Below are 72,089 nucleotides of genomic sequence, written 5' to 3'. Positions count from 1 at the left end.
AATTTAATTTCCCAATCTACCTTTGACTATTCGCTCCTCATACCTACGTAACTGGCTTTATTTAAGTTTATGACTCTAGTTTCTGACTTAATTACGTTACTTTCAAACTCAATGTGAAATTCTATCATATTATGATCGGTCTTCCCCAGAGGTTCTTTTACTGTGAGATTCCGGATTATAAATTGTTTGCATAGCATATATTACCGGGCAGCACTCAGATTGACAATAAAACCCGACTCTATTGTCACTCTCTGCAACATCGGCAAGGGGTTGTACCTAAAGGACCTTTATAAAAAAAATTCTCACGCCTCTGTGATGTGCCTTGGGATATTTTTCTACATTAAAGGCTCTGTATAAATAATAAGTTGTCGTAACGAAACAGAAACCTAAGGGCTGATTTTAACTTCCGGTGGTAGCAGATTGGCCGCCCGTTATACACCCCGTCCCATTTTACTTCCTGTTGACTTCGATGGAAGCATGTGTTCAATTCAGGATTTTTAATATTATATAGATTAATATTTTAAGCTACTGAAAACCCCATGTGAATACACAGAAATCCATGTGTAACAAATTAAAGATTGAGGGAATAAAATTAAGAAAAAAAATGTTTATTTTTTTATCAAGGTTTGTTTACAAATGTAAGACTGCTGTGGAGAGCAGGAGATGGGCTGGGACTCAGTCATGAGATGGTGAGCTGGGACTGCCGAATAGTTATGAATGGATATATACTTGAAAAGGAAAAATTTGCAGGGCTGTGGGGAAAGAGCAGGGGAGTGGGACTAATTGGATAGCTCTTTCAAAGATCTGGGACAGGCACGATGGGCTGAACGGCCTCCTTCTGTGCTGTAAGATTCTATGAGTTACCCACAAATAAGGGGTGGTTGTGACATATTCTGCAAGGAATTTTTTTTTTGGATAAACATCCACAGCCCGTTTGAATCCCCTGCACACTAACACAGTAAGCTTGTACAAACACTGCATGAGTTGCCATTCAGGCTGGAACCATGGGTGACCGATTACTGCTGATAGAACCTTTTGTGGTTTCTTGGCATTTCCTTCTCCTCCTCTAACTAGTTACATGTCTCACAAACATCATTCATTGTTTTAGATCCCACACCTAAGGATGACTCAAGTATTTCTGTTTACATTCTCATCATCACTGTAACATGTTTTCATTATGGAAGTGACAATGTAACTGCAGTTTCATATCGGGTTTCCCTTTCGCTATGATTACAATAATGACTATAAACACATGGCTAATGACAGACCCCATCAAAAGCAACCTAGCACCGGTAAAATGCAAGATGTCCCAAAGCACCTCACAGAGGGATAATAAGGGGAACCGACCCTGACCCGTGGGACAGATGTTAGAAGAGGCTTGCTCAAAAAGCTGTATTTTGAGGCGGTTTTTAAAAAGGTGGAGGGGTTTCAGAAGACAGTTCCAGAGACTAAAGCCAGGTGAGAACAGGGCTAGTTCCAGTCGGACAGCTGATTTATACCCCGTTCGATTTTGCGCTCCATTGACTTCAAGGCCAAGGTAACTGAAAGCTCTGTCACCAATGGTAGGGCAAAGGGTGGAAGAGAAGGGCACAGGAGACCAGAGGCAGTGGAATTTGGGAGCGGCGGGGTTGCAGATGGTTGCACAGGTGGGGAGGAGCAGGGTTGAGGACAGGGATTGCATTGGAGAATTGGGGAGCCAGTGCAGGTCAGTGAGGGTGGTGGTGATGGGATTTAACCATAGGACAGAATGCAACTTTACTAGCATTAAAATAATGGTTACAGGACAGCCGTTTTTGTATCTTCACAACACTTCCCTTGGAGTTTGTAGTGGAAGGATTGTAGGCTGATTAACGGTCTGATAAGCTGTGACATGAACACTCCTTCCATGGCCATAACCATCTTTACACCAGCCTATAGGGTGGTTAGCCCAAATGGTGAGAGGGTCTGATGGGCTCCCACAACACATACGATGAGGGGGGGGGGGGGGGGGGGGCCACCTACACCTACCGGACGAGAATATCCCGCTGCATGTGAACCCAGAATTCAGAGCCAGAGCTCCAGTCTCCACTCGCCAGGACTGTCTGTAGTGGGGTTCAAACACTGTACTTTCTGACCTCAGAGGCGGGAATGCCACCGATGTCAAAGGCTCGCTCTGTGTTAGAGGACAGAAATGACCTGAAACAAAAGTAGCAAATGGCCATGTGGTTTTGTTTCAATGTCAGCAGCTACAGTGAGACCCCTGAAATGCATTTAATACACTTTACTGATCTTTATAGAATGACAGCTAGAAAACTTACCAAATGGAACAATTGAAGGTGACCATTTACTTAAATATATAGTTCTCTTACTCCCTTGTGTACCTTGTAACCATTTTGTAACAACGCTGTAGAGGTTCCCTTTTTTTTCCTTCCAGTCACTGACTTTCTCTCTTCTCCCTACACAAGGGCTGTTTAACCTAACGCCTTAGGGTCACGTGCTGCCCATGAGCCCTGGAATCTGGCCTTCAAAGCCTAGACAACTCAATCCTACTTGCGCTTATATTTCTTCTTTTCTGGTTGGCCCTGTTTGAATCCTGTGGTCCTGGAGGCGTGGAAAGGGCTGTTCTTGGGACTGTTGGTGGATAAATCCTAAATCAGAACACTGTGATCTGATAATGTCAGCAACTGGGGATATCTTGGAATTAATGGGAACAGGGATTAAACCTTAATTGTGGCCTCGAGGCTGCGTGGTACACACTGAGTGTCCCCTAAAGTATGTACAGCCCTGCACTGTCATGTAGCACCTGCCAGGTGCTGTGTTAGTTTGGTTTAGGGGCAATTTCATCTCCCCCTCACCCCTCACCACCTCACACCATAGTGAAGGATACGGCCAACTCTGATTGGACATATTTTCATCACATGCTCTCCCACCTTTAATCACCCCGCCCCCACACTCCCACCATTGGTCACCAAGATGTCCTTCCTTCTGGCACACCACCTGCCCACACCAATTGAAAAACAAACAGACTCTTTGTTATCCAATTGGATGATTTTTGATTGTAAGTCAAACAGCTTTTCTTTCCCCATCTATAATATTTTTATAACAAATGTAAAAGAAAACAAAAGAACTTGCATTTATATAGCACCTTTTAGGACCTCAGGATGTTCCAAAGTGCTTTACAGCCAATGAATTACTTTTGAAGTGTGGTCACTGTTGTAACATAGGAAATGTTACAACTGTAATAGCAAAATCCCACAAACAGCAATGTAATAATGACCAGATAATCTGCTTTAGTGATATTGTTGAGGGACAAATTTTGGACAGGACACTGGGGGGATCTCCCCTGCTCTTCTTCAAATGGTGCCATGTGCTCGTTCACATCCACCTGAGGGGGTAGACATTGGTTTAAAGTTTCATCCAAAAGACAGCATCTCTGACAGTGCAACATATCCTCAATTCTGCATTGAAGTGTCAGCCTAAATTATGGAGTGGGACTTGAACCCACAACTTTCTGACTCAGAGGCATGAGTGGAACCACTGAGCCAAGGTTGATACAATGTTCTCAAAGAAAATGGAAAAAGCACACAATATTTTTTAGTGCCCCTAAGATTTTTCTCCCCTGGTTGTTTATAGCAATGTCCCGGAGATTAATCTTTAATTCCTGGAAACTCCAGGACAATCCGGGAGAGTTGGCAACCCTAACTCGATACCTCCCTTCAGCAGTGTGGGACTGATCCTATGTCCTCTAGTTCCTTGGCTGTTCGGCCCATGTAATGTCACAACAGCCAATGTTCTGATGATGTGCTTGAATTGTGATACCCCAAGGTAGTCGTGTAATCCGGATAGAGGCAGAATAGTTTGCATGTATTTAATAATACACATTAGTCGATCAAGGCATGAGACTGAGGCAGTACGAGTAGATCACAATAGTTTCAAGCGTGTTTGACTGACAGCTGAGGAAAATAACTGACATGATTTTCTAAATGGACAGCACTGATTACAGTAACATCACTGAATCTATACCCTGCCCTTCGGCTATTGCCAGAGATTCTAGTGACAAGTCGATGCGACACCATAATACTTTTGCATCATTGTCCTAACCTGCTAAATTCCGTTACACTGGTGGATATGTACAGGCATCAGCAGTCCACTGTACCCTTCTTGTTGTGCCGTCTTGACAACACGTCGCCAATGTGCCTGAAATCCCTCCAGAATATTGTAACCTTTTGTGATCTTGAAGGCCTTGATCGGGTCACTCGTCAACCTTCTCAAGTTTCTCTTCATAACTGGAACCTCTCAGTCCTTGGTAACCCAATCTCTATAACCTCCTCCACCTCTACAGCCCTCCGAGATCTCAGTGCTCCTCCAATTCTGGCCTGTTGCGCATCCCCGATTTCCATCATCCCACCATTGGCGGCCGTGCCTTCAGCTGCCTTAGCCCTAAGTTCTGGAATTTCCTTCCTAAACCTTTCTGCCTCTCTACCTCTCATCCTTTAAGATGCTCCTTAAAACCTACCTCGTTGACCAAGCTTTTGGACACCCATCCTAATATCTCCTTATGTGCTCGGTGTCAAATTTTGTTTGAATACGCTCCCATAACGCACCTTGGGACATTTTACTATGTTAAAGGCGCTATATTAATGCAAGTGTTGTAGTTGTTATAAAGACCCAGTCAATCTACACCGCACCTTTCCCAGTTAAAGCTCTGTCACAGAGTGAGGAGAGTGGATGGGACAAGGGAGCCGGATGCACAGACATTCGCCTTGCGGGGGGCCCATGCAAAGAGGTTGGGTTTGGGTCCCATACATTTTACGAGACAATGATACCAAATTTGACCAAAATTTGTTACAATTGCTAAAAGCAAAAATAATTGTTATGAATGAAACCGACTCCCCCTCTGTTGCCGCGGTGACTGTAACTTTTTCCCTTTGTAATCTATCCATTGATTTAAACTATTACAAAACTGGAAGCACGACGTTGCTTTTAGCGGAGGGCTGGTGAGCAGTGTGCGCGGGAAGCTGTACAGACCCCACTCCCCCTAACTGTCACATTTCTGGAATCTGTGATCCTGGCACACTCCAACATATCGAAGGACATCGGGAAGTCGCGGCCAATGGAGCTCGGACGCCACGGCTACATCTGAGGAGCCAGCCAATGCCGCTCTCTGGCTGGCTCAGGGCCCTGATTGTGCTCAGTGCTGTGTTGCATGTCAGCGTGTCCTATGGAATGTATGTGTCCTTTCACTGGATCCGCTCCCAGTCCCTTTACTGACTCAGGGTCCCCGTGCAATTGCACAGGCCGCAAGGCCCAAATGCCGCCCCTGTACACAGTGGGCCAGAGGTAAAGAACATTAGGCCAGAGGTGGGATGGGGCACAGCCATAGAGGGTTTGTAAAAAGGGCAAGGATTTTGAATTCAGTGCCCTGAGGGACAGGGAGCCATTGGAAGTCAGTGAAGACAGGAACGAGTGGATTTTACAGTGTGACAGAATGAAAGAAAAAAAAGAAAGGAAGACTTGTATTTACGTAACACCTTTCATGACCTCAGGACGTCCCAAAGTGCTTCACAGCCAATGAAGTACTTTTGAAGTGTAATCACTGTTGTAATGTAGGAAACACGGCAGCCAATTTGTGCACAGCAAGGTCCCACAAACAACAATGAAATAAGTGACTAGTTCATTTGTTGTAGGTGTTGGTTGAGAGATAAATATTGGCTAGGATACCAGGAGAATTCCCCTGCTTTTGCTCAAATAGTGCCATGGGATCTTATACATCCGCCTGAGAGGACAGGCGGTCCTCGGTTTAACAAAAGACTATACCTCCGACAGTGCAGCACTCTCTCAGTACTGCACTGAAGAGTCAGTTTAGAATTTGTGCTCAAGTCTCTGAAGTGGGGCTCGAACCCACAACTTTTTGACTCAGAGACAAAAGTGCTACCCACTGAGCCGAGGCTAACACCTTGGTAATGGAGTTTTGGACAAGTTAGAATTTGATTTGGGTGGATCTCAGAGAGCTGGCGAGAAGGGCATGAGAAATTGAGCCTGGAGATAATGAAAACCTAGTTAAGGGTTTCAGTGGTCGTGGGGTGAGGCAGGGGTGGAGGTGGGTAATGTCACAGTGTAAGTACATGCTCTTAGTGACCAATAGGATACGGGATTTGAAACTCAGCTTAGAGTTGAACATGATACCAAAGTTGCATATCATCTGGTTCAAAGTGAGTGAGAAACATAAGTGGAGCACAAGGGTATGGAGTTTTTGATAAGTACCCAATAAGATAGCTTTGGTTTTCCAAATGTTCAATTGGAGATTGATGGAATTGTGAAGGCTGGTGGAGAGGTAGATCTGGGTATCATCATATATTGTCTCCAAGAGGCAACATGCAACAAAGAACAGGAGGCAGCCAAAGGTGGAACCTTGGGGTTCTTCAGTGGTGACTGTGCTGATTGTCGTATCATATCTTCACATTCTTCCCTGCCACAAGGTGACACATGCCTTTACAGTGTATTTGTCAAGGTCAATACCATTACAGGACTCAGACATTACAGGTCTCGGGGCGATAGTGTGGTGGTGATGTTACTGGACTAATAATCCAGAGGCCTGGATTAATAATCCAGAGAATGTGAATTTAATTTGAGAATTTGAATTCAGCTTAAAAAAATCTGGAAGTATTAAACAAGTATCAGTAAAAGTGACCATGAAGCTGTCGGATTGTCGTAAAAACCTAACTGGTTCACTAATGTCCTTAAGGGAAGGAAACCTTTATGTGACTCCAGTCCCACACCAATGTGGTTGACTGCCTCCTGAAGTAGCTCTGTTGCATCAAACCACTACCAATGGTTCAAGAAGAAGGCCCACCACCACCTTCACAGGGAAACTAGAGATAGGCAATAAATGCTGGCCTTGCCAGCGACGACTGTGTCCTGAGAATGAGTTTTATCAAAGCGGATGGTCTATCATTTGTGGCTCATCACCACAGTTGCACATTACTGAGTTGCTGTCATTGTAAACCTGTTCCCGGATCATTACTTTTGAACGACCAGTACCAATTTGTAAGCGATTGAAGCATTGAGAGATTGGCCACGGTTCAGAGGCTCCAGCTGTTGCTCCTTGGGTTCAATATCTAGATGACATGGCTTATTCAGTAGATGTGTTCTCAAGGCGTTAATTCTCCACTGTTTCACACTGGAGTAGAGAGGGTTGACAGAGTGCAGGAATCTACGTCTCAACTTCAGTCTACTCTGAGCAGGATGGTGCAAGAACAATGGACGATGAGGATCATTAGATTGTCTGGGTCCAGCTCTGGATATGGCTGCTCTTCATTTGTCTGGAGACAGTAGGTAAAGATTTCATGGGTGGAAGGTTCCCACACTGTCCAAGCATATTCAGCAACAGAAAAACAGAGTGCCAGAGCTGTAGTCCTGATAATGTTTGAATTAGTGCCCCACTTTGAGTTAATCAGATTTCATAGGATGTTATTCCTAACTCCAACTTTAGCTTTGATCTTGATGACGTGCTCCTTATAACTCAGAGTGTGATCCAGTGTCACACCAAGGTAGGCAGGGTTGAAACATTGATCAAGTCTTTTCCCATATCACTCAATATGTAATTCTTGTTTGGCTCCTCTATTCTTAAGGTGGAATGCACAGAACTGTGTTTTATTCGGATTGGCTTCAGTGGACTGGAGTGCTTGCTTTTATTGTATACTATGCAGCATGATGTAGTGCCAATTGATCGAGCTGCAATGAGAACTGGGGAAGGTTTTCCATAGCCTAATGCATGCTCATATAATTCTGGGCCACTCCTCAGACATTTGTTGCTTAATTGCTGCTCTTGAATCTGTCATTATGAGTTCAAGACCAGATTGATGAACTGCCGATTCGTGACAAACCCAGGCACCGCCTGGTGCCTCCCCCTTGATGGCCTAGCTGAGATGGAGGTGAGCTATTAAAAACGTTCTTTACCTAACACTGAACCAATTTATAGTTTTATCTAGCTTTCCATGAACTTGACCAGATGGCATGTTTAGTTTGGTACCTTCAGTGACTTCAATCTTTTGAAAGCAAGTAGTCCTATAACTTGAATGTAATTTATTGCTTTTCTCATTTAAGAAATACTGTAGTAAATTCTTTAGGCTAGATTGAGCTGGATGAAGTGCGTCATCTAACTAGTTTCCCTGTACTCGTGTAGGAGTGTAGGAACAGGAGGAAGCCATTCAACCCCTCGAGCCTGTTCCACCATTCAATTAGGTCATGGCTGATCTGTACCTAAAAACTTTTGTTCCATATCCCTTGATACCCTTACTGAACAAAAATCTATTGATCTCAGTCTTGAAAATTTCAATTGACCCAGCATCCATTGCCTTTTGGGGGAGATGGTTCCAGATTTCCACAACCCTTTGTGTGAGAAAGTGCTTCCTAATTTTACTCCTGAATAGCCTAGCTCTAATTTTAAGATTGTGCCCCCTTGTTCTGGATTCTCCCACCAGAGACTATCGATAGTTATCGATTCCCTTAATCCTTTTAAACACATCCATTAGATCCGGTCAACCGTCTAAACTCAAGGGAATACAAACTGTAACACTTTCCTCATCACACTTTGCTAATAGGAACATAGGAATTGCTAGAAGATAAAAGACCAATGTCCATCTAATTTGCTTCCTACCATCCTGGTAGTTGCATGATACAATGATGATGGAGTTGTTGACTAATCATAACAATCAATCTCTGTCAATTGGTCTACAACAGACCCAGACATGAGGCGAGGAAAACTCCAGTGGTGGAGAGCTTTGGGAACCATAGGTCCAAAGTCATCATTTTCCTCCCAAGCATGCAACATTTATCATAGGAACATAGGAACAGGAGTAGGCCATTCAGCCCCTCGTGCCTGCTCCGCCATTTGATAAGATCATGGCTGATCTGTGATCTAACTCCATATACCTGCCTTTGGCCCATATCCCTTAATACCTTTGGTTGCCAAAAAGCTATCTATCTCAGATTTAAATTTAGCAATTGAGCTAGTATCAATTGCCATTTGCGGAAGAGAGTTCCAAACTTCTACAACCCATGTCATGTCTCAAATTACTGATATACTGTATCCCAAAATGCTATTCTCTGAAAGAAATCCATCTAATTGGCATTTGAATGAATCACACCCTCTTGATATAATACGACATATCCTCTGACTCACCTGAAGCAGGTCTACAGGCGATCGGCTGATCTCTGCAAAGAAGGTTGTTTTAGAAATTCCCGAGGGTGGAATCTCCTGTGTATTTGCGCCCAGAGACACGTGTAAACGGGGTGTAAAGCAAATACCTAAAAGACGGAGGAAACTCGGGCACAAGTGATTACACTATGACTAAATTTACTCATTGAGGCCTATAGTGATTCCTGCCTCCAAACGCATCAGGGCTCATTGTAATGACTCCACCCCCAGGCTGAAAAGCCATATGTGTGATTTTCCTGCAATTACTCTGGTTCAAAATGGGTGTAAAATTACACAAAGAATTTTAGGCTCAGCAGGAAACAGTCATTTTTTTGGCATTTTTTGAGCGATTTTTAAATTTATTTCTCCTCACTAAGACCGACTCTGTATTTTCTGATCTTTGAATGCATTTTTTAATGGCTTCACTATAAGTCACGTTAAAAATTGAAACGCTTCCACGATTGCAAGTTCTTGAACATGCTGGCCTTGAAATTTGTTCAGGGAACTATCCCTGTACCTGAACGGGTAGGCCCGAGGCCCACCCCAGACAGCTCGCCGGCAAAGAGGCTTGGAATTTCGGCTGATGTGTCACTGGCAGTGGACGTCAAGTAAGTGCTTATAGAGAAAGGGAAGGCGATCGGGAGGGGGGCAACTGGGGGTTGGCAACGGTCGGCAGTACTGCAGTGGAGCTGGCAGAAGCATTCCTGCACCTTCCGGCTCCACATTCAGGTAAGTATTTTATTAAAACTTACTTTTTTGGTGACCGCCTCGTACGGTTAGGCCGCATATTGACCTGGTTTGCCTGAATGCAGCCGACCCGGTGCTGGCTGCGTTCAGGGCAGTCGCATTTTGTATAGGGGTCCTCAAACAGGCGTTAGGCCCCTTGCATATGCAAAGAGCTAACATCTGTTTCAGGCACGGGCCCTGGATGCCTTTTTTTTGCCTATACCAATATGGCGGATGGCGCACTTCCAACTTGTAATGAGCACACGCTTCCTGTCCGCCATATTGGAGGATTAGACAGCCATGTAGTGCCATCGAACTTCTGGGCCGTTGTGGCTTGAAACTTCAATTTTCACACTTAAAAAGGGAATATATGTTGTGAGTTTGGCGATTTTCCTCAGGGCCCCGATTGCCCAGATTTTCACCTATCTTTATGTTCCGACATGTATTAATGAGATTGGCAGGAAATTTGTGTTATAAATAGACATCGGCAAAATGGGCACACGAATGGGCGTAACTGTAGATGTAATTGCCCGATTTCACCCTCACAGGAATTTCCACTCCCTGTTGACAACCTTGGCTTATCTTGGTGCTGAGTGGAGGATGTGAACAGAAATCCTCCCAGAATGCTCAGAAATTGCATGCCCAGGTCAAGAATGAGTTAATGGCCAGTTCACAATGCCACTGCCTACAATTGGAGCGGTACCACTCTGACACCTGTGTCCCCCACCATCTTGGCTGAGACGGGTAGCACCCTTGCCTTTGAGTCAGGAGGTTGTGGGTTCAAGCCCCATTCCACAAATTTGAGCACATAGGGGTCAATTTTAACCCTAAGCAGGTTTCAGGTGGGCAGGGGGGCTGAAAGGTGCGAGAAGTGGGCATAGAAGGGCTACCGACGGGAAATGATTGAGCAACCCTTGGCCGCCTGCCGGCATGCAGGCAAGTGGCAGGGAGGGAGTTTCGAGTGGAGTTCATGGGAAGGAAGGGTGGGGGAATGCGGGCAGGGGATGCCATGGCTTTCCTTGTGGAGCCAGGAGGAAAAGAAAGAAAAAAAGGCTTGCATTTATATAGCACCTTTTCAATCTCGGGATGTTCCAAAGCGCTTTACAGCCAATGAAGTATTTTTGAAGTCACTGTTGTAATGTAAGAAACGTAATGTAGGCAGCCAATTTTCACACAGCAAGATCCCACAAGCAGCAATGTGATAATGAGGTAATCTGTTTTAGATGTTGGTTGAGGGATAAATATTGGTCAGGATACCCGGGAGAACTCCCCTTGCTTGTCTTTGAAATAGTGCCATAGGGTCTTTTATGTCCAATTGAGAGCCTCAGTTTAACGTCTCATCCGAACGACGGCACCTCCAACAGTGCAGCACTCCCTCAGTACAGCACTGAAGTGGCAGCATAGATTTTGTGCTCAAGTCTCTGGAGTGGGACTTGAACCCACAATTTTCTGACTCAGAGGCTACCACTGAGCGACGGAAGAGACACTCTTGCATCTCCTGGGTCTCACAAAGGAAAATTTTACACTTGTCTTGGAGGGTCTCTTCGTCCTTCCCACCAGCTGCCAACTTGCTGCAGTGGCGACTTCCCACTCAGGCCCCAGCTAAAAGGCAATCGGAGTCCTATTGACTTAAGGCTCCACATCGGGAATCCAGGCCCGAAATATGATTCCTCTTCTATATAACCTTCTCAGAATATAATTGAATATTCTATTGATCTAAATCTAGCATTTGCTTGGGGGAGTTTGCCATTGATATGCTTGTTAAATTATATTGTATTCACAATTACTCTAAGGTGGAATAATTTGGACATTGTGAAAATTCTTTAAGTAAAATGTCCTAAAGCAGAGAAGTTTCATTAAGAGAAAGAAGAGAACTTGGACTTAAAATAATGCCTTGTCTTATTTGTATGACATTCTGAAGTTGTTGCTATTGACGTAATAGGACCCGGGTTTCCATAAATTCAAGAGGCCCTGGCCTGCTTTAGGCAGCCATCTCATCTGCCTGCAGAACCCTGCACCTTAAAATCAGAAATGGTGATTAAAGGTCAAGTTCTGAGCGGGTAAGTAACCTACTCGTTTTTAACTGCCCCTCCCCTGCTCAGTTTTCAATGTACTAAGATTGTTCAAACTCATTTCATTTAGGAAGATTATTCCTTAATGAGATAGTTTGAGCTCACACTGCTTGCCAGCTGCACGTTCTGGAAAATCGAGGGCAGTCCGAGCTCGGAAAATTGCTCCCAGTAATCTATGCTGCCTGAGCTGAACTTGAACCTCAGTGTCAGCGGGGAAGGGGCAGTGTTAGTCAGTTCTAGTCATTTCTACCTGGTTTAAGCTGGATGTGGGCTGGATATGTATCAAACACACAAATGGATTTGATAAGCTCTGAGAGGGGCTATTTACAGAGTATCCTGTTGTGCTGGAAAACCTTCGCAATGACAGAACCCACATTCTCATGGTAAATGTTTAATGTCACTGTAACAGTGACAGATCTTTTGTTCTCAGCTGCCTGTCTATTGACCACTCTACTAACTGGAGGTGCCTGAGCTCAATGCACTAAATCATTACAATCAATCTCTACAGAAAGGAAATGTAAAGTTTACGCTATGAAGTGAGGCCTTCAGAACACATGTCATTAGTTAGGCCTCACCCGTGTAAACTGAATTCCTCTACAGTCTGGAATTCTTACCAATGTAAACACTTCACTTCTGATTGTGTCACAGTAGGAAAGCAGAGAGCCAACCAGCTTCTGAACTGAACAGACGAGTATGACCTTGAAAACTATTTATTGGTTTGTCTAACTATAGTGAGCAGACCGATTCCGCAGTGTCGGGGGCCTGAGTTATGAGGAAAGGCTGAAAAAGATTTGTGCTTTTCAGCCTGGAAAGGAGGTGTCTGACAGTTGATCTTAGAGGTATGTAAGATTGTTAAAGGTGTAGAAAAAGTTAACCGGGAATATTACTTTAAACTGCTAGGATAGAACAAGGGCAGAAAGGTTCAAACCAGTAAAAGGTAATGTTAGAGCAGATATCAACACAGAGTGATCATCATGTGTAATGGAGGCAAACACCCTGGTATCATTTAAGAAACAGTTGGATGCTGCAATAAGGGGGAGTGGTAGGGTTCTTTGGATGGATGAATTAAGATGGGCCAAATAGCCTTCCTCGTCCAGAATGATCTTGTGACCTCCCTCATCTCCCGTGTCGAGGAATCTATGGGTGTAATTTTAACTTTTGGCAGGGTGTAGAATGGGTAGCTAAGCCGGTATGGCCCGTTTCAAACCATTGTCAAAAGTTAAAATTACCTGCAATATTTAGATTGTTATAAGGCTCCAATTAGTTCAAGGCTTCTTGATTGATAGGAGTCCTTTAAGAAACATATTGGGGTGAAATACAACTTCCAAGGCAGATAGGACCTTGGCTTAACCTCCCCTCAAAGGTAACAATGCAGCCCCCCCTCAGTACTGCCCTGAAATGTCAGCCTGGATCAGAGGTCTCCAAACTTTTTTTTTGCTGAGCTCCCCCTTCGGAGATTCATGGTCCATGCGCACCCCCCTCTTTTTAAGAAACAGTGGGGGTGAAATTAGTCTTTGCCAGTAGCGCGAAACGGGTGAAAGCGAATCAGCAGCCTGGTTTACACCACCCTCGGTTTTCTTTTCCAATGAAGTCAATGGTCGGGTGTGGTGTAAACGGGCGACTGATTTGCTATCACCCGTTTCGCGCTATGGGCCAAGACCAAATTCATCCCCTGTATTTTTGTACAGAACAAGAAAATTTTCTTTATATTACTTAAGACAGACAGCAACTTAAATAGCACAGTATCATAGAATGTATAGCACAGAAACAGGCCATTCGGCCCAACTGGTTGGCGCCGGTGTTTATGCTCCACACGAGCCTCCTCCCGCCCCTCTTCATCTAACCTTATCAGCATATCCTTCCATTGCTTTCTCCCTCATGTGTTTATCCAGCTTCCCCTTAAATACATCTATGCTAGTCGTCTCAACCACTCCATGTGGTAGCAAGTTCCACGTTCTAAGCACTCTCTGAATAAAGGAGTTTCTCCTGAATTCCTTATTGGATTTATTAGTGACTATCTTATATTTGTGGCCCTTACATTTGGTCTCCCCCACAAGTGGAAACATCTTCTCTACATCAGTACTATGCAGCTTAATGAACTTGAATATAAAAGAACACTTGATAACTCACCTTTATCTTAGTGAGTAGAATAAGCCTGTTTGCTGCTAGTGCACAATTTGTGGAATCTCGGTTTGATTTTGGAGAGATCCAAGTGCAAATCAGTCTCTGCATTCAAACTGCTTCTATACTCGATGTAAATAAATGAACAAAATTCCACCTCATACAGATTGAGGCAAAGTGGACAAGTATTTCAACTGCTCATTTTGGACAACTCTGGGAACTCTTTCTGAATTAAGAGCCAGAACTAATCAAGAGGCATGACTTTAAAATTATTTCTCAGAACAGGGCCACCAGCACCGTCGTACAAATTCTCTTTTAGATTCACAGCAATCTTCACCTTTGCTACGAAAATGGATTTGAAACACAGGCGAAATCTTGCAATTCATTTGTCTCTCTTGCAGGAAAATATTCGCTGAGTTTTGTTCAAAGCTCCAGACATTTGCTCCAGAATTGTATCTTTAACTTCTAGGACCGACATTGCACAGTCCATAATAACAGAAGACAATGTCGGGGACACAGTTACATTGTCTTGCAGCACATAGCAACAAATCGGTAGCAAAAAGATTTGTTGGCAAATCTCTGTACTTTGTTGTGCATGATGAAAATGTTACATTTCTTACCTTGCAAAGGAAGGTTGAGTTCATTGAGCCAGTTAAATATGTCAGCCAAATAACCCGGTAAAACCTGGAAGCTTTGGTGGAGGAAATGATGATGAAGCAGTGATTCAGAGTTGATCAAAGTCATGCATCACTCCTCCCTAAGTTTGAAGATTTTTGTCAAAACTTTACCACGAGACAGACAATGAACTTCTTCGATTACCCTCATCCGGCCATTTCAGCTGAAAGAGCTTTCATTTGAAAAAGTCTTGTGGCTTATCTTTGAGGTAGGATGTTTGGTTTCCAAGTGACGTTTTAGTTTCTTAGTTTCATGGTACCCTGAGGAAGAGCTTCAGCACAAACAACACATTGTGGTCAAGGATTTCCGTTAGAACCAGTAACTGAGTCGCAAGTTTAAGTCAGGAGGATCGTATTTCTTATTTTTCTTTTGCCAGCTCTGCTTGTTCCTTTTAACATCCTCAACTTTACACTTCAAAATACGTTCCATACTTTCAGAATTATCGTCACACTCATGTCAGTTATACAGCAGATGGGAACTAAGGGGCGTTGGGTTGTTTGTTTATACAGCGCCTTTAACGTAGTAAAACTTCCTAAATTGTGTCACAGAAGCAATGAATATCGTGAAAAGACACTGCTGGCCTAGTGGGTGCCTGCAGCAGCCACCGTTGCAGTCTCACTCCAACTTTCCTGCTTTACATTGATAGACTGGCAATCAAAAGTCTGAATTCCTTTACATTTCAAAGAAGCAGAGCAAATTTAAGTTTAAACTCAAAGAAAACATAGAAACCGGGTGCAGCCTCACACAGGACGATCTCAGCAATTCCCGCTGATTTCTAGAAGCGGAAATTGGACCAATAAGAGCTGCTTCTGGTGCACAGTGATCAGTTACTTCTGGGCAACAGCAACACATCAGTGAAATCCTTTGGTGCACAATTTCCCCTCTAAGTTGAGTGCTAGTGGTGGAAGCTTATTGGAAGAGATGGGAGTTGTTAACTGATATTTTTCTAATGTTGTCAGAAATTAACTGTGGGAAGCTGGTAAATGAGCTCCTGAATCACTTCACAGCCAATTAAATACTTTTGAAGTGCAGTGACTGTTGTTATGTAGGCAGATGCAGCAGCTAATTTGCACACAGCCAGGTCTGAGATGCGACACAGGATTTGCAGTGCCTATGAGGCACAACAGATAAGATGAATATTATTCTGAACAATGAGGGCAGTAGGTTCTGAGGACTTGGCATAATTAATAATTAGGCACTGTGTGTCATGCATCAATAAAGTTTGTGTTCTTCTGAGCACAGGGAAAATTTAGTGTGGATTCAAAGAAAATAAGAGTGTGGAACTCTGAAATGAGAACAGAAAAATGCTGGAAACACTCAGCAGATCAGTCAGCATCTGGAGAGGGTGAGTGGAGAGGGCAGAGGTATTCACTTTTCACTGCATTTGATTCCAAACCTGTTCTTTTTGCCATTTCACTGCCTTAATTGTGTTAGCTGTGGCTTAGTGGTAGCACTCTCGCCTCTGAGTCAGAAGGGTTCAAGTCCAACTTCAGACACTTAAGTACATAATCTAGGCTGACTCTTCAGTGCAGTACTGCAGGAGTGCTGCACTGTTGGAGGTGCTGTCTTTTGGATGAGACATTAAACCAAGACGGCAAGATCTGCCCTCTCAGATGGATGTAAAAGATCCTGTGGCACTATTTGAAGAAAAGCAGGGGAGTTCTCTCTGGTGCTCTGGACAATATTTATCCTTCAACCAACATCACTAAAAACAGCAGGTTATTTATCTAATTTGCTGATTGAGGGATTGTACTTTGCACAAATTGGCTGCCACTTTTGGGACTTCCTGAGGTCGTGAAAGGCTCGGTATAAATGCAAGGCTTTCTTTCAAGTATAAGGAGTCGTACAACACCAGGCTATAGTCCAACAGCTTTATTTGAAATACATTTGTCTACCCCAGTCCATCACCGGCATCTCCACATCATTCTTTCAAGTACTCCGAGTTGGAATGTAACGAGCTGCTATTGCGCTCCTTTGACTGTATCCTTTTTCATTGCAACACCAGCATGGGCCGGTTGGGCCGAATGGCCCATTTCTGAGCTGTACGTTCCATGTAACTGTAGCCTCATGGACTGGCCCGCTCCCGCCGCGCCCCCTGGCGGTTGCACGCGGGGTAGCGGCTTCCTGACAGCGGTCCAGGCTCCCATTGGGCGGATATATTGTTGAGGCTCGCGCGCTAATTGGCTAAGAGCGACTGTGACGTGTCGGGGGGGAGGGAGTCGGGGTTGTGCTGTCAATCAGGAGAGAGGAGAGAGGAGGAAGGAGGAGGCGAGGAGAGTGGGGCTGGCAAAGCAGGCAGTAGCTGGCTTTGCACCCAGCTGTCCATAAGAACGGTGGAGCTGCTTGCTTTCCCGCAGCCCCATGAATTACAGCAGGTAAGTGAGAGAGGAGGAGGTTCCAGGCAGCAGCAGCAGCCGCAAGCATAGCAAAGGCTCAGGATGTTCTAGTCTGTAAATGCGTTCAGTGTTGCTGTTAGTTATTTGTTTAACTAATGGTGGCAAAAGCTCGCAGATTCTTTGGGGAAGTTAGAAGTGGATGCATGTTGCATTATGCAAATACACAAAGCAGCGATTACTTTCCAAACTTATAATGAATAATAATAAATGATGTGATGGTTGGGTCATCGCAGCCTCCCATCTGAAACTTATGTAGCCCAATATCCGACGCTCCCGAATCTACCCCTGTCCAGGAACCTGCGTTACGGGACCCCCCCGACCGACCCGCAACACTGCCCCAGAACACTCGGTCCAGCAAATGCTGGGCACCCGCTCGGACTTCGTGTACAGAAACGAGAACCTGTTCAATACATAGTGTGGGAAGAGATTACACCGGGTCGGAGAGTAGTGTTTGGATGTTTGAGGTTCGCTGTAGATTGTTGGGGTACAGCTGGGGAAAGGGGAACTGTCAAAGTGGAAGAAGGGGTGGGTGAGTTACTTAACCTATAAAACGATTCCCGTTGACACCAAGACTTTGTGCAGCTCAGCAGAGAAATTGCAGCTACGCTTTGAAATGAATCGTGTTCCCTCTTGAAACATTGGAATATTTGTGCACTATTATAAATATATAATCAGTTGCATATAACATTTTAAAATAAGGGATTGCAGCTTCTTAGTCGCACTAAAAGCCAGTGATGAAACGGCTAGGTTTTTGCATTGGGATGTATTTATTTATTAATCAGGAGCGGGGATCGGTTGCTCTGGCTTCCTGTACCTTTCAGTGCTCATTTCATCAGTCGGTGTGACGTCCATCAGCTTGGTGGCTGCAGATTCCATTCTGCCTCTGCACCCCCCGACTGTGTAAAGGGATCTTGTTGCTTGTGATTGAAACATGCAGACTGAGAGGGTGCAGGAATTCTACACACCAATTTTCTGGTGATTTTTGTTGGTGGTGGGGTGGGTGGGGGGTCTATCAAAGGGCACCTAACCTTTCCTTTGCAAAAGCCTTTTCGTGTGGTTATACCCATTGTCAATTAGAGGACAGAGTTTGATTCTAAAGTCTGACAGTTTTTAAAAATCCTGGAGACTAACGAGTGTTACTGAATCCAATCAGCTGCGACAGTCTCTTTAGAATCAGTATAGGCTTAAAAATATTTCATTTTCTGTTAGGAAATGACTTGCAATTCTGAAGTTCTTGAAAGATGAATACTTGATCTTGAAATTCCTTTGTAATTTCATGTGAACGTGTTCTGCTTTTGATAGTACCGTGTAATTTTGAGGCCTTTGAATTGCTTCCCACTTAATTTAGATCGTTTTCTCAACCACTTAAAAGGATTTTTTTTAAATTATTGGTGGAATTACAAAAGAAATAACTTGCATTTTTATAGCGTCTTTCACACCCTCAGGACGTCCCACAGCGCTTCACAGACAAATGAATACTTTTGCAGTGTAGCAACTGTTGCAATGTAGGGAACTGCAGTAGGCAATTTGTGCACAGTAAGAGTCCAAAAACAACAATGAGATAAGTGACCAGATAATCTGTTTTAGTGGTGTTGGTTGAGGGATAAATAATGGCCAGGACACTGGAGAGAACTCTCCTGCTCTTCTTCGAAATAGTGCCATGGGATCTTTTGCGTCCACCTGAGAGGACAGAGGTCGCCCTCTTGATTTAACATCTCATCCGAAAGACAGCACCTCCGACAGTGCAGCTCGCCCTCAGTACTGCACTGAAGTGTCAGCCTAGATTTTGTGCTGAAGTCTCTAGAATGGGACTTGTATCCACCAACTTCTGACTCAGGTGAGAGTGATACCACTGAGTGACGGCTGACACATGAAGAGGTTTTTGTCTAGCGCACATCAACCATGCCTGAAAAGTGCCACATCTGATTGATAAATATCATTTTCATAAAATCCCAAACTAATCAACAAACAAGCAGGGATATAAACTAAAAATTGAGATGGAATGGCTCAAGATGTGCTTTGAAAGACATTGAAACCACCATCTTTTCTTTTTGGTAAGCTGAGCACATTTTCCTGGAAATAAGGATTCTAACACTAAAGATAAAAAATAATTACAAAATTGACAATCATTAAACTTTCATATGCAGTTGCCTTTTGAGTCTTTGAAATAACTCTAACATTAAGTTCTGTCAGAGGCCTGCTCCCTCTGAAATGCCTGGATCTTGAGTTCATGAGGTTTCCCAGAGATATCGCCATTTTAGCTAAATGCAGAAGTGCCTCCCTCCCCTGTGACGACCACCACCGAGAAGGACGAGCAGGAATGTCGTGAGCACCTCCAAGTTCCCCTCTTAACATAGAAAATAGGAGCAAGAGTAGGCCATTTGGCCCTTCGGGCCTGCTCCGCCATTCAAAATGATCATGGCTGATCGTCTAACTCGGTACCCTTTTCCTGCTTTTCCCCCATTTAATACCTAAACCAAAATTGACAACGTCTTGACTTGGACATGTATTGCTGTTCCACGATTGTTGCTAGGTCAGTATACTGGAGGGAGCATCACCACCACCACAAGGACTGCAGCGATTCAAGGAGAAGGCTCAACGCCACTATCTTAGGGTCGTTAAGGGCGGGCAATAAATTCAACTGTCAGATTGCAACTACCAGAATGCTGCTTCAGGCTGCTCCTTTCTGACTCTAATTAACATATCCACCATGGGGAAGGGGGTACAAGAGGCACCAGGAGTTTATGATTTACAGCAAGACAGACATTTACATAGCATACCAGGGCTTGCTGTTTTTAGACCTCGACCTCACCCTCCCCTCTGTCCAATGATGGAAAAGGCCTGGCAACTCAATACCAAAATCCAGAAAACTGTTTCTAAGACTGTGAATTTGCTTTTTGATTTGTATGAAAACATCAAAAGAAAGTACAGCACAAACTTTAGATAAAGTTCAAAAGTAACGTTGACAGGAAAATCTAGGGAACCAGCTACATTCATGCAGCCACAGCACATGGCATGAATAGATTATTTATGTAACTGATGAGTGAGACAAATTTCTTTGTCTGCAATAGATGAGGAAAACACTCTTTATATATTCAGATTTATTTTAAACTTTTATGTGAGCAACGCCATTGGTGATTGGCTCTTACTGTGTCTAGGATGTCCTCATCGCACATTGGCTTAAAAAAGTTTTTTGCAGATCTCAAACTTCTTTCTGAATCCTTTCAGCAACCATCTGCACCGCTTACCAACTCCCACACCCTCTTACCACTCCTCATTGTAACCTCTAACTTACAATGAGCCAAAAGAGAAGTGCTAATTTAATATAAAAACATAAAGTAAGACATTGAGCATATGTATAGTTTTTTTAAAAAACGGTATTTTAAAGTTAAACAATCCCAAAGATTGCAACTCTGTTATTTTAAACATTGTAATATTATTACTGATTTTTGGTTGAATATACAAAAATTTGAATAAACTACCTACAACAACAACTTGCATTTATATAGCGCCTTTGACTTAACAAAATGTCCAAAGGCACTTTGCAGTAGTGTAATCAGACAGAAATTGACACCGAGCCAATGACAGAGACATTAGGTCAGGTGATCCAAAGCTGGGTCAAAGAGGTAGGTTTTAAGGAGTGTCTTAAAGGAGGAGAGCGAGATGGAAACGATTGGGAGGGAATGCCAGAGCTTTGGGCCTAGGCAGCTGAAGGCATAGCTGCCAATGATGGGATGAAGGTAATGGGGGATGGATAAGAGGCCCGAGTTGGAGGAACACAGAGTTCTCAGTGGATTGTAGGGCTGAAGGAAGTTACATAGATAGGAAGGGGTGAGGCCATGAAGGGATTTGAACATGAGGGTGAGAATTTCAAAATCGTGATGTTGGTGGACTGGGAGCCAGTGTAGGTCAGCGAGCACAGGGGCGATGGGTGAACGGGACTTGGTCCAATTTAGAATATGGGTAGCAGAGTTTTGGATGAGAAGTTTTATGGAGGGTGGAAGATGGGGGGGGGCTGGCCAGGAGAGCATTAAAATAGTCGAGTCTAGAGGTAATAAATGTATAGATGAAAATTTCAGCAGCAGATGGGTTGAGGCAGGGGCGGAGATGGGCAATATTATGGAGATATTTAGATATTTAATCTAAAAACAGATTCCACTGAGAAAAATATCTAACATTTGGCAATTGTATACACACAGCAAGGGCAAAAATGGATACCAGACTCTAGTTATGCTCACAGATTTTCCATGGCATTGCCTTTGACACGTCAGAGGATATGTTGCTTTATAATGACAGGAGCATTATACCAAGTGTTATTTTGCAGAGTGGACTTGGCTGTGCTTAACCTGACCTGTCCCTTTAAGGCCATGAAGTCCAATTGCTGTAAATAGACACAGGTCAGTTAGTGGGTAATTTCTGTTCAGGGAAGTTTGTCGATTGGTTGTAAATTCTCAGCCTCAATTCTTTTTTCAATTTAAAGAAAATACTTTTGACACTTTGAAATGTGATGTATATTAAGATTATTTCACTCTGTCAAATTCCATTGAGAGGGCTGGGGTTATTCTACATTTGATTCTCAGTTTTTAAAAAAGGTGTCTGCCATGGCTCAGTGGTAGCACTCTCGCCTCTGAGTCCGAAGGTTGTGGGTTCAAATCCCACTCCAGAGTAGACTTAAATGATCCCAGGTCACTATTTTGAAGAAGAGCTGGGAAGTTCTCCCTGGTATCCTGGCCAATATTTATCCCTCAACTAACATCACTAAAACAGATTATCTGGTCATTATTCCATTGCTGTTTGTGGGTCCTTGCTCTGTGCAAATTGGCTGTTGCATTTCCTATATTACAACAGTGACTACACTTCAAAAGTACTTAATTGGCTGTAAAGCCCTTTGGGAAGTCTTGAGGTTGTGAAAAGTGCTATTTAAATGCAAGTCTTTTTTTAAATTCTAAAAATAATGGGCCAGAAATTGCTTTCAAAATAATGATGAGCCCAACAGCACTCACCGTTAGTGTGGTGAAATCAAAGAGCAAGTTCCGGCGACTGCACGTGCTCAGTCAAACGTGGAAATCCTGAACTTGCTTTTCCTAGCTTGCCGGCGATGTGACAGCTTTGCCTAAAAGTGATGTCGCCAGCTGCAATCAATAGATTCAATGGACCAGCGCCAACTTGCTCTCCTGCCCAGCTGGAAACTAACTAATATTACCACAAAACAGATACACTCAGTTTTTTTTAAGTCTAAACTAAGTTTTAACAGTGTGGTAAGTGTTAATGACTGCCAAACAACCTCTCTGCCACTAAAAAAAAAACATGGAGTCTCATTAGTCCTGATTTTAATAGTTTTAGGACTTTTTAAAAAAAAAATTTTAAAATGTAAAAACTTTTATTTTTAACTTTTTCCTTCTGTCTCTTTTATAATAGTCTTTTAATCTTATCCTTTTTCTTTCGCTTTCTCTGTCATTTTATGATACCTTATCGGGCACATCCTGGTTTTTAGCCTGCTCTGTTTGTCTATGAACTGCACTGCCTGGTTCTCACACCGTGGCTTGCTTCAAGCTGATTGGTTGAGGGGCCTTAGCGATCCTTTCACCACTCGCACAGCCCGGGAAAGAACGCTGATGTTAGTTAAACTCACAGTTCATGGATGTTGCCGCCAAAAAGAACGCGGTAACTTAGTGGGTGAATTTAAATCTAATGAGCAGCGCGCACTGCTGGTTCACTGCTCAGAGCAATTTATGGACCAATATAAGTAATAATGTCAAGGCTACCCTGATTCATTGTGCCTGCCTCATGACATTGTACATCTAAAACCCATTTTTGGGAGCTAGTGGAGAGGGAGGGAAGGGTTCATATTACTGGTGGCTAGTGAGTAGTAAGGCTACATGTCAATGTTTAATTTTATTTGTTTATTTAAATTCATTCTTGGAATATGGAAGTTGCTGGACAGGCAACTTTGCCCATCCCTAGTTGCCCTGAGAAGGTGAAAGCAGTTTAGTACAACTGAGTGGCTTGCTTAGTTGGCAGTTCAGAGTCAACCAGGCTGGTGTGGGACTGGAGTCACATATTATAGGCCAGACCAGGTAAAGACGGCAGGTTTCCTTCCCTAACGGACATTAGCGAACCAGTTGCATTTTTACAACAATCCGACAAGCCTCATGGTCACTTTTACTGATACCAGTTTTTTTTCTTCTAATTTCCAGAATTTTTAAAAATTGAATTTAAATTCTCAAACTGCCATGGTGGGATTTGAACTCCCCTTTTCTGGATTGTAAATCCAGGCCATGAATGAATTCTTGCAATAAACCAAGTACCAGTTGGGGCTGGAAATTTGAACTATAAATGAAATAAATGCCAGGAACATAAATAAGGAATGGTTAATAGTATTGCATGGATTAAACTTGATAATGAATGACTTTTTGTTGAGTCTGGTAACTAAGCCTGCTTGATTGTGCTACTGACTTAATCTGCACAAAAATCTTTTTTCTAATATAGCCTATCAAAGCTGTAACTGTGTTTGGGGGAGGGGATCTTGTGGATTTGCACGTTTCTGACCTTCTTGGAATTTGTGGCCCAGTGGATAACCAGTTTAAAATGAGCTTTTGTTTAAATTAGGCTTGCTGCCTATTTTTACTTCTTAGCTGGGGGATGGTAGGCTTCATAATGCGTATGAATTTCTAGAGGTTGATGTTCCTTCTGTCTTTACATGGGTGAGATGAAACGAATGGTTTGAATTGTATTTTAATTAAACCATGTATGACATTACCTTTGTGTTCTGGAACAGTATGTGCAGTCACATTGCGCAGCAAAGTTGCATATTAAAGCATGTGACTAAAGACTCAGAGGTATGAGATTCTGCTCTGTAGAAAGTTTTGAAGTGCAGCACCATTCATCTGATGTGACCACTGAAACTGTAAAAATAAACTAGCTCTTAATGTCACTTACTGACCATTAGTGGGTTCATCTGAAGGTTGCGTGGGCCTGTCATGCTGTTTGTTGTCAGACACAACTGAGTATATTAGGATTTGGCCCGAAATAATCTTTCAGAATGGGGAAAAAAAATCTTTTGGATAACTAACTGGCTTCGAAAATCATCTTCACCCCCTTTCCTTTCCACCCTCGGCCTCTCCTCCTGCCACCCGTTGGCCTCTCTTTCCCCCCCCCCCTTCCCTTCCAACCTTGGCCTCCCTTCCCCCCCCCCCCCCACTTCCCTTCCAACATTGGCTTCTCTCTCTTCCCTCCCCCCTTCCTTTCCACACTCAGCCTCTCTTCATTTCTCCCCCCCCCCCCCCCCCCCCATTCCCTGTTCCCTTCCACCCCTGGCCTCTCTTCATCCCCACTCACTCCTTCTCTTCCACCCTCGACCTCTCTTAATCTCCCCCCACCCCCTTCCCTTCCATCCTTGGCTCCTCTTTCCCCCCCCCCCTTCTACCTCCAGCCTCTCTTTTCTCCCCTCCCCCCCCCCCCCACCTTTTCCACCCTTGGCCTCTCTTTCTCTCTTCCCTTCCCCCCCCCCCCCTTCCACCCTCCACCCTACTCCCTAAAACAAAGTACATCAGAGTACCTGATGCTGAACTTAAAAGTACTGATTTAAAGTAGTAATTACACATTGGATAACCTATTATGATGTTGTTATGCTGTAATGTATATATTACTGGTGCCCATTGCCCTTCAGTATCTTGTCCAAGTGGCCACTACTTATTTCTCCTGTTCACTGTCAGGACTTGGAAATATGGGGAAAAGATGGTGATGAGATGGGAGGGGAGGAGGAAGAATCACAACTGAGCCTGATCTTGCCCTCACCCAATATCCACACATTCGCACTTCCTGCAGGGGTCGCTGGATGGTGTTGGGAAACTTTGGTGAGTTTCTCATTCTTAACCCCAGAAGTGCTTCGGACAGTTAGAAGACTCTTATTGACACCCTGGCTGAGAAAACTAACTTAACACAGACCACAAACTTACTGCTGTCTGGCTCAGCTATTCATTGGATGGATAATGCTAAAGAAAGAGAGAACTTGCATTGATATAGCACCTTTCACGGTCTCAGGACATCCCAAAGCGCTTTACAGCCAAAATGAAGTACTTTTGAAGTGTAGTCATTATTGTAATGTAGGAAACGTGGCAGCCAATTTGAGCACAGCAAGCTCCCACAAACAGCAATGTGATAGTGACCAGCTAATCTGTTCTAGGTGTTGGTTGAGGAATAAATATTAGCCAGGACACCAGGAAGAATTTCCCTGTTGCTCTTCAAAATAGTTCCATGGGATCTTTTATATCCACTTGAGTGGGAAGACGGGACCTCGGTTTAACGTTTCATCCAAAAGACAGCACCTCCGACAATGTAGCACTCACTCGGTACTACACTGAAGCATTGGCCTAGATTTTGTGCTCAAGTCTCTGGAGTGGGACTTGAACCTACAATCTTCTGACTGGGGTGAGAGAGCTACCACTGAGCCATGGCTGACAGAGTAGTGCTGAATGATCCATCTGGCTCCACGTTTCTCAGTGTCCAGAGCTCTGCCCCCAGTCTCCAAACGCCAGTCAGATTTAATGTTTGCGAGGAGCCAATGGGACATTTGACTGAAATATATATGGTAAGGAATGGATACAATGGAAAATGCCTGATCCGCGATAATTGTGTATGTACCCTGGTTGAACCAGCAGCAATGTTTTGACATCTGGTCCCCGAATGTATCCTTGTGCCAGCAACTGGCTGGAATGTCAGCAACACCCATTGCATAATGTAGGTACTGTGCAAAAAGAAAATAAAAACCTCGCACCACCAGGAAATGATGATGGCGTAACCAAAGCCCACCAGACTGGCTCTATGGGTGGGCAAGTGCAGAAGTACGCTGGCCTCCAGGGGTCAGTCTGCAAGGTCACATTGTAAGATTCGCTTGCTACTGCATCGTGTCATGTACGCCGCATTTCTTTTTACTGTGCATTGTGACGTGCTGTCATCGGAGAGTATGTGCTGTGCACTGGCTGCAGTTATTTAGTTGCGGTTATTTGGTTACCTGGAAGCTGTGAGACTTTTGCCTCTCACACCACTTCTATTAAATTGAATGCAGGTTGGGGCAGCTGTAGTTCTACTCAACGTTGCGTACATTTGTAAAGTCAACCCATTTAAAATTTATTATCCTCTTCTGCTGAAAACCTTATCCGTGCTTTCCTTGCCTCTAGACTTTTTTTCCTCCCCACCCCCCCCCCCCCCCCCCCCCAAATACTCTCCCATAAACTCCAACACAGTCACCCCATCCTGTCCTAGACTAAGTCCTGCTTGCCCATCACCCTGTCCTTGCTGATCTACACAGGCTTCTTGTCCCCCAAATCCATGCTCTCTTCAAATCCTTCCACCCTACCTCTGGAATCTCCTTTGGTCCTCCAACTCTGATCTTCTGTGCATCTATTTTGTTCCCCACCCTTCATGCCATTGGTAGCAGAGCCCTCAATCACTCTTGCCCTGCTCTCTGGAACTCCTTCCCTAACCCCTCTCCACTTCTGTCTGCCTTTTAAAACTTTCCTAAAACTCATTTAAAATTTATTACCCCCTGCCGCTGAAAACCCTGCCCCCACTTTCCTTGCCTCTAGACTTTGTTTTTTTTCTCTCAATACTCTCCCATAAACTCCAACTCATTCGCTCCATCCTGTCCTAGATTAAGTCCTGCTTGCTCATCTCCTAATCTTTCCTCCATGCCATGATGCCATTTTTTCCCCACTGCTAAGTGCTTTGGGACTTTTTTTTTCTCTATGTTAAAAGGTGCTATATAAATGTATTAAATGCTGTGGAGGAAATGATTTAATAAGAGTTGTATTGGTGAAAGGTTGCTGTGCTTCTGTCTCCATGTCTTGCAAGTGTTTGGAAGAAATTTGACTCTTTCTCTCATTGCTTAGGTGCAATAACTAACTTCCCTTTTTTTTTGTTTTCGTCTAGTATGCTTGAGATCTTGTCTCCTAGATCTACAATGCCAATTGACATAGCTATGCAGCTATATCTTCCTCCTCCATTCAAGCAAGTGAGCTACACCAGCAAGAGAGCGCTGAAAGTAACCCAACCACTGCGACCATGTATCCATCTTCACATCAGTGAAGATACACCAGAAAACAAGCACAGAACCAAGGAGCAGAAACGTGTTTCCTTTGCAGACAGTAAGGGCTTTCCCTTGACTTCAGTTAAATTCTTTGATTTGCACGACCTAGATATTTCCTTCAATGTTGATGAGCTGATCAGTAGTTTGGTAGGCCTGAAGACCATAGACAAAGACAGCCTGCTCTTAGATTTTGCACAACCTTCGTCAGACTACCAAGATTTCAAGAATCGTCTGGAAACTGACTTGGTCTGCCTTGAAAACTGCATGTTGCAGGAGAGTACGATTATGGGGACTGTCAAGGTGAAAAACATTGCGTTCGAGAAGTCCTTGAAAGTGAGGATAACGTTTGACACTTGGAAAACTTTGCAAGACCATGACTGTTGCTATGTCCATGACCCTTACGGTGGATCAGATAGAGATACTTTTGCATTTGAGATCCATTTGCCAGAATACATTGCCCCACATGAAAGGATAGAGTTTGCCGTCTGTTATGAAAGTGGTGGGAAGACCTATTGGGATAGTAACAAAGGGCAGAACTACAGGATAATCCGATCGGAGCTGAAATACGCTCCTGAGACTAGCAAAACAAATCAGTCGCTGAATGCTTTATTGACTGAATCTGACCGTATGCCAAGCTACGGGATTGAGTTTGACCATTATGGTGGGCTACGGTGCTCCTATGGTGTGTTCCCCGAATGGCCCAGCTATGCTGGTTATGACAAGATGGGACCTTACTATTGAGCAGGATTGCTTGGGACTATATCGCTCCTGAATGTCTAGATGGTTTTTAATTTGTCTTTCAATGTATATCTGATGATTTATAGTAAGCCTTGGATACAGCAAAGCAAGTGCTGGTTGCGAGCATCAACTTGGACTTTGTCAACGTGTCAGAATCTTGCTCTTTTTAACGTTTATTAAATCAGGTTTGTCGATGCGCAAGCTCCTGTTGTAAACTGTAATTTGAAGTGCCTTCTGAGGATCACAAAAAAAAAACCTCTGCCCCGTAAAAGTGCCCATGTTCTGTACTCTGCATTGCAGTTTAATTTTCCAGTGCATTTTGTAATTGTTCAAGGATGACCCTAAGTCAATTCTGAAATATTCCAGTCCTTCCAATTCTGCCCAGTTGCACCAAATGATTTCAGGAAGCTCTCCCAATGCATGAATCAACACTTGGAATGGACTTGTGGGTAGGGTAGTGGAGACATCATCTAAGAAACAGTGGGAAGCTGTGATGGAGGTCACTCTAGGGCCTTTCAGGCTGGACTAGCTAATGATTTTTCTTACCTGTATTTTTCTTGTAAAGAACTTGCTCTGTTTAGAACAGTTTGTAGGCTTGGTATCTGAGCAAAGATCCTGGTATCAATTTTGTTATAGCATTGACTTTTTAAAAATTCAAACCACTGGCTCACAATTGTGTGATTTTGGTCACCAGGCTTATTATTTACTTAGTTTGTTTGATCAGGTCTAACTCTCCGAGGGGGAAGGGAAGTGAACACATTCGTATTTATTCTGTCCTGTCGAAACTTGTTGACACTTTTATGGAGATGATTACATTCAGTTTTTTCTCACTCACCCATTAGTTTTCTCAACAAACTTGATTTTAAAAAGTCCTGCACGTTACAGACTAGGAGCTTGTGTAGAGATGTTTTCTATTGACTGCTCCTTCACTTGTCAGTGCACTCCTAATTGGTGGCTCGAAGATATTTAAGCTGCAGTTATGACTCCTCTCTCTCCTGAGGATAGCATTTGCTTGGAAGATGATTGTTTTCTCCATGCTGTGGATCGGCTACTGTGCTTGTCAGAACTGAGCCTGTACAATACTGTCTGTGAAACTGAATTATTCTGTGGGCGAGCAGGAATAAGCATCAACAATCAACTTGCCCTCTTGTCCTGAAGGTACTGTTGGCTGGGACACAGCTCCCCAGGCATTAGCAGCCCTCTAGTGTCTTGCCAAGTGACCCATTTTGCCATGTGTAGTAGACAAGGGTATTGGCTAAGCTATTCCACCTGGATGGGCATCAAGATTTGCTGGATTGTAGGAACCTTATACATTCATGGTGCTAAGGAGGAGACTTGTAGTTTCTGTGTGCATGCCCCCGCCTCCGCACTCCCCCCCCGCCCCCCCCCCCCCCACCCAAGCTCTAACAGCAAGGATCAGGCATTGAGCCTGGGAAATTCCTGGCCTTTGCTCAGTGCTGTACCAAGTAGCGCAGTCATGCATTGAGCCGCCTGGGATCCTCAGCAAGAGCTTTTCAATCAAAGAAATTTAGAGATGGTTATTTTGCATCTCTGCACTACGGAACCTACCATGCTGCATACAATGTGATTTTAGTGCCATTCATTGCAGTGATGATCTATTGCAATTCTTGGTTTCCCACAAGGAAGGCCGTTGAGCATGTATTGTCCACACACCATATATAAATTTGTGTCAAATTCTATCCAGCTTCCTCCATTGCCTGATGACAGCACTTAAACCATTGGGCACATCACGTGTTAATAGCAACTGAATAAGTCAAATTCTGTTTTTAGACATGGCATTCCAGAAACCTGACTGGTGCCTTAGGGATTACATTCCATGAGTCCGTCCCTATTTTTTATTTTTCTCTGTTAAAACGGCAAATCACTGGCTTTGGCTGCGAATCACTGAAATTATGGTACACAAGGAGGCCATTCGCCTGCCCCAGTGCTAGCTCTTCAACTGTAGTTCTCTATTCTAACACCATTTTCCCTCTTCCCTTTCACTTCCCTCCCACCCACCCCCCCCCCCCCCAATTTTTTACATTCTTCCTTTTCAAACACTTTAGTCAATCTCCTCTCGAATGATATTCTCCCTGGCTCAGTAGGTATTTATAGTAAAGCATTCCATGTTCTAATAATTCGCTGTGTGAAAAACATTCTTCTAACTTCCCCCTTTGTTCTAGCACTTAACCCTCAGGGGTTTGTCACTAATTCACCAACCAGTAGAGACAATCTTTCATTATTTATCCTTACATATTTTAAACGCCTCTCGCATTAAAATCTCCCAAGAAGAACAAATCCTGTGAAATTTCTACTCTAAACAAAAATCTGGGAAATTAAACCTTCCAGTCCTGTGGAAGAATGAGATTGATAAGATTTTTGTTGGGTAAGGGCATCAAAGGAAATGAAGCAATGGAGTTGAGGTGCAGTTCAGTCATGATCTAATTGAATGGTGGAGTAGGCCCGAGGGGCTGAATGGCCTACTTTTGTTCCTATGGACAAATATACTCGGATGCTGTTCGATTCTGCTGATCGCTTTTTTGGCAAACCATTTTCTTTGCACATTAAAGATTGACCCGGTTGTACCTTTGTGTCCAAGACAATTTTTACATTTGAGCCTTTCAACTGGCTGAATAACGAGCTTTTAAAACAGGTTTTTCCTGGCTGAGCAAGTTTTTTTTTTAAGAAGTTATTTCCACCTCTGATGGATAGAGAGCTAGGAGGAAGAAAGAAGATTGGGAGATAGTAATTTTTTTTTTGGAAAATGATATATAAAGAGGGGAGCATGAACAAAGCAAGGCCTCGTCAAGAGATTCCCCAGATCTTTTCCCCCACCCCGCCCCATCTACTGTCATGATCAAACACGGAAGAAATGGACAGATCTAGGGTGAGTTGTACTAGAAAGTTTAGACATTTACCTGTAAAATGATGCAAGTTATTTGTTCCCCATTCTATTTATTGAACTTGTTCCAAGGCATAACCTATGGGTATCCTATTAGTTCTCTTCACATCATCCATTGATCTTCCTGAGATCCAGATGGGGGATACAGAATTTATATAACACCTTTCATGTCCTCGGGACATCCCAAAGGGCTTCACAGCCAATGAATTACTTTTGAACTGTAGTCAGTCTTGTTTTATGCCACCCAAATTCCAGATGCCACTATCTCAATCCTGTTTTTTGTGAAGCCAATAATAAGTATCTCACCTTGCTGCTACTCTCACTGGGGACTGAAATTCTTTTTTTTGGTTGTGTAAATTTTAGCAGGTGGTGAATAATACGTGAAGACACGGGCCTGGAGTTTCCGCGTTGGGCGGCCGAAAATTGCACTGGTGCATTTCATGCCGAGTTTCTGCTAAAATCCAGTAACCTAATCACAAACGTAAACTCTGCCATGCATCAGTGCAATTCGGCAGCTTAACATAGCAGAATCGTTTTTTTTCCAATCAAAAATATTCATTGATGAGGCATATTTAAGAGTGGTAGCCTGATGCAGTTTTATTACTACAGCAGAAGATGATGGGTTTATCACTTAAAATAAGCATTTTTAATAAGGGTGTCCAGTCCTCCCCCTGATTTAAAATCACTGACTCAAAAAACTATACCGAAGCATTTACTACTTTCATTGGTGTACACTAGTCAGTTTCTTAGTAAATGAATATTTTTTAATATTTAAAAACGTTTAAATGGTGCCTACTATTGCCTTTGTGCCTAAGAAAACTAGCTAAATTTTAAAACCCTCCTTGAATGGCCGCAGACTGGCGCAATCAGTGGAAATTCACTGTCCTCGTTGTTTCGCACGGCCAGTTTTGTGGTCTGGGCTAGCTTCAGCGAGATTTTTTTTAGCCAGTGCAAAACATCGCGGAAACTCTAATTACGCTGGGCATGAATTACACCTGGTGTAAATCGAAATTCCGCAATGTTTTCTGCTGATTCGGCTGGATTGTGCTGAAAAAGCCAGTGCAATCTAGTGGAAACTCTCCCAGGAAAGTTTAGCACTCCTTACCATGTCTGTTACTGTCCCTTTCTCTGTTTTTCTGTTCCTCTCTCTCCCTCTGTATTTCTGTTACTCCCCTTCTCTGATATTCTCCTGGTATTCTCTCCATTCCTGTGGTGCGCTCGAGACTCTCCTAACGCTGTCCCTCCACCCCCGTGATGTCCCCCAATACCACGCTTCATGTGTGCACATAGTGTATTAGCCACCCCCATCCCTTCACACCCCAGGCCCCTGGAAACACCTGCTGAATGGACTATATAAGGTGCTGTTCCACTCCCTTGACTCCCAAAGAGTTGCTTAGTGTGCACTTGGAAACTTGGTATGGTTGAGAAGATAAATAAGACCTGTTTAAGACTAATGCAGCTGAGGATAATCGGGCCTCCCCCTTCCCACCCCACCACCATTTTGAGTTAAAATTGAAAATTGTGCTTATTTTAGTTTGAGGTTAAAATTACAGTAGTAAAGCTACTCCTTTATAGTTAAGTGACTTAATCACTGCTTGTTTTAGCACCACAAGTACATGAACTGAAAATCAGCAAAACCGGTTGGTCCATGGAAACATGGATGTTCCTGGTCCAGCTGCCAGTTTAACGACACGTTTATCTCTTGTCAGTATCAAAAAGGAGCATCGCCTCCCCAACCTGTACTATAATTTGCTTTGGCTCTTCCTGTCAATTGTCTTTTTTAAAAAATATGAACAATGACTGACAGGAAAAGACCCTTTGGTCCATACAGCTTGTCCCACACAATCGTGATACCTTGTGTAACACAATATATACACTCTCTGCTCCACACCATGCGAGCTCCCGAGGGAGGTGAAAAACCAGATTTAAAAACTCAGGCCAATTTGGGGGGAAAAATATGGGAAATGAAGGGGAAGGGCCTCGGTCAAATAGAACAGGACATTGCAAAATTTGAAAAAGATATATTTTTTGAAAAGCAGAAGTAAACCAGGAAGCTGTGATTAGGAGATAACAAGCTTGGGTTTTTAGAGCCTTTAGGATTGTGTCGGAAATAGAAGATTAAGGAGTTTCACAGTTGGGAGGTCCTGAGTAAGAACGAGTTAGATTAGGTGAAGTGAACTCGAGGGCATGTGATTGAAAGGAACTTGAACATTTTTCAGCAGTAATGTGAAGTTATTGGTGATAGATTGGAAAGGAGTGGATGATGAGTAGAGGAGGCTACTGAAATGGAGAAGTAACAGAGTAGGGGGTCTGTACAGAGGCCTGCTTTAATGGGGTAGGTGGACGAGACATGAGGGGGCTGCAGCATAGATGGAAACTAGAAAACCATGAACGTAGCTGGAGGTGAGGAGCTCCCAAGATGGTACCTTGTTCAGAAGTATGTGTGTGCCAGACTGTTGGAGGCCAATTCAGAATGTAGACTGAATTAAAAAGGGTTTAATGTGAGAGATTAATGTTGAAAGATTAACTTGATTCCATCTATTAATAAATTCTCCATGAGGCTGGGGGAAGTGTTCTTTCCAGCTGCTGTTAGATTATGATTCTGGGAGCGGAGAACTTCAAAGTGCAATTTATTTTGCAGGCCAATCACTTTTCCTTCAAAATAAGTCTGGGAGTTGACACGGAGCCCATTCTATGAAATCCTGTCATGGAACAAGTGTATAGATGCGTTGACTATGCCTGTTTGGCAGGCATGGCACAGAGGTGTTTAATCCACTGGTGGAGATTGCAAGCCCTTTTTATATTGGCACTACTTCTCTTCCCCCCCCCCCCCCCCCCACCCCAAAGTGGGGTCCCAGGCACAGCCGGCAGCAACCCCAGTGTAAGCCTGATGGATTCACTGAATCCAACCACCAGAAAGACCCATAATCCTCTTGGTAAATGAATGGAGCAAATTGAGCAGGTTTACATGGAGGTCGCCGCTGGTTATCCAAGACCTGGGCTTCAGGAACTGGCAGCATAAACACCTCACTTGACCTCGATGGAGGATTTGTTCTGTGTCTGTCCTTATCCACATAACTTTCAATCCCATTCTTAAACAGATTTTTGTTGTGTTCTTAAAGGTGTTTGCTGACCCATGGTTAATTGCTTTTAACCAATTCCAGTACTTGATTAGGCATGATCATTTGACATTTCAACAAATGGTTAAATGTCTCTACACCCTTTTCTGCTCTACTTAATGGACAGCCATTCACTGCATGTTCATGTTTAAATGTGCAGGACCAAAATAGTAAATTTATCCCATAATGAATGACTGATCTGGGGAAGGTAGTATGTTGTTTAGCTTCATCTGCCATTCTTTCACCTATCCACTTATTGCTCCAGTAACCTGGAAATACAATTAGTCATCTGTCTATGTGGGCTGGGCAAGGACCTAGAACATGGAACCATGGAAGTTTACAACACAGGAGGCCTGTTGGCTTATCGTGTCTGTGCCGGCTCTTTGCTAGAGCAATCCAAAACTAATCCCACTGCCGCGGAATCTCCCCATAACCCTGTATCTTCCTCTGTTTCAAATATTTATCCAATTTTCCCTTAAAAGACCCAATGGTCTCTGCCTCAATCATTTCCTGTAGTAAAGCATTCCATGCTCCCAACAGCCTTCCGTGTAAAGAAATTCCTCCTAACCTCTCTCCTCACTCTTGGTGAATTGTAAATTGATATGCCCTCTTGTCCTCAGTAAATTAATCTGCTGTTCACCTCCTGATCTAAAATTGGCATTGCTTTTTGTTTTGTTCTAGCCAGACCCAGTACTTATAAATGTTCATTACTGCCCCAGTTTCTGTAGAAAGAACGCATATTATGCTACTCTTAAAATGCGGTTGTGTCTGGATGCATTTGTTGTGTGAGTTTTAAAGGTTAGCATGTTCTAACTTGGAAAGGGATGCGAGGGAGAGAAAATCACCTGATACCACAAAACAAACTAGACTCTCAGTATGTTTTGTGTTAAGTTGCCATCGTCACACACAGCAGTGCCAAACAATTCTGGATTCATATCTGTATTGCACCAAGTTCTCTTGCAGTCATTACCTCAACTTTTGGTTAAACGACAGCAGCTTGTCTTGGTCACAAACTCTTAAGTGATCTTTAGTTTTTAACCCTCAGTACATTTATGTAAATCAAGAAGTATTCTATCCCCCCTCCCCCACCCCGTTTGAGTCTGGATATTGTTATGAGATCCAGGCCATCTTGCTCCAAAGTACAAGGCTCTATTATTTACAAACCATGGGTGTGAACAGGTTTCAGTTCAACAGAGCAAAGCAATGAAATTTAATGAGGATAATGGGTGCGTGAAGGTGGAGCGGCTGGAAGTCTCAGTAAATAGGTTATTAAAATTGGTTGGGATGTAATGAGCTCTAAGATGATCACAGAATCTACTTTCGATCTGATCTGTTGATTACTCACTTCTACTCAATCTGTGCCATGCTAGTTTTTATATTGATGTAACTAATAGTTTCAAATCCCTCCTCAGAAGTTTTATGATCTAAAGAAAGGACTTGCATTATATATAACACCTTTCACATCATCAGGACGTCACAGCCACTGAAATACTTTCTGAAGTACAGTTACTGTTCTAGGCAAATGAGGCAGCTAATTTATGCACAAGAAGATCCCACAAGCAGCAAATTAGATGAATGATCAGATTATCTGTATAAGTGATGTTGGTTGAGGGATAAATATTGGCCAGGACACCGGGAGAACTCCCCTGCTCTTCTTTGACTAGTGCCGTGGGATCTTTCACATCCACCCGAACAGGTAGATGCGGTTTCGGTTTAACTTCTCATCCCAAAAAAATGGCACCTCCGACAATGCGGCACTCCCGCACTGCTGCACTGAAGTCTCGGCATACGTTATGTATTTACTCAATGGGTTTTTTTGTGTAGATTTGTCCTGGAAAAGCTAGAAAAACGCCACAATAGCGCTGATGGGCCTTCTCCTTGAACCACTGCAATTCTTGCACTAAAGCCATCCCAGTTCTCTATATGCCAACTTCTGATACTGCAGACATGCAAAGGAAGATTAAAAGGATCCAGTGTAAATTGCTTTGAAGCCTGCTCATGTATACTAAACATTTATTCAGTACACGTGGTTAGGGGTAAGCATAAGGGGTACGGGTTGGTGCTAGGGGTGGAAACTGCTACTGACAACGCCGTTGTCACTAGACGCACTATTCAATGAAACCTTTATCTTCAACAGGGTAGCCCTGTAGGTGGTCATGTGACCAATTGTCAATGGTCACATGATCTAATGTCATGTGATCAAACCTTCAGGAATGCAATCAAAGTTGGTAACCCTAGGTTAGGAAGCTACTTTAATGGTCATAATAATGTTTGTGGCTTGGTTGTTTCTGGTTACTAATCAAATACTGCACCAGTCGACTCTGCGCTGTACCAGATCCGCACCGGTCGACTCTGCGCTGTACCAGATCCGCACCGGTCGACTCTGCGCTGTACCAGATCCGCACCGGTCGACTCTGCGCTGTACCAGATCCGCACCGGTCAACTCTGCGCTGTACCAGATCCGCACCAGTACGTTCTACAGTACTGCTAAGTTGAGACAGTCATTTTATCTTATTGAACTGGAATATCCTTATTGTCCCTTTTTAAGTTTAAATATTTTAACTTGGTTTCTTATTACCTTCTTTCTAGGTTCCATTTGGCAATCTAAAACATCTGATTTTTGTGAAGTGCTGTAAGGTCACGTGCCAACTACCTGCCAATGTGGAAGGCTGCCCACTTTTAAAGACTCTGTTGATTAATCAAACTCTGCTGTAGGCTTTATGGATTCCAGTTTGAAGTTGGTTAATGCACAATGTCTTATTTTTGTTTCCCATACTTAAAAAGGCAATGACTAACATCTATTATTAGTTGGGTGAGGCATGACGAGCTCTGTCATTTGCAGTTAGCTGCAGACTTTTGTGTTCAAAAGATTTATCCGCACAGATGAGGTGCTTGAAATCGGTCTTGGGCGGTATGGTACCGGGCATCCATTATACAGCCCGCCTGATAAGTCAGTCCCATTGAAATCAATTGGCCGGAACGTATAAGAAGCAGACAATACAACACTGCCTTTTCCATTCCCACCCAAGTTGAATTTCCTCCACAAAATGTCAATTCGAAATCCACAAAATTTTCTTTTAAGCATCCTGTACAGCAAGTAGCTTTTGTTTTGTAATCAGTCAAAGAAAGACTTGCATTTGTACTGCGCCTTTCACGATGTCCCAAAGCCATTGAAGCAACTTTGAAGTGTCGCTATTGTTGTAATGTAGGAAATGTGGAAGTCAAGTTGCACAAATAGCAATGTGATAATGATCAGAGAATCTGTTTATAGGTATTGATTGAGGGATAAATATTGGTCAGGACTTCGGGAGAACGAACCCTGCTCTTCCATGAAAGGGCAGACGGTGCCTCGGTTTAAGGTATACATGCCCACTCCAGAGACTTTACATAATTTAGGCTGCTAATTCAGTGCAGTACTGAGGGAGTGCTGCACTGTCAAGAGGTGCTGTCTTTCAGTTGAGACATTAAACCGAGGCCCCGTCTACCCTCTCAAGTTGCACTATTTGAAAAACAGCAGGGCATTCTCCTGATGTCGTGGCCAATATTTATCCCTCAACTAACACCTAAAAACAGATGATCTGGTCATTACCTCACTGCTGTTTGTGGGAGCTTGCTGTACGCAAATTGGTTGTTGCATTTCCTACATTACGACACGACTAGTCTTCAAAAGTACTCAACTGGCTGTAAAGGGCTTTGGGGCGTCCTGAGGTCGTGAAAGATCACCATATAAATGCAAGTTCGTTCGTTCTTGTTTTTTAAAAAGTGGGTTGTACATAATCATTACCCCATAAAGCACGTACATGAACCAAAACTTAATCTCCCATTTTGGACCTAATAGATTGACAAATTTTGTAACTGGCTTATAAAATTCCAGTACAAATATGGTTAAGATTTGGCAGATCAGCTTGATCACATCACTGTGATTTTATCTTTCGGGAGAGTGCAAAATGTTAATGTATCTAAAAGTCCATTTCTCCAATCTTCTAAAGGAGTGTGTAGAAAAATGCGAGTGTTATTTCAATGCTGTATCATCTGTAGTCCTATAGTCTTGTGGACTCATGTAAAATGTCTCTGGTGTGGTTTTATGCATGCATTACTTTTGCTTCTCTGCCTGACAGATTCAATTAGTCGGCTATTATAGGGTGTAGCTGGAACAGTAGTTAGCTATTCTCAGTGTTAAATGGACAATGTTACATGAGAGTAGGGTGGAGCTGTTGTGTAGGTCGTCTGCAGACTTTGCCCTGATTCTGCACCTTCCAATCCAGACTCTGCCATGTCTCTACCCCTAATCGTAGACTCTTGCTGAACTCGGTAGTGTTAGCGCTGTGCGTTCTCTAGAACTTGGTAGTGTTAGTGCTGTGTAGTCTCTGAACGCGGTAGTGGAGTGCTGTGCGCTCTCTGAACTCAGTAGTGTTAGCGCTGTGCGCTCTCTGAAATCAGTAGTGTTGGCGCAGTATGTTCTCTGAAATCGGTAGTGTTGGCACTGTGCACTCTCTGAATGCAGTAGCGAAGCGTTGTCCGTTCTCTGAAATCAGCAATGTTCGCTCTCTGGATGCAGTAGTGTTGGCGCTGTGCGCTCTCTGGAAGTGGTAGTGGAGCGTTGGCCATTCTCTGAAATCAGCAATGTTAGCGCTGTGCGCTCTCTGAATGCGGTAGTGTTGGCACTGTGTGCTCTCTGGAAGCGGTAGTGGAGCGTTGCCCGTTCTCTGAAATCGGCAATGTTAGCGCAGTGCGCTCTCCGAACTGGGCAGTGGAGCGCTGTGCGCTCTCCGAAATCGGCAATGTTAGCGCAGTGCGCTCTCTGAAGGCGGTAGCCTGTCGAACGACGACTGGATCAAATTACACATTCCAGAAAATTTGAATTACCCTGCAGCAGACTGGATCAAATGACACATTCCAGCCAAAGGAGTCGGTAAGTATTAACCCCTCACATCCTGTAGGTTGCAATACCAGATTATATTACTTCCCCCACAGTGGTGGTAATAGACGCGACCCTCTCGCCCCAGCCTCTCCTCATCATTGCCCCTCCCAGCTCCCGCAGTGAAAGTTCTCACTGCGCAAACTCCGCTCCCATGGCCTGTCTCTCAACGTGCACGCGCCGGAATGAGGGAGCGGAAGTGAGGTCAAATGGTGACTCTCCCGCGGGCTGGCGGCGGGTTTGTTGCGGAGAAGCGGAAGTGACGAGCGTTCACTGCGCGGCCGTTAGAACAAAAATGGAGGAGGAACAGAAAGAGAATCTTCCGAGAGCCGCGGAGAGCGGCCTGGGCTCGGGTCCGGGCTCGGGTCCGGGTCCGGGTCAGGTGAGGCGAGGCGGCTGGAGTCACTCCGAGTCGCGAGCGGGGCCGTGCTGCTTACGTCAGAGGGTCCGGGCGGGGGAAGGGACTGGAACAGGCTGCAACTGGGAGACCGTTTATCAGAGACATCCTCCCCTCCCCTTTAAATGAGGAGAGACATCCTCCCCTCCCCTTTAAATGCGGCGATATCCTCCCCTCCCCATTAAATGAGGAGACATCCTCCCCTCCCCTTTAAATGAGGAGACATCCTCCCCTCCCCTTTAAATGAGGAGACATCCTCCCCTCCCCTTTAAATGAGGAGACATCCTCCCCTCCCCTTTAAATGAGGAGACATCCTCCCCTCCCCTTTAAATGAGGAGACATCCTCCCCTCCCCTTTAAATGAGGAGACATCCTCCCCTCCCCTTTAAATGAGGAGACATCCTCCCCTCCCCTTTAAATGAGGAGACATCCTCCCCTCCCCTTTAAATGAGGAGACATCCTCCCCTCCCCTTTAAATGAGGAGACATCCTCCCCTCCCCTTTAAATGAGGAGACATCCTCCCCTCCCCTTTAAATGAGGAGACATCCTCCCCTCCCCTTTAAATGAGGAGACATCCTCCCCTCCCCTTTAAATGAGGAGACATCCTCCCCTCCCCTTTAAATGAGGAGACATCCTCCCCTCCCCTTTAAATGAGGAGACATCCTCCCCTCCCCTTTAAATGAGGAGACATCCTCCCCTCCCCTTTAAATGTGGCGGTATCCCCCTCCCCTTTAAATGCGGCGACATCCTCCCCTCCCCTTTAAATGAGGAGAGACATCCTCCCCTCCCCATTAAATGAGGAGAGACATCCTCCCCTCCCCTTTAAATGAGGAGACATCCTCCCCTCCCCTTTAAATGAGGAGACATCCTCCCCTCCCCTTTAAATGAGGAGACATCCTCCCCTCCCCTTTAAATGAGGAGACATCCTCCCCTCCCCTTTAAATGAGGAGACATCCTCCCCTCCCCTTTAAATGAGGAGACATCCTCCCCTCCCCATTAAATGAGGAGACATCCTCCCCTCCCCTTTAAATGAGGAGACATCCTCCCCTCCCCTTTAAATGAGGAGACATCCTCCCCTCCCCTTTAAATGAGGAGACATCCTCCCCTCCCCTTTAAATGAGGAGACATCCTCCCCTCCCCTTTAAATGAGGAGACATCCTCCCCTCCCCTTTAAATGCGGCGACATCCTCCCCTCCCCTTTAAATGAGGAGAGACATCCTCCCCTCCCCTTTAAATGCGGCGACATCCTCCTCCCCTTTAAATGAGGAGAGACATCCTCCCCATCCCAATTAAATGTTGAGGCACTATATATAAATTCATCAGAAAAGGGAATAGTGCCAGAAGACCGGTGGGCAGCTGATGTGATTCTTATTTTTTAAAAAGGGGAGATAGAACAAGTCCAGGGAACTATAGACCAGTTAGCTTAACACCGGTGGTAGGAAAGGTAATGGAATCTTTACTTAAAGATGTAATTGAAAAACATCTGGAGAACAAAAATATAATCAAGACTAGTCAGCATGGATTTCAAAAGGGATGGTGATGCTTTTCCAACCTTATTGAATTCTTTGAAGAAGTATCAGAAAGGGTAGACAAGGGCAATGTAGTAGATGTAATATATTTGGATTTTCATAAGTATGAGTGTGCATTTTGGTACCAAGAATAAGGATGCCACATACACCTTGGAAAATAAGAGTTTAAATAGAGTAGAGCAGTAAGGGATCTGGGGCACAGACACACAAATCACTAAAAGTAGCAACACAGGTTAAAAAGGCCATAAAAAGCAAACTAAGCACTGGGGTTCATTTTTAGAGGGATAGAATTGAAAAGCAGGGAAGTTATGTTAAACTTTTGTAAAATCTTGGTTAGACCACACTTGGGAATACTGTGCACAGTTCTGGTCTGCATATTATAAAAAGGATATAGAGGCACTAGAGAAGGTGCAAAAAAGATTTACGAGGTTGTTACCAGAACTGAGAGGTTATTCCTATCAGGAAAGATTGAACAGGCTGGGGTTCTTTTCTCCACATCTATAAAAAGGAGGCAGAGAGGTGGTCTGATAAAGGTTTTTAAGATTACGAAAGGGTTTGATACGGAAGACGTAGAGAAGATGTTTTCACTTGTGGAGGAGACTAAAAGTAGGTGCTGTAAATATAAGGTAGTCACTAACAAATCCAATAGGGAATTCAGGAAAAACCTCTTTACCTAGAGAGTGGTTAGAATGTGAAACTCACTACCACAAGGAGTACTTGAGGCAAATAGCATGGATGTACTTAAGGGGAAACTAAATAAACATGCGGGAGAAAGGAATAGAAGTATATGCTGATAGGGTTAGATGAAGAGGGGTGGGAGGAGGCTGGTATGGAGCATAAACACCAGCATAGACCATTTGCGCCGAATGGCCTGTTTCTGTGCTATACATTTTGTTTAAGTGCGGGGACTGCCCCCCCCTTCGGACGCGGATTCCCCCCCCCCCTTCGGACGCGGATTCCCCCCCCCCCTTCGGACGCGGATTCCCCCCCCCCCTTCGGACGCGGATTTCCCCCCCCCACTTCGGACGCGGATTTCCCCCCCCCCCCCACTTCGGACGCGGATTCCCCCCCCCCCCCCCACTTCGGACGCGGATTCCCCCCCCCCCCTCCCCACTTCGGACGCGGATTCCCCCCCCCCCCACTTCGGACGCGGATTCCCCCCCCCCCCACTTCGGACGCGGATTCCCCCCCCCCCCACTTCGGACGCGGATTCCCCCCCCCCCCCACTTCGGACGCGGATTCCCCCCCCCCCCCCACTTCGGACGCGGATTCCCCCCCCCCCCCACTTCGGACGCGGATTCCCCCCCCCCCCCACTTCGGACGCGGATTCCCCCCCCCCCCACTTCGGACGCGGATTCTCCCCCCCCCCCCCCCCCCCACTTCGGACGCGGATTCCCCCCCCACCCCCCTTCGGACGCGGATTCCCCCCCCCCCCCCACTTCGGACGCGGATTCCCCCCCCCCACTTCGGACGCGGATTACCCCCCCCCCCCACTTCGGACGCGGATTACCCCCCCCCCCCCCACTTCGGACGCGGATTACCCCCCCCCCCCCTTCGGACGCGGATTACCCCCCCCCCCCTTCGGACGCGGATTCCCCCCCCCCCCCCCCCCCTTCGGACGCGGATTCCCCCCCCCCCCCCTTCGGACGCGGATTTCCCCCCCCCCCCCCTTCGGACGCGGATCCCCCCCCCCCCCCCCTTCGGACGCGGATTCCCCCCCCCCCCCCCCTTCGGACGCGGATTCCCCCCCCCCCCCCCCTTCGGACGCGGATTCCCCCCCCCCCCCCCCTTCGGACGCGGATTCCCCCCCCCCCCCCCCCTTCGGACGCGGATTCCCCCCCCCCCCCCCCCCCTTCGGACGCGGATTCCCCCCCCCCCCCCTTCGGACGCGGATTACCCCCCCGTCCCCGTCCCATCGGATGCGGATACCCCCCCCCCCCGTTCCTTCAGATGCGGATACCCCCCGTTCCTTCGGATGCGGATACCCCATCGCCTTTAAATGCTGAGACATATGGAGTCAGCTGTACCATTCAGCACTATATTGTCAGCCCTGGCTCAGTTTAGGACTCTCACCTCTGAGTCAAGTTGTGGGTTCCAGCCCTACTCCAGATACTTGAGCACATAATCTAGACTGACACTCCAGTGCAGTACTGAGGGAATGCTGCATTGTCAGACGTGCCACCTTTCAGATGAGACGTTAAACCGAGGCCCTGTCTTCCCTCTCAGGCAGACGCAAAAGATGCCAAGACACAATTTGAAGAAGAGTAGGGGAGTTCTCCCTGTTGTCCTGGCCAACATTTATTCCTCATCATCACAAACAGTTTATATAGTCAATTATCTCATTGTTATTTATGGGATCTTGCTGTGTACAAACTGGCTGCATATTTGCCATATTACAATAGTTTATCCTTCAAAAGCACTTCATTGGCTTTGAAACATCTTTGGTATAAACGCAAGTTATTTCTTACTTTGGAATTTGGACACCTTCCCTGTTAAAATTAAAGATGTCTTTCATCTTTTAATTTTTTATACTTGAAAATCCACCATTTAATTTGAATTAATGATTATATGTGATTTGCTTGGTCATTTGTTGTCTGGAGTCATGTGTGTAATTGGCTTGTGGCTTAATGACACACTCAAATATGCTGGATGCCTGTCTAAATTCTGAAGCTGGCTGCTATTTTGAGAATGGCTTGGTTTAGGTATTAAATTGGGTGGCAGATGTTGGTCGAGTCCCTTGTGTACCTCGCTCATAAAGCCTGATTCAAGTGATAGTTGGTGTTGCAGCATTTCATTATTCTACCACTAGATTTTCTGACAGTGTCCTGTAAGTTCATCAGCTAAGTCAGGGGGGAAATCGTACGTATCTTTAGGATCTCTATAGGTGAAATATAATACAGCATCGTATTTTTGTGCATTGTTAATACTATTTATATTAATGTGGTTTGTCACTGAAGTCGGAGCCTCATCATTAATGCTCCTTTTACAAATGAAAGTTTTTTAGTTTATAAGCTGCAGCCTTAAACAAAAGTATTTAAAATTAAAATATTGCCAAGGGTTTAATTATTATTCCTGGCTGCAAGAAATGACCACGCCCAACAATGTGAGGGGCAGAACATTCTCTCATTCACTCGCATTCTATCTTCCTCTTTCTCTTTTTTTTCTTTCTCTTCTCCCTCTCCTCTCTCTTCTCTTTCTTCCTATCTCTCCTCTCTCTCTCTCCCCCTCTGACTCTCTCTTATCTCTCTCTCCTTTCTCTCTCACACCAAGTCTAAGTCCTGCTCATTTATCGGCACTATCCTTGCTGGCCTACATTGGCTTCTGATCCTAGTGGGATTAGTTTTGGACTGCTCTAGCAAAGACCAGGCATAGATAAGATGGACCAAATGGCTGCCTTCTGTGCTGTAAACTTCCATAGTTCAAGCACATCACCAACTGCCACTCTGCTCTCCGCTTGCAGTTAGGAATTTTTTTTCCCTTTGTTAGTACTATCTACCCTTCAGTACCTTCTGTGAAAGCAGCTGTTGTCAATGATGCCTTTTTCTCCGGTTGTTCATTATCTGCACTAATTCTTGCTCTGGCACCAAGCTAACATCTTACAAGATACTATGGTGCAGCAGAACGGAGGGAGTTGTTTATAAGCAAAATGGCAAGCACATTTACGTTAATGGTGCAATAAAGATGGTGGGGGAAGAGAGGAGATATTCATGCGCGAATAAAACTTTAAAATGGAATACTCTCCATCAACAATTAAGAAATGCTGATACTACAAACTTCATGTTGGTCTTCGTGATTTCTTTAAGCCAGTCTTGAGCTTGCTGTTTCGACATTAAGAATCCTTCCTGTGACCTTGTGGTGTACCAGAAAGTAGACCTGAGCCAGAATAGAGGCAGTGGGCAGGGTGAGCCCTGACCTGGTGAATGTGTAAAGCTGAAGAATTCAAAGTATTCTTTCTGCTTTTTGACATTGCTGAATTGTGCAGAATGCTGTGCTGTATTGATGGGCCCATCAGCAACCGGGATGAGACTCATTTCACACGCGGAGCAAAAAGACTTTCATCTGGGTCCGGACTTAAACCTGGGCCCCCAAGGGGACGGGTCATTGTATCACCTAATACCCTCTGTTTGAAGACCTGTGCTTTCACTAGCGTTCCCAGCCCCTACAGTCACAGGGAGGAGTAGAGGAAAAGTGAGGTCTTACGGGGCAGGAACATTTAGAACAATGCAACCTGTCATTTTGTGCCTCTTCCAGTTGGGAGAATGATGGTATTGAAAGGGGAGCAAAAAAGTAACCCATTATCTTTTTGGGAGGTGGGGGGAGGGAATGAAATGCCTGACAATATCATTAGTTTTTAGTTGTCAAGCTGTTTTATCTTATTGAAAAATTACTAAATAGGTAACTTGTGTGATAGCAGTATTAATGTGGAAGTGTAAATTGCTTGCTCATCCTCTGAGTTTTATGCCACACTCACAACAGCATCTACCTGGTGAAAAAAAGGCCATTGCAACCATCCCCTACCAGTCTTTTTGTTCCTGTTTTTGAGTAATGCTTGTGTAATTGGTATCACGATTTGCATGTAATGTGTAGTTTGGGCTATTCTTTACTGCATAAACTGTCTGTTGTGTAAATTAAGCTGGCCTGAAGTCTGTTAAAACAGTATCACATCTGCCACATAGTATAAGCCATTGACATCTGTCACTGATTTGTTCTGAAGTCCATTTGCCTTTATTTCAGGTGAAGCAGCGCAGCAGACTTGATGGACAAGAGCAGCTGATGAAAACTACCCCTGCTGCCTACGTTAAAGACTTCAGTGACCCAGTCTACAAAGAAATTGCTGTCACAAATGGCCATATCAACAGAATGACACGTGACGAGCTCCGCACAAAGCTAGCAGAGCTCCATCTGGAAACCAGGTGCGTGTCATTTTGGCCAGTGATGAATGAAGGGGGAAATAAAATACAAGCGAGTGAAGTCCTAGAGAGAACTATTACAGCCTGGTCCCATTCCCCTGTTCCTGTCAATTTATTAAAATTCTGACTTTAACGTAGTAAAAGATTAAATGGGTTGAAGATGTTTTACAATGTTAAAGGTGCTATAAGTTGTTATTGTTGCAAGTTAATCTGCCAGCAGGGGGGACTGAAATCCAAAATTGGTGCATTTAAAAATGAACAAGTGAACATTTGCTATAATACCCAGACCGTAGCCATGCATGGATTTTCCTTGCTTGTTTCCATAACAACAAGTTACTAATAAAAGTAAGCTGTGGCTCCAATAAGCCTCCTTTGCCTGCCCTTTTTCAATCCTGTCCAGTGTATCTAGGATTGGCTAAAATTTCTAGCTAGTAGATTTTATTTGTAGAAAATTATAGTTCTATAATCTAAGGGTGTTCATGTATTTTGTCCTTGTGAGCCACGGAGCATCAGGGCAGGGGCACATATATTGTTTAATCTCTGTTCCCATAATTCAATATTCCTCCTATGAAAATGTACCATTTCACACTTAGCTATATCAGACTGATTTTGTTTGAGTTATGCATATTAAACATGTGCAAGTAGCCATAATTATATTAACTGTTCTAGAGAAAATGATGCACGTGGAAAAATACTTAACTTGGTATTGATGAAATATGTAGAAGTCTGAATAGATGATGCACGTTATTAATTAAATATATATTTTTCTCTTTCTCTCTGTCTTTCTCTAATTCTGTTGGTCACTCCTTGTGTTTGTCCATCTTTCACTTTTTGTCTGTGTCTCTCACTTACACCCATCTGTGTCTGTCTCTCTCACTCACTTTCTGTATTTGTCTCACTTTCTCGGTGTGTGTTTCTTACTTACTTTTGCTTACACACACTCGGTGTGTGTTTCTTACTTACTTTTGCTTACACACACTCTCTCGGTGTGTGTTTCTTACTTACTTTTGCTGACTCTTGCCCACTCTCACTCTCTCTCTCTCTGACGTACTTTAGGGGAGTGAAGGATGTGCTGAGAAAGCGATTAAAAAATTACTACAAGAAGCAGAAACTGACTCAGACATTGCTAATCAAGCCAGAGTGTTCAGACACATACTATGATTACATCTGTGTCATTGATTTTGAAGCAACATGTGAAGAGAACAACCCACCAGAATACTTGCACGAAATTATCGAATTTCCCATTGCCCTCGTGAATACTCGCACACTGGAAATTGTGAGTAATCCTGTGCTTTATACACCTGGCATGAGAAAGTACTCCCATCTTATCACAAACCAAAGCGCTCCACACCCAGTGAAATGCAGTCACTGTTATGGAGGAAAATGTGGCAGCAAATTCCCACAAATGAAAGATGGTATCTCTGATGCAGCATTCCTTCAGTATGGCACTGAAGCCTAGATAATGTGCTCAAATTCTAGAGTGGAGCTTGAACTCACAATCTTCAGACTCAGAGGCAAGAATGCTACCAAATAAGCTAAGGTGACACTTAAAACTGTTTAAAGAAATTGAGATCTTACCACAAGACCGTTTTATTTTGAGCGGCGGTTTCCTGTGTAAGGTATCACTTTTCTATAAGGTGTGCCTGCCTGATACTATGTTTAGTTTACAAAAATGCAGCTGCTTTCCAACAGGGTCTCCTGAGTGACAGCTTGCCAGTGAAGTCTCCTTTTTTAATCAGTGTAGAAAATGGGGCAGAATCACTGCATAATTGACGGCAGCTTTGAAAACCGTAGCAAAGCCTGCTAACTTTCTTTGTAGGGAAGTGAGGAATAACAGCTCATGGTGTCAGCTTGGCTCTGTTGGTAGCACTCTCACCGGGCTCAGAAGGTTGTGGGTTCAAGCCCTATGCTAGGACTTGAGCACATAATCTATGCTGACACTTCACTGCAGTACTGAGGAAGTGCTACATTGTCAGATGTGTTGTCTTTTGAAAGGGGTATTGAACCGCGGCCCCATCTCCCTGCTTAGCTGGATATGAAAGATCCTGTGGCACTACTTGAAGAGCATGGAGCTCTCCTAGTGTGCTGGCTAATATTCCTCCTCTAACATTACTACCAGGAATAGGCCATTCAGCCCTTTGTACTTGTTCCGCCATTCAATTAGTTAATGGCTGACCTGTACCGTAACCCCATTTACCCACCTTCGATCCATATCCTTTGATACCCTTACCCAACAAAAATCTATTGATCTCAGCCTTGAAAATTTGAGTTGGCCCAGCATCCACAGCCTTTTGAGGGAGTGAGTTCCAGATTTTCACTACCCTTTATGTGAAAACATGCTTCCTAATTTCACTCCTAAATGGCCCAGCTCTAATTTTAAGATTATCCCCTCTCGTTTCTCATCATTCTTGTCATTTGTTCTTTGTGGGACCTTTGCTGTGCACAAATTAGCTGCTGTGTTTAAGAACAAAAAATAACTCAGTAGCTGTGAAACGCTTTGGGATGCGAAAGGTGCTATAAAAATGCAGGCATTTCTTTCCTTTAACAGTTGGGCTGTGGGAGGAAAGATTTTCCAAGGCTACAGAAAAGTACTAATGAAGAAGAACTCTTTTGTGCTGTTTTCAAGGAGGATACATTCCAGGAATATGTCAAACCAGAACTGAAGCCCAAGCTTACAGAATTTTGTACCAAACTCACAGGCATCACGCAGGTAATCTCATTCATTTAAGTGTAGTTTTAATTTGCTCAGCCATGATTTGAAATTGTGATTTTTTTAAAAAAAAGTAGAACTGAGTATCCGGTTTTTGCATCAACTTTTTTCCCCATGTATCAGAACATCTGTTGGACATTGTGTTTATTGTCTAATAGTGGCATAGTGAGAGTAGCCGATTGTGAGATTAGAAACTATGCAGTAATTAAACATAATGAGAACCATGGCTTTTAAATTGCATGTTTTCTGCTGTTGTGTAATCTGCAAAAATATCCTGTAATTTCATCGTAGAATATTATATTAAAACATACGCATGCTGGAGCACAAAACTTAATTGATACTCTCAGCCTTATAAACTAAAATATTGAGTAGTACATTCCTCAAAGGCTTACTACATTGTTTAGTGTTGGCAAAATTCTTGTATTGCACATTTCCTCCATCATAAGGTCAGAAATGGGGATGTTCGCTGATGATTGTACAGTGTTCAGTTCTATTCGCAACCCCTCAAATAATGAAGCCTGCATGCAGTAAGACCTGGACAACATCCAGGCTTGGGCTGATAAGTGGCAAGTAACATTCGCGCCAGACAAGTGCCAGGCAATGACCATCTCCAACAAGAGAGAGTCAAACCACCTCCCCTTGTCATTCAACGGCATTACCATCGCCGAATCCCCCACCATCAGCATCCTGGGGGTCACCATTGACCAGAAACTTAACCAGACCAGCCATATAAATACTGTGGCTACAAGAGCAGGTCAGAGGCTGGGTATTCTGCGGCGAGTGACTCACCTCCTGACTCCCCAAAGCCTTTCTACCATCTGCAAGGCCGAAGTCAGGAGTGTGATGGAATACTCTCCACTTGCCTGGATGAGTGCAGCTCTAACAACACTCAAGAAGCTCGACACCATCCAGGACAAAGCAGCCCGCTTGATTGGCACCCCATCCACCACCCTAAATATTCACTCCCTTCACCACCGGTGCACTGTGGCTGTAGTGTGTACCATCCACAGGATGCACTGCAGCAACTCGCCAAGGCTTCTTTGACGGCACCTCCCAAACCCGTGACCTCCACCACCTAGAAGGACAAGAGCAGCAGGCACATGGGAACACCACCACCTGCACGTTCCCCTCCAAGTCACACACCATGCCGACTTGGAAATATATCGCCGTTCCTTCATCGTCGCTGGGTCAAAATCCTGGAACTCCCTTCCTAACGGCACTGGGGGAGAACCTTCACCACACGGACTGCAGCGGTTCAAGCAGGCGGCTCACCACCACCTTCTCAAGGGCAATTAGGGATGGGCAATAAATGCTGACCTCGCCAGCGATGCCTACATCCCATGAACGAATAAAAAAAAATTAGTAAATTAACAAAATTGATTTATGAAAGCTTTAAATTTACATCTACTTGCTGTCTGCTAAACCATACTTCCAGTTGTCAAGTTTCTGTCACACTAGTGCAATTTTTTCGCCCTTTATATATTGCTATGTCCACATTTATAATAGAAATTGCCTAAATAAACACGGCCTGTTGTAATTACATTCTTCCCACACAATGTATGACTTTCAAATGGGGACTGAAATATGACTGCATGCCATGGTTCAATTACCTCCTCCTCCCGCCCCTCCCCCCCCCCCCCCACCCCCCCCCCCCCCAACACTCTGACCCCACTTCACCTGATAACTGTACCTGGCCTTGACTTCCTGTGTGTAGCACTACAAGAGATTGAATACTAATATATTAGAAGCCTTGCATGTAGCGTGTACTTCTGCAGGTGACACACTTGCCCTGTCACACTTTGTCGATCCCCCCACAAATTGCTGGAAAACAGTTTGTCCTCTGACCTAACATGGACAACAGATCTGCTAGTATTAACTAAACATATAAGGGAGAGACTAAACAAATAATGGGAGCTGAGGAGACTAAGGTGACAGTTTTTGTTTAGTGTAGGCGAAGGTCATTCTTTCGTCCCTCTTAAATGTGAGTGTTGTGTTTATTCTAGGATATGGTTGACAAGGCAGGGAGTTTCCCCAATGTTCTTCAACGAGTAGTTGACTGGATGAGAGAGAAGGAACTAGGAACCAAGTGCAGATATGCAGTGCTAACTGATGGGTACGTAGTACACCCTCATGAAACATATAAAAGAAATAATCATGTAGATTTTTATTATGGAAGAAACTGAATGGATAAATGTGAGGAATGCAAGATTAGATTAGTTTGACTACCTTGTAATTTTGGCACAGCAAATGAAAAGGAATGGCATAGAAATTGTGCTTTGAAAAAGAAACTTGAACTAGCAGTGCCAGCTAATGTACAGTACATTGCAGCTCAGTCGGTTGCCCTGAGTACACTGTTCCTGTACTCAGTGTATGAATTCACCTTTAACCGGGCACCAAATATACCTTTGATATTATCAGAGCTTCACCAAAAAATCATCTGTTGCAATATTGAATAAATACCCCATCATGGATTTTATTAATGCACAACTAATGGCGTACAATTTCCATCAGCATCTGTAAAGGGAAAAGACAGGTTATGACTTGTTGAGTATGGATCCTTCATCAGAACCATACCGCTGATCCGATATCCAGAGCTGTGGAGGCGACGTCTTCGGCCCATCCTTGCCTACACTGTCAGTTCATAAAATCAGAGAATGTTGCAGCACATAAACTATAAAAGTAAGCACTTTATTCACTGGGTGCGCAAGGATGTAAACAACTAATAAAATGACCTAGCTAGAAGGCAAGAGTTTGCAAGCATTAAACATTTAATAAAAATTTGTTCTTGGGATATGACCAGGTGATATTTATTGACCATCCCTGGTTGCCCTGGGAAGGTGGTGGCGGTGGGCTGTCTTCTTGAACTGTTAATGCTACGTCCTTCAAAAGGAGCCGGGTGAAAATGTGGTTAAGAATGGGATTTAAAGTTTATAAATCCCATTAAATACAGGTGATTAAATACACGAAGGAACACGGGAATGTCATTTATTGAATGTTTATTGAGTAATGCAGATTGTTTTTTTAAATTTCACATTAGCTGGTTTCACCTCTTTAGATTCTGTGGGCCTGGAGGTTTGGAAAAGGCTGATCTTAGTGTTGTTGCCTCATTGGTAGATAAATCTTAAATCAGAATACTGAGATCTGTTAGTATCAGCAACTTCAGATGTCAGCAAATGAATGGGAACAGGATTTAAACTTTACGTGTGTCCCTCAATGCCCCACGGTACACATCTACGTAGCCCAGGAAAGCAAAAGCCTAAAAACCCCTGGGGACATCGCATTATGATGCTGCTGGATTCTACTGAGCCTCCACTTAAGTAAGGACAGTTTGAAAATATACCAAAGGTGAAAACCACTTTGGTAAATTTGCTATTTCATGGCTGTTTAGTCGAAAGTCTTTACAGCTTGTGGACACTGAATGTGACTTGCTGAGGTCATGTGTGTTACGGCCCACTTGTACAAATATCTTGTCATGCTGTATCTTATTCTGTGGTGCAGTAAGTGCCTATCCTTTGATGTGCATCTTAAATTCGTAATTGGGTTTCAGAAATCCATTTAGATATGGCTTTCAAAGTTGCAGGCTCTGTCCTGCATCTGTTCAGTGTGAAGCACTTGAGTTTAGCCTTTTTGTGTAGCTGTGACTAATTCAATATATAACTTATATTTTTTTTCCTCCCAATCTTAGCTCCTGGGACATGAGTAAGTTCCTGAATGTTCAATGCCACCTTAGCAGCATCGAATACCCACGGTTTGCAAAGAAATGGATTAACATCCGAAAAAGTTATGGCAACTTTTATAAGGTTTGTGGTTTGTTTTGTCTGGTGTTACAGTGCAGTGGAAAAATGCATGAGTCCAAATTTTCATTGTACTGTACATCAGGAGTGTCCAAAATGTAACCCACGGACTAAATGTGGCCTCCGAGACCTAACATTCTAGCCCTCAAATCTTAGACAGCTCAGTCCTGTTTACACTTATATTTCCTACCGGCTGGTTTGTCCTGTTTGAATATTGTGGGCCTGGAGGTTTGGAAAAGACTGTTCTTATTGCTGTTACCTCATTGGTAGATAAGTCTTAAATCAGAAACCCGAGATGTGTTGATATCAGCAATTGGATCTGCAAGTTAACGGAAACAAGGATTTTAACTTTGTAAGTGTACCCTGAAGCTCCACGGTAGTACACACCTATGAGACCACTGACATTAAACACTTGGGCACTCCTGTACATTATTAGGGTATTCAGGAAATGGATATTGATACTGAACTAATCCATTGTCACTGATTTAAAGTGTATTGTCAGAACTAGATATTGGAAAATAAAACTTTGGAGTAATAAATTTGGATGAAACTAGATAATTTATGAGACAACCACAACTGAGACCTCAATGTGTGTGATTTACACTCCATGAACATGGCACTTTGATTATTAGATGGTGAGCACCTAAAGCCAATGGGAACAAGGGATTTATTGGTAGAGAATTGCTGAGAGTCCACTTTGTGTGATTAAACCTAGTGTAATAGGAAATTTGTACTCATTATTGGGAGAGAAGATGTTAAACCTGAGCCAGGCAATCATTGGCCTGAATCACTACTTATACAGTTATGTTGCGTGGAGCAGTGTGCTGACGGTCTGCCGCTGGTCTGTATTTATGCTGCAGGTTTTGCTGGAGGCCATCAGTAAGCTTCCATACACGAGGATGTAAACCATAATGGTGCAATCTAAAGACACTGATCTAGAAGTTCGGGGGTTCCCTTTTTTGGACACGGGGAGCGCAGATACCAATCCCTGCGCCTGAATGATGAGGCCCAAGGTGCCCCCGATATTGGACCTCACGCCTCATTTACATGGAGCTGGCGAGATCAACAGGCAGCTTGCTGGTAAAGAGCGATGGAAGATCGGGGCACTTTGATAAGTGTGGAAGGGGAGGGCGACTGGATTGGGAGGTTAGTGGTGGTCATCCAGGGGAGAGGAGCGACAGCGATCAAGGCGGATCGTTGTCCATCATGGGGGGGGGGAGCGATAGCGATCTGGGGATGGGGTGTGAAATCCGGCAGCGTTCTTTGAATGTGGGATGGGAGAAGCATTCCTGCTCTTGCCAGCTCCATATTCAGTTAAATATATTTTAAAAACTTACCTTGTTGGTTGTGGCCTGCAGTTGGGACCAATTTTTTGGCATTTACCAATATGACGAGCGGCGCACTTCTGGCTTGTAATGTGTGTGCGTTTCCTGTCTGCTCTATTGGAGGCTTAGGAGGCCTGGAAAACAAATTTTTAGGCCATAAATCCTACTGAGAGAACAAGTATCACCAACCCGATTGGAAGATAAAGAACATGTGCAGACTGGCTATCTAGCTCTGCTCTCTTTCTCAGTCTCTCCAATGTGGGAACTCCAGCACGTTTCATGTGTCTTGGATAACCACGAGTGCAGGAAGTGCCTCTGGCTGCTCGAGTTCTGGGTTTCTGAGCTTGAGTGGCTGGAGTCACTGCAGGGCATATGGGAGGCTGAGAATTTCCTGGATCGCACATTCCAGGAGGTGGTTACCCTACAGCCACAGAGAGTTCAGGAGGATAGTAAGTGAGTGGCCATCTGGCAAGGTAGGAAGAAGAGGCAGGCAGTGCAGGAACCCTTTGGGAGTGTAGCACTCACAAACCGGTTTTCAGTGCTGAATACCATTGAGGGTGACAACACCTCGAAGGAGTGCAGTCCAGAGCAAATCCACGGCACCATGGGGCAAAGGACTGCACGGGGGGCACAGCAAAGTGTAGAAATGCAGTGGTCGTTGGAGAGTCAATAGTCAGGGAGATAGTCGGGGTTTCTGTAACTACCGACATGAGTCTCGCATGTGTGTTGCCTCCCTGGTGCCAGGGTAAAGGATATCAGAACGTGTGCAGAATATTCTGTGGGTTGAAAGGGAACAGCCAGAAGTCGTGGTCCATGTCAGTCAGAGTTTCAGGAGCTAGGGAGGAAGTTTAAAAAGCAGGATCACAAAGGTGGTAATCTCCAGATTACTCCAAGTGCCATGTGCTAGTGAGTATTGGAGCAGTAAGATAAGGCAGGTTAATGCATGGCTGGGGAAATGGTGCAGGAGGGAAGGCTTCAGATTCTTGGGGCATTGGGATCAATTCTGGAGAAGGAGGGACCTGCACAAGATGGACGGGTTGCACCTCAATAGGGCTGGAACCAATGTCCTTGCTATGGGGGAGTGTTTGAACTAATTTAGCAGGTGGAGGGGCACCAGGATGAAGCATCAGAGACAAAAACAGCATTAAAATAAAGAGTAGTTAAGAAATTGGAGGGATCAGACGGGAGAAATGCGAGGCAGACTAGGATGGGTTTGGAGTGCATGTGTGTAAATGCACGGAGCGTGGTAAATAAGGCTGGTGAGCTGCAGGCATAAATTGCTACGTGCGGTTATGATATAGTGGCAATAACAGAGACCTGGTTCAAACAAGGGGAGGATTGGGAACTTAATATTCCTGGCCACAAAGTGTTTAGGAAAGATAGAGAAGGAAAAAAAGGAGGGGGTGACAATATTGATCAAAAATACTGTAACAGCACTGGAAAGAGATGATATACTTGAGGGCTCAAAGACTGAATCTATTTGATTAGAAATAAGGAACATTGGAGGAGCTATTATGCTGCTGCGTAGATATAGGCCACCAAATATTGGAAAACAGACAGTGGTGCAAATTGCAGAAAGATACAAGAACTGTAGAGTAGTGATAATGGAACATCTCAATTATCCTAATATAGACTGGGAAAATAACAGTGTAAAGGGCAAAGAGGGAAAGGAATTCATGAAATATATACAGGAGAGCTTTCTTGATCAGTATATTTCCAGCCCAATGAGGAAGGAAGCAGTGCTGGATCTGGTTCTGGGGAATGAAGTGTGGCAAATGGAGCATGTTTCATTGGGGGAGCATTTGCGAAACAGTGATCACAATAGAAATAGGTTTAAAGCAGTTATGGAAATGAACAAGGCACAATCAAACGTGAAAATACTCAATTGGAGGAGGGCTAATTTCTGTGAGTTGAAAAGGGATCTCCCCCAGCTGGATTGGAAGCAAAGATTGGCAGGTAAAACGGTAAATGAGCAATGGGAGGCCTTCAAAGAGAAGATAATTCGAGTAGAGACTAGACACTTTCCCATGAATGGGAAAGGAAGGGCATCCAAAGCTAGAACCCCCTGGATGACTACAGTACAGAGGAGAACTGAAAAAGAAAATAGGAGGGGCAAAGAGAGTGTATGAGAATAGATTAGCGAGTAACATAAAAGGAAACCCAAAAGTCTTTTAAAAACACGTAAATGGCAAAGGGTAGTCAAAGGAAGGGTGGGGCCGATTCGGAACCAAAAAAGAGATGATCTTGTGGAGGCAGAGGGCATGGCTGAGGTACTAAATGAGTACTTTGCACTTGTCTTCACTAAAGAAGAGAATGCTGCTAATGTCACAGTAAAGGAGGAGATAGTAGAGAAATTGGATAGGATAAAAATAGACAAAGAGGAGGTACTTAAAAGATTGGCAGTGCTCAAAGTAGAAAAGTCGCCCAGTCTGGATAGGATGCATCCTACGTTGCTGAGGGAAGTGAGGGTGGAGATAACGGAGGCTCTGGCTACAATCTTCCAATTCTCCTTTGACCTGAGAGTGGTGCCAGAGGACTGGACGATTGCAAATGTTACACACCTGTTTAAAAAAAGGGGAGCGTGATCAACCCGGCAACTACGGGCCAGTAAGCCTGACGTCGGTGGTGGGGCAACTTTTAGAAGCAGTAATCTGGGACAAAATTAATTGTCATGTAGAAAAGTATGAGTTAATAAATGACAGCCATCACAGATTTGTTAAAGACAAATCTTGTTTGACTAACTTGATCAAGTTCTTTGATGGAGTAACTGAGAGGGCTGATGAAGATAGTGTGATTGATGTGTATATGGACTTGCAAACGGCATTTGATAAACACAGATTTCAGGTGATTTTCAAAAGAGCCAGAGGCAACATGAGCAAACATTTTTTTACGCAGCAAGTTGTAATGACCTGGAATGCACTGCCAGAAAGGGCGGTGGAAGCAGATTCAATATAACTTTCAAAAGGGAATTGGATAAATACTTGAAGGGGAAAAATTTACAGGGCTATGGGGAAAGAGCAGGGGAACGGGACTAATTGGAGAGCTCTTTCAAAGAGCACAGGCACTATGGGCTTCCCCCTGTGCTGCACCTAGTATGATACTATGATAGTAGACTTGTTAGCAAATTGAAGCCCATGGAATTAAAGGGGCAGTGGCAGCGTGGATACAAAATTGTCTAAGAGACAAAAAGCAGAGAGTAGTGGTGAACGGATAGTTTTCAGACTGGAGGGATGAATACAGTGGTGTCCCCCAGGGGTCGGTATTAGGACTACTACTCTTTATGATGTGTATATTAATGACCTGGACTTGGGTATACAGGGCATATATTCAAAGTTTGCAAATGACACGAAACTCGGAAATGTAGTGAACAGTGAAGAGGATAGTAACAGATTTCAGGAGGACGTAGACAGAGTGGTGAAATGGGCAGACACATGGAGGAAGCAATTTAATGCAGAGAAGTGTGGAGTGATGCATTTTGGTAGGAAGAATGAAGAGAGGCAATGTAAATTAAATGGTACAGTTTTAAAGGGGGTGCTGGAACAGAGAGACCTAGGGGTGTATGTACACAAATCTTTGTTGATGAAGGCTTTTAAAAAAAGCATATGAGATCCTTGGCTCTATAAACAGAGGCATTGAGTACAAAAACAAGGAAGTTATGGTAAACCTTTATAAATTACTGTTTAGGCCTCAGCTGGAGTATTGTTTCCAATTCTGAGCACCACACTTTAGGAAGGATGTCAAGGCCCTAGAGATGGTGCAGAAGAGATTTACTAGAAAGGTACCAGGGTGCGGAACTTCAGATACGTGGAGAGACTAGAACAGCTGGGGTTGTCCTCCTTAGAGCTCAAAAAATGAGGAAAGATTTAATAGAGGTGTTCAAAGTCATGAAGGGTTTTGATAAGAGTAAACAAGGAGAAACTGTTTCCAGTGGCAGAAGGGTAGGTAATCAGAGGACATAGATTTAAGGTATTTGGCAAAAGAACCAGAGGCGAGATGAGGAGAAATTTTTTTACGTAGCGAGTTGTTATGATCGGGAATGGACTGCTTGAAAGGGTGGTGGTAGCAGATTCAATAATAACTTTCAAAAGGGAATTGAATAAATACTTGAAGGGGAAAAATTTGCAGGGCTATGGTGAAAGGGCAGGGGAATGGGACTAATTGGATGGCTCTTTCAAAGAGCCGGCACATGCAAGATGCACCGAATGGCCTCCTTCTGTGCTGTAAGATTCAATGAATACAACCAGATGCATCATGCAGCTTCAACTGGCTGCTTGCCCATTGTAGAGAGAATTGGCGCATTTCAAACAATTTTTCTGGTGGGCTGGCTTTCCCAAACATTTTTTACATTTCCAGATCTGTGCTGAAATGCTACTGAATCCTGACTGGATTTGTGGAGTATGGGGTGTGGATCTGATTCAACAGCAATGGAATCTGTGGTCTATGATGATGGGCCTAATGAGCCTGTGTGGACACAACTGGGCTAAACCTTGACCAGTTACTTCATATTTGAACAACATTGAATTATTTTCACTTCTGTAATTGGTAACTGTTCAAGCCTTTGTAACATTACTTCTTTTAATACTTTTTAGAGCTAAGCCCAATGGAAAGGTGAAGAAATAGTTTAATAAAATGTAATTCTGCAGTACATGGAAAGGGCTGATTGTTGAGAAACTGCAGTGAAACCTCAATTGCTCAATGAAATGAAAAGGACCCCTGATAGATAATGAAGACTCCACAAATTGACTGTGCAGTGCTGATTGCTGGGCTATTGCCCACCCTCAAAAACACCGGAGGGTCTTTAAGCACTAGGGCACTGTATTGATTTTAAGGTTTGCAACTTTGCTGAGATCAGTGCTGTTGATGGGATCACTAGTGTTGAGTGTTTACTTCTTATAATACTCATCTGTGTAGCTGAAAGGGCCATTGTCATCCAGCTGTCTCAGCTCTGTAGGGACAGGAGTAGGCTTTTCAGCCCTTCAAGCCTGTTCTGCCAGTCAATCAGATCATGGCTGATCCGTACCTCAACTCCATTTACCCACTCTTGATATCCTTACTTAACAAAAAATCTATTGCTCTCAGTCTTGAAAATTTCAATTGACCCAGCATCCACAGCCCTTTTTCATTATCAGCTGTGGGCTTGCTGGCAAGGCTGGCATTTATTGCCCATCCCTAGTTGACCTGATGACAGGCTTGCTAGGCTACTTCAGAGGGCAGTTAAGTGTCAACCACGTTGATGTGGGACTGGAGTCATGTGTAGGGCAAGGATAAGAGTACAATGGGCAGATGTTATGCTGCAGCTATACAAACCCTGGTTAGACCGCACCTGGAGTACTATGAGCAGTTCTGGGCACCGCACCTTTGGAAGGACATATTGGCCTTGGAGGGAGTGCGGCGTAGGTTTACTAGAATGCTTCAAGGGTTAAGTTACGAGGAGAGATTGCACAAATTGGGGTTGTATTCTCTAGAGTTTAGAAGGTTAAGGGGTGATCTGATCGAAGTTTATAAGATATTAAGGGGAACAGATAGGGTGGATAGAGAGAAACTATTTCCGCTGGTTGGGGATTCTAGGAGTAGGGGGCACAGTCTAAAAATTAGAGCCAGACCTTTCAGGAGTGAGATTAGAAAACATTTCTACACACAAAGGGTTGTAGAAGTTTGGAACTCTCTTCCGCAAACGGCAATTGATACTAGCTCAATTGCTAAATTTAAATCTGAGATAGATAGCTTTTGGCAACCAAAGGTATTAAGGGATATGGGCCAAAGGCAGGTATATGGAGTTAGATCACAGATCAGCCATGATCCTATCAAATGGCGGAGCAGACACGAGGGGCTGAATGGCCTACTCCTATTCCTATGTTCCTAAGGTTGGCAGGTTTCCTTCCCCAGAGGACATTCGTGAACCAGTTCAGTTATTATGACAATCTGACAGCTTCATGGTTACTTTTACTGATTTTACTTTAACTGAATTCAAATCATCAAACTGCCATGATGGGATTTCATGGGTACGGTAGCATAGTGGTCATGTTACTGGACTAGTAATCCGGAGACACGAGTTCAAATCCCGCCACAGCAGCTGGGGAATTTAAATTCAATTAATTAAATAAAATCTGGAATTAAAAAACTATGGTGGCCATGAAACAACCGGATTGTCGTAAAAACCCATCTGGTTCACTAATTTCCTTGAGCGAAGTAAACCTGCCATCCTTACCTGTCTGGCCTATATGTGACTCCAGACCACAGTAATGTGGTTGATTCTTAATCGCCCTCTGAAATGGCCTAGCAAGCCACTCAGTTGTACAATCTCGCTACAGAAAGTCACAATTAGAATAAAACTGGACAGACCACCCGGCATCGGACCACTAGGCACTGGACACGACAAAGGCAAACCAAGCCCAGTCGAGCCTGCAAAGTCCTAATATCTGGGGACTTGTGCCAAAATTGGGAGAGCTGTCCCACAGACATCAGTCTGACATAGCCATACTCACAGAATCATATTTCTCAGCCAACGTCCCAGACTCTTCCATCACCATCTCTGGGTATGTCCTGTCCTACCGGCAGGACAGACCCACCAGAGGTGGTGGTACAGTGATATGCAGTCAGGAGGGAGTGGCCCTGGGAGTCCTCAACATTGACTCCGGACCCCATGAAATCTCATGGCATCAGGTCAAACGTGGGCAAGGAAACCTGCTGCTGATTACCACCAACGGTCCTCCCTCAGCTGATGAATCAATCCTCCTCCATGCTGAGCACCACTTGGTGGAAGCACTGAGGGTAGCAAGGGCACAGAATGTACTCTGGGTGGGGAACTTCAATGTCCATCACCAAGAATGGCTCGGTTTCACCACTACTGACTGAGCTGGCTGAATCCTGAAGGACATAGCTGCCAGACTGGGCCTGCGGCAGGTGGTGAGCGAACCAACACAAGGGAAAAACCTACTTGACCTCGGCCTCACCAATCTACCTGTCGCAGATGCATCTGTCCATGACAGTATTGGTAGGATTGACAACCGCACAGTCCTCGTGGAGACGAAGTCTCGACTTCACACCGAGGACACCATCCAACGTGTTGTGTGGCACAACCACTGTGCTAAATGGGATAGATTCAGACCAGATCTAGTAGCTCAAAACTGGGCATCCATGAGGCGCTGTGGGCCATCAGCAGCAGCAGAATTGTATTCCAGCACAATCTGTAACCTCATGGCCCGGCATATTCCTCACTCTACCATTACCAACAAGCCAGGGGATCAACCCTGGTTCAATGAGGAGTGTAGAAGAGCATGCCAGGAGCAGCAGCAGGTGTACCTAAAAATGAGGTGCCAACCTGGTAAAGCTACAACTCAGGACTACATGCATGCTAAACAGCGGAGACAACATGGTATAGACAGAGCTAAGCGATTCCACAACCAATGGATCAGATCAAAGCTCTGCCACATCCAGTCGTGAATGGCGGTGGACAATTAAACAACTTAAGGGAGTAGGAGGCTCTGTGAACATCCCCATCCTCCATAATGGCAGAGCCCAGCACGTGAGCGCAAAAGAGAAGGCTGAAGCGTTTGCAACCATCTTCAGCCAGAAGTGCCAAGTGGATGATCCATCTCGGCCTCCTCCCGATATCTCCACCATCACAGAAGCCAGTCTTCAGCCATTTCGATTCACTACACGTGATATCAAGAAACGGCTGAGTGCACTGGATACTGCAAAGGCTATGGGCCCCGACAACATCCCGGCTGTAGTGCTGAAGACTTGTGCTCCAGAACTAGCCGTGCCTCCAGCCAAACTGTTCCAGTACAGCTACAACATTGGCATCTACCCAACAATGTGGAAAATTGCCCAGGTATGTCCTATCCACAAAAAGCAGGACAAGTCCAATCTGTCAAATTACCGCCACATCAATCTACTCTCAATCATCAGCAAAGTGATGGAAGGTGTCGTCGACAGTGCTATCAAGCGGCACTTACTCACCAATAACCTGCTCACTGATGCTCAGTTTAGGTTTCGCCAGGACCACTCGGCTCCAGACCTCATTACAGCCTTGGTCCAAACATGGACAAAAGAGCTGAATTCCAGAGGTGAGGTGAGAGTGACTGCCCTTGACATCAAGGCAGCATTTGATCGAATGTGGCACCAAGGAGCCCTATAAAATTGAAGTCAATGGGAATCGGGGAAATCTCTCCAGTGGCTGAATTCATACCTAGCACAAAGGAAGGTGGTAATAGTTGTTGGAGGCCAATCATCTCAGCCCCAGGACATTGCTGCAGGAGGTCCTCAGGGCAGTGTCCTAGGCCCAACCATCTTCAGCTGCTTCATCAATGACCTTCCCTCCATCATAAGGTCAGAAATGGGGATGTTCGCTGATGATTGCACAGTGTTCAGTTCCATTTGCAACCCCTCAGATAATGCAGCAGTCCATGCCCGCATGCAGCAAGACCTGGACAGATAAGTGGCATGTAACATTCGCACCAGACAAATGCCAGGCCATGACCACCTCCAACAAGAGAGAGTCTAACCACCTCCTCTTGACATTCAATGGCATTACCATTGCCGAATCCCCCACCATCAACATCCTGGGGGTCACCATTGACCAGAAACTTAACTGGACCAGCCACACAAATACTGTGACTACAAGAGCAGGTCAGAGGCTGGGTATTCTGCGGCGAGTGACTCACCTCCTGACTCCCAAAAGTCTTTCCACCATCTACAAGGCACAGGTCAGGAGTGTGATGGAATACTCTCCACTTGCCTGGATGAGTGCAGATCCAACAACATTCAAGAAGCTCGACATCATCCAGGACAAACAGCCCGCTTGATTGGCACCCCATCCACTACCCTAAACATTCACTCCCTTCACCACCGGCGTACCTTGGCTGTAGTGTGTACCATCCACAGGATGCACTGCAGCAACTCGCCAAGGCTTCTTTGACAGCACCTCCCAAACCCGCAACCTCTACCACCTAGAAGGACAAGGGCAGCAGGCACATGGGAACAACACTACCTGCACATTCCCCTCCAGGTCACATACCATCCCGACTTGGAAATATATCGCCGTTCCTTCATCATCGCTGGGTCAAAATCCTGGAACTCCCTACCTAACAGCACTGTGAGAGAACCTTCACCACCTGGACTGCAGTGGTTCAAGAAGGCGGCTCACCACCACCTTCTCAAGGGCAATTAGCGATGGGCAATAAATGCTGGCCTTGCCAGTGATGCCCTCATCTCATGAACGAATAAAAAAAACTTCATGTTTCTGGATTATTAATTCAGTCTCTGGATTACCAGTCCAGTAACTTTTTTTTTATTCGTTCATGGGATGTGGGCATGGCTGGCGGGGCCAGCATTTATTGCCCATCCCTAATTGCCCTTGAGAAGGTGGTGGTGAACCGCTGCAGTCCGTTTGGTGAAGGTTCTCCCACAGTGCTGTTAGGTAGGGAGTTCCAGGATTTTCACCCAGCGATGATGAAGGAACGGCGATATATTTCCAAGTCGGAATGGTGTGTGACTTGGAGGGGAACGTGCAGGTGGTGTTGTTCCCATGTGCCTGCTGCCCTTGTCCTTCTAGGTGGTAGAGGTTGCGGGTTTGGGAGGTGCTGTTGAAGAAGCCTTGGCGAGTTGCTGCAGTGCATCCTGTGTATGGTACACACTACAGCCACAGTGCGCCGGTGGTGAAGGGAGTGAATGTTTAGGGTGGTGGATGGGGTGCCAATCAAGCGAGCTTCTTGAGTGTTGTTGGAGCTGCACTCATCCAGGCAAGTGGAGAGTATTCCATCACACTCCTGACTTCTGCCTTGCAGATGGTGGAAAGGCTTTGGGGAGTCGGGAGGTGAGTCACTCGCCGCAGAATACCCAGCCTCTGACCTGCTCTTGTAGCCACAGTATTTATATGGCTGGTCCGGTTAAGTTTCTGGTCAGTGGTGACCCCCAGGATGTTGATGGTGGGGGATTCGGCGATAGTAATGCCGTTGAATGTCAAGGGGAGGTGGTTAGACACTCTCTTGTTGGAGATGGTCATTGCCTGGCACTTGTCTGGCGCGAATGTTACTTGCCACTTATCAGCCCAAGGCTGGATGTTGTCCAGGCCTTGCTGCATGCAGGCTTCATTATTTGAGGGGTTGCGAATAGAACTGAACACTGTACAATCATCAGCGAACATCCCCATTTCTGACCTTATGATGGAGGAAATGTGCAATACAAGAATTTTGCCAACACTAAACAATGTAGTAAGCCTTTGAGGAATGTACTACTCAATATTTTAGTTTATAAGGCTGAGAGTATCAATTAAGTTTTGTGCTCCAGCATGCGTATGTTTTAATATAATATTCTACGATAAAATTACAGGGTATTTTTGCAGATTACACAACAGCAGAAAACATGCAATTTAAAAGCCCATGGTCATTGCCTGGCACTTGTCTGGCATAACCATAACATAACCACTACACTACTGTTCTAATTTTGGGGATGGGAGTTTCAGATTCTAACTACCCTTTGAGTGAACTTGTGCTTCCTAATTTCACTCCTGAATGTCCTACCTCTAATTTTAAGAAAGTGCCCTCTTGTTCTCTATTCCCCCACCAGAGGAAATAGTTTCTCTGTATCTACGCTATAGAATCCCTTTATCATTTTAAAAACCTCAATTAGATCACCCTGAAGCCCTTGTATCATTCTAGTGAATCTGCGCTGTACCCCCTTCAAGGCCAATATATTTTCCTTGAGGTTTGGTTTAGTGGGTCCACTACTTCTCTCCCTCACACACACCCACAGGTATGAAGGAAGAGGTGAGAAAGCAGATCAGCTGATCTTGTTGGCAGGAGTGCTGCTGTGAAACAGAAAAAAATTCTGGCAGTCCCTTATTATTGCGGGTCACTTATTACCAGCAATGTATTTTTTTAGAACGTAAGAAATAGGAGCAGGAGTAGGCCATGCGGCCCCTCAAGCCTGCTCCGCCATTCAATAAGATCATGGCTGATCTTTGACCTCAACTCCATTTTCCTGTCCAAACCCCATATCCCTTGATTCCCCTAGAGTCCAAAAATCCATTAATCTCAGCATTTAACATATTCAATGACTCAGCATCCACAGCCCTCTGGGGTAGAGAATTCCAAAGATTCACAACCCTCTGCGTGAAGAAATTCCCCCTTATCTCAGTCTGAAATGGCCGACCCCTTATCCTGTGACAATGCCTCCTAGTTCTAGACTGTCCAGCCAGGGGAAACAACCACTCAGCGTCTACCCTGTCAAGCCCCCTCAGAAGCTTATATGTTTCAATTAGATCATCTCTCCTTCTGAATTCCAGAGAGTACAGACCTATTCTACCCAATTTCTTCTCATCGGACAACCCTTTCATCCCAGGAATCAATGTAGTGAACCTTCGTTGTACCGCCCCTAAGGCAAGTATATCCTTCCTTTTATAAAGAGACCATGACTGTACACAGTACTCCAAGTGAGGTCTCACCAAAGCCCTGTAGAATTGTGGTAAGACTTCCTTACTCTTGTACTCCAACCCCCTTGCAATAAACGCCAACATGCCATTTGCCTTCCTAATTGCTGCTGTACCTGCGTGCTAACTTTTTGTGTTTCTTGTAAAAGGACACCCAAATCCCTTGGAACACCAACATTTAATAGTTTCTCACCATTTAAAAAATATTCTGTTTTTCTATTCTTCCCACCAAAGTGAATAACCTCACATTTCCCCATATTATACTCCATCTGCCACGTTCCTGCCCACTCACTTAACCTGTCTATATCCCTTTGCAGACTCTTTGTGTCCTCCTCACAGCTTACTTTCCTTTGTATCGTCAGCAAACTTGGATACATTACACTCGGTCCCTCCATCTAAGTCATTGATCTAGATTGTAAATAGCTGAGGCCCATGCACCGATCCTTGTGGTACCCCACTAGTTACATCCTGCCAACCTGAAAGTGACCCGTTTATCCCTACTCCCTTTTCTCCGTTAACCAATCCTCTACCCATGCTACTATATTACCCCCAACCCCATGAGCCCTTATCTTGCGTAGCAACCTTTTATGCCTTTTGAAAATCCAAATATACTACATCCACTGGTTCCCCTTTATCTACCCTGGTAGTTACACCCTCAAAGAACGCTAATAGATTTGTTAAACACGATTTCTCTTTCATAAAACCATGTTGACTCTTTTACAGATAATCTATGTAGCTAAGACATTTCGAATATGCTTTAATAATAGGGTCGATGCTGTCGTCGCAGTGTTTGTTAAAATCTAGCAGCTATCTGTGGGTTTTCGTCGACTTTGTGAAGCATTGTCATTGCACAAGCTTCCAGCAAACAAAACTTCGTACTTTGCAATCACAGACTTTAATAAACCTCAGTGCTGTTTGTGCATAAAGTGTTCCTGTTGCATTGTGCTGAGTTGGGCTGATTGTTGCAACATGACTCATTCCTTCAGGTTACATTTTTCAAGAATTCAGTGTAATTAACAAAAAAAAATTCTACTTGACCTCAAATTCATCATTTTCCCTTACAGACTCTTGGGGAAGTTTGAGTGACCCAGGTCCGAGCTTCATTTTGTGCAAATTTGTTTTTTGGGCGTTTCACTTGTCCTGGTTATGACAGATGCTATGACCATCTGCCCACAGGTTCCAAGGACACAGACCAAACTCGCTTCCATGCTGGAAAAGCTCGGAATGAAGTACGAAGGGCGACCTCACTCCGGGCTGGACGATTCCCGAAATATCGCTCGGATTGCTATACGGATGCTCCAGGATGGCTGTGAGCTGCGAGTCAACGAGCGGCTGCATGCAGGGCAGCTAATGAACGTGCCCAACACCTCCCCGCTGGAGAGTGCTCCTCCTCCCTATTCACCATGGCAGAAAATCTAGGCACCAACGGAATCCTTGGGGCGAACTGGACTCCAGTGAGCCACAGTCGGTTTGAGGGAGCACAACATTCTGACTATTTGCTGACAGCTGCAAAAGGACTCTTTTTTTTAGAAATTGTCTCGTTCAGGAACACCAGCAGGATTTTGTGCTGTATTTTTAAATTTTGACTCACAAGACTGCCTATTATCTTCCAACTTGAGCTATATTGCTTACTGTACAGTGTAAAATGCTGAAAGGTAGGGGAGGTGAGAATTGGCCAAATTCAGCTTAATCCTTTTGAACCACATTTACAAAAAAAGCACCTACAGTAACATTGTTTTAGAATAGTCCAGCTTTGCCTTTTTGTAAACTCGTGGAGTTTAAACCTGTTGAAAATATTGTAAAACTGGCACCTTTAATCAAATGCTTATGTGTTTCTTTTAAAGAAAAATACTTCAACATGTCCCTTAATGAACAGATTGGCTCTTGTATCCTTATGCCACGTGAGGTCTCTATAACCTAATGGAAGCCAGGTATCAGCTTTACGCTGTTAAGCTTTATCATGAATAGGGGTATTCCTGTTTGCCTCATATTGGGCCGATGAGCCCAGCATAGTCATGGCCTGATTTTCTCTGCTGTGCCAGCCCAACCTTATGGGATTTGATCAATTTAATGGGACAAAAAGCTTCAATGTGGTAACCAACTCCATCACATATGTGGAGGCAACCTGCACATTGCATGGCCATTTTGCTTACTCCCCACTACAAAGGAACTCACTGTCTTCTCTCCCACACCTGTAATACGTTTGGTTTGATTCAAATTGATGCTTCTGGTAGAAATGATATCCTAATGTCTGATATAATTTTATGCCAGTTGTTTGAATATGTACACCTAACTGGCACATTAATACTGCAAGTGTTGGAGAGATTTAGACTAAAGATGCTATAGATATTAGATAGTTTTTTTTATTACTCACACTTAATATTTATTTTTCCATCACACATTCCTTGCCACATTTTGATATTTTTCCCAGCTTCTATAGATTTCTACTGACTACTCCGTGACTGCAAAAGCGAGCAAATTTCCTGTGACAAAGCCATTGCACACTTGCACAAGAGCAGTGTAGGTTGACACGCCTTTTGGCCTTTCCCGTCCTTCGGTTATCGTGTCTGAGAGCAGAAGCTCACGGGAGAGAGTCTGCATCGTGCTATAAATGCAAATCACTGCACTGGTGCCTGCATTCGCTGCATCATCTATAAAGGCAAATTCAGCTATTCCTCATTGTCAAAGAGAGCCGTACACAAAGGGAGAGGGGTCAGAGATAGGGGCACAACAGTAGCACAGTTTCTCCAATTCACACCCCTTCTGAACATGCTGGGAGTGCAGAATTTACCCTTTAATGTTGACTCATTTCTCCATGTGAAAGTTTGAATAGATTAGAACTTGTTACACCTGTTCAGTGCCTTTGTTTGGTTTTATTAATTAAAGGCTCATTTTTAAAATAACATTCTTCTTCTTTTACTCATTGTGCATACTTACCTCTGGTCTTTCTTATAGAGAACACATTTATACTCGGTAGTTATAAAGGACCAGGTAGCTAACATAAAATAATGAGAAGCATTGCTGCTTTGGTTCTGATCTACCACAAGCTCCTCTAGAGTGACTGACTGGAGCTTAACCTTGTAACATTGTACTGTTGTCAGAAACTTTCATTGGACAATCCAAGCAGGTGTAAGACTATAAATATGGAAAAAACTGTAAAAACACTAAAACTGCAAGACATGAAACAGGCTGCGAGATGTGAAACAGTTAACCCCAGGTGCCAGTCAAAGAGACTCCAGCCCACGATCAGTTTCGGAGATTCATTTACATCAAACAATGAGGCCCAGCGAAGACACATTAACATTGAGACAATGTATAATCAAACTGAGCCCCTGAGTCATGCTCAGTCTCGGACAAGAACGGAAGGCCTTTCACACCTAAACAATGCTATGAGCCAAGGGCCCATCACAGTGAGGAATGCCGCATTGTCCTGATGCTGTGCAGGTAGTGGGGAGGAGATAAGGAGTTGTCTCTCGACCTCACAGCTCTGCACAACTAAGGAGTTTTGAATCACTGACATGTCCAGATGAAGAGGTGTGAATGTCAAGCAATCCAACAGATTGAGAGCTGAAACCACGGATGAGGCCCACGTTGGGGTTTGCATAACTGGAACACTAAGAAAGCGCAACAGCAGCACATGGAGGCTGCAGTCAGGTGAAGACAGATGGAGACCAGTCACCTCCAGATCCAGGCCAATAATCAACATTGGTAACAACCAGCCACGTGGGTGATTGTAAGTTCCAGGCAAACCACTAAGGAGTTTGCACTGCGGAGGCTACATTCAAGGGAAGAAGTACAGAAACCGATCATTTCCAGGTCCAGGCCTACGATCAGCATCGGCAACGACTAGCCGCATGGGTGATTGTAAGTTTCAGTCAAATCATAGAAGGGTTTGTACTGGGGTTTTGTTGGTCTAATAAACTAACAAGTTTGGGTTAAGCCAAAGCCTGTTTGTCGTGTGCAAATTTGTTTTTGTAATTCCGAGGTCCAAGAACCGGTGTAAGGCGGAAGGGAATGGAACACCTTACGGATCTTGGCGACCTCAAAGGGACCTCAAGGTCTAGAACAAACGACAAAGAAGGTCAGAGGCAAGAAACCTTCAATGGAGGATAGGATATCCTCGCATGTGTATAAAAAAGTCACGCTACACGTTACCCCACCAGCGAACAAATGTTATCTGTTTTTAATATAACGGGTCAGTTGCTGTCTTTTCTATGTTTCTACCTCTCTATCTCTGTTTTTTTTTGGTGATTTGTATATTCTGTGAGACCTGGCAGGTAACACCTGTCTGTCTGCACACTGATTGCCTTGGCAACGGGCAGTTGAAAAAACTGTCTGTACTCACCAAGCATTGTTCTGTGAATTATAAATGCGATTTCATTTCGAGGATCTCATTTCACATCGTTCACCTGACGAAGGGGGAAGCCTCCGAAAGCTTGTGAATTTAAAATAAAATTGCTGGACTATAACTTGGTGTTGTAAAATTGTTTACAATTGTCAACCCCAGTCCATCACCGGCATCTCCACATTATAAAAAAGTAGTCATGATGTGGAGATGCCGGTGATGGACTGGGGTTGACAATTGTAAACAATTTTACAACACCAAGTTATAGTCCAGCAATTTTATTACCTGACGAAGGAGGAAGCCTCCGAAAGCTTGTGAATTTAAAATAAAATTGCTGGACTATAACTTGGTGTTGTAAAATTGTTTACAATTATAAAAAAGTAAACATTTCTGAGCCATGGGCACAATGATGCGCTCTGAGAATCCGCAGGAAAAAGCGGCGGAGTGGAGAATGGGTAGTAGCCATAGAAAATCTAGGGAAAAGGCGATTTGGCTATGGTGTCTGCAAAAGCAAAATGAAATTCTCATGAGAGTAAGACGGTTAGAAGGGAAAAGGGAACTGGAGAGTAAGGCAAGTGACAGAGAAGCAGTGGCAGATCGGTTGACGAGAGATTTAGGGGAGGAAAGACAGGAAAAGAAAACAAAGGAAGAAACAGCATGTAATATGATAGAGTACTTGCAATGTCAGGTTATGGAGTGTAAGAGGCAGAGTCAGACTCATTGTGAGGAGAGTGCAAAGAACCTAAAAAGAGCCGAAGAGACAGAGGAGCAGATGGCGTATAGGGTAGCCTGTAGACAGGGATCTGAAGGGGTGGATCATGGGCCCAGTAAGGAAAAAATTCGAAAACTGACATTAGCAATATCCAGGGCCAGAAGTATGGTTTGTCTCATGGCGCCCGGAGAAGTTGGGGAAGACGGGGATGAGAGAGAAGAAGAACCGGATGATGGGCCCCAGTATAGTGAGTGTCAGTCGGCTCTCGAAGCACTGGGACCACCGAGACCAATGTGCCCCCTGCGACAGCAAAAGTACGGTCCACCACAGGTGGATGATGGCCCGGCGCTGTTGCAGAGTGATTACGTACTTCCATATATGCCCCTCCAGTTACAAGAAATGCTAACTAGCGTAGCAAAGTTAAAATATGGGGGAGATGCATCCGTCCATTTCGCCAATGTAGAGCAGGTGGGCGGTATCAATAATTGTAATGAGGACGAAATGAAAAAGCTGATACTGTTCTCCCTGGATGGGAAGCTGTATCAGAGTTTGTCGACAGCCACTAAATTGGGGAGAGGTACTGTGAACGGCTTGAAAAATGAAATTTTAACGGCACTGGAATATAGTCAAGGTAGTCCTTTCTTACAAGTTGAGCAAACTAGGCAGCAGGCAGGCGAGTCGCTGGACGCATTTGCGGAAAGATTGTGGCCGGTATACCTGAAAGCGATTGGAGGAAATCTAGTACGCGCACAGTTAATAGGGGCTCTCGGGAATCATTGGCTGAGGATCGTAGTGTCCAACAGTTTGCCGTGGATCAGGGCAAAAGCCAAGTCATGGTTTGACCCTGAGGTAGATGATAATACAGAGGCGGGTGTGCTAAGAAAGCTTACTTTAACTTTTAAGTCAGACAAAGGGGAAGAGAATAAACAAAACGGGAAGATGCACAAAATCAGAGGGAACGTGGGAGGCAAAAACGAACGGAGACAAGAGGGGGATAATGCAGGCAGATCCCAGGCTGCATAACTATGGGAAAATGGGACACTGGAGTAAGGAGTGTAGGATCCCAAAAGGAGGGAAACCAGGATACGTGGATCTTGGAGGGTCTAAACCATAGGTGGAAGAGACAAAGCAAGAGAAGGCAAAAGACCCAGTAAAACTTTTAGTGGCAGCATTATAGCAGGTTATGTGCAGGGATCAAGGAAAACTGGATTAAGAGTGCTTTCGGGACAGTTTCTTAGAGCGGCACGTTCTAGAGCCAACCAGAGAGCAGACTATTCTAGATCTGGTAATGTGTAATGAGATAGGATTAATTAATTCCCTCATTGTAAAGGAGCCTCTAAGTAGCATTCAGTTTGAGGGAGAGATGAGTAAGTCTAAGACAAGTGTTTTAAACTTAAATAAGGGCAATTATGAAGGCATGAAAACAGAGCTGGCTAAAGTGAACTGGGAACTTAGGTTAAGGGATATGTCAGTAGAGATGCAGTGGCAGATATTTAATGAGATATTTCGTAACACTCAGCAAAGATACATTCCAGTGAGAAAGATAGACTCTAGGGGAAGGACGTACATCCGTGGCTAACTAAGGAAGTTAAAGATAGTATCAAATTGAAAGAAAAAGCATACAATTCCACGGAGATTAGTGGCAGGTCAGAAGATTGGACAGAATATAAAAAACATCAAAGAATGACTAGAAGAATAATAAGGAGGGAGAAATTAGAGTACGAGAGAAAGCTAGCTAGAAATACAAAAAGATAGTAAGAGTTTCTACAGGTATTTAAAAAGGAAAAGAGTAAGTAAAGTGAGCGTTGGTCCTCTAGAGAGTGAGTCTGGGGAATTAATTATGGAGAATAAGGAAATGGCAGATGAATTGAACAGATATTTTGCATCCGTCTTCACTGTAGAGGATACAAACAACATGCCAGAAATAATTGTGAATCAAGAGGTGAAAGGGATATGTGAATAACTTTAGTCGAACCTGTGAAGGGAAGACCCCTCACAGAGCAGT

At 44.3% G+C, this 72,089-nt stretch overlaps 2 protein-coding genes across 3 annotated transcripts; both read left to right on the top strand.

The window, feature by feature from the left end:
- Positions 1–12,745: 12,745 nt before the first annotated feature.
- Positions 12,746–30,578, top strand: ppp1r3b (protein phosphatase 1, regulatory subunit 3B). 2 transcript variants are annotated; one of them, XM_067982246.1, is made up of 2 exons: positions 12,746–12,815; positions 27,099–30,578. In XM_067982246.1, the coding sequence occupies exon 2, from the start codon at positions 27,100–27,102 to the stop codon at positions 27,994–27,996; it is 897 nt and encodes a 298-aa protein (XP_067838347.1). In that variant the 5' UTR covers positions 12,746–12,815; position 27,099; the 3' UTR covers positions 27,997–30,578. The 2 variants fall into 2 exon arrangements, with proteins under 2 accessions (XP_067838347.1, XP_067838346.1); XM_067982245.1 differs by lacking the exon at positions 12,746–12,815 and adding an exon at positions 17,025–17,147.
- An 8,597-nt stretch (positions 30,579–39,175) lies between these two features.
- On the top strand, positions 39,176–67,930 carry eri1 (exoribonuclease 1). Its single transcript, XM_067983372.1, has 7 exons — positions 39,176–39,314; positions 45,592–45,770; positions 46,824–47,043; positions 48,394–48,477; positions 50,481–50,590; positions 52,163–52,277; positions 66,204–67,930. The coding sequence occupies exons 1-7, from the start codon at positions 39,228–39,230 to the stop codon at positions 66,444–66,446; spliced, it is 1,038 nt and encodes a 345-aa protein (XP_067839473.1). The 5' UTR covers positions 39,176–39,227; the 3' UTR covers positions 66,447–67,930.
- Positions 67,931–72,089: the final 4,159 nt, after the last annotated feature.

The sequence above is a fragment of the Heptranchias perlo genome, chromosome 4, assembly GCF_035084215.1.
Source record: "Heptranchias perlo isolate sHepPer1 chromosome 4, sHepPer1.hap1, whole genome shotgun sequence".
NCBI classification, from domain to species: domain Eukaryota; kingdom Metazoa; phylum Chordata; class Chondrichthyes; order Hexanchiformes; family Hexanchidae; genus Heptranchias; species Heptranchias perlo.
The sequence above is the reverse complement of the archived record's forward strand: the minus strand, read 5'-3'. Positions and strand labels throughout refer to the sequence as shown.

Excerpts from the sequence above, each read along its gene's own strand:
- eri1 (XM_067983372.1), top strand. The coding sequence starts at position 39,228 with ATGGAGGAGGAACAGAAAGAGAATCTTCCGAGAGCCGCGGAGAGCGGC. Across the intron at positions 45,771-46,823 it reads GAGCTCCATCTGGAAACCAG|GGGAGTGAAGGATGTGCTGA; the intron begins GTGCGTGTCATT and ends GACGTACTTTAG. Across the intron at positions 48,478-50,480 it reads AACTCACAGGCATCACGCAG|GATATGGTTGACAAGGCAGG; the intron begins GTAATCTCATTC and ends TGTTTATTCTAG.